Source organism: Ostrea edulis, chromosome 10 (assembly GCF_947568905.1).
Source record: "Ostrea edulis chromosome 10, xbOstEdul1.1, whole genome shotgun sequence".
NCBI lineage: Eukaryota > Metazoa > Mollusca > Bivalvia > Ostreida > Ostreidae > Ostrea > Ostrea edulis.
The window spans coordinates 39753331-39807543 of NC_079173.1; the positions used below are offsets into that span (position 1 = coordinate 39753331).

General features: G+C 34.5%; 2 protein-coding genes across 2 annotated transcripts; both read right to left on the reverse strand.

The window, feature by feature from the left end:
• Positions 1-926: 926 nt before the first annotated feature.
• Positions 927-26536, reverse strand: LOC125666074 (cation-dependent mannose-6-phosphate receptor-like). Its single transcript, XM_048899196.2, has 7 exons — positions 26332-26536; positions 22417-22507; positions 22006-22133; positions 11105-11183; positions 10720-10799; positions 8057-8183; positions 927-2095 (listed from the first exon to the last, which is right to left on the reverse strand). The coding sequence occupies exons 1-7, from the start codon at positions 26481-26483 to the stop codon at positions 2036-2038; spliced, it is 717 nt and encodes a 238-aa protein (XP_048755153.1). The 5' UTR covers positions 26484-26536; the 3' UTR covers positions 927-2035.
• A 3099-nt stretch (positions 26537-29635) lies between these two features.
• Positions 29636-42494, reverse strand: LOC125666073 (cation-dependent mannose-6-phosphate receptor-like). Its single transcript, XM_048899195.2, has 7 exons — positions 42301-42494; positions 39308-39398; positions 37534-37661; positions 35664-35742; positions 34761-34855; positions 32669-32795; positions 29636-31707 (listed from the first exon to the last, which is right to left on the reverse strand). The coding sequence occupies exons 1-7, from the start codon at positions 42450-42452 to the stop codon at positions 31648-31650; spliced, it is 732 nt and encodes a 243-aa protein (XP_048755152.2). The 5' UTR covers positions 42453-42494; the 3' UTR covers positions 29636-31647.
• Between the last annotated feature and the right edge of the window lie 11719 nt (positions 42495-54213).

Here is a 54213-nt window from a genome sequence, read left to right on the forward strand (position 1 = left end):
TGTGGTGAAGAAAAGTGTTCCACCTATACCTTTCCAAAAATATTTATAACAGCAAAACACTCAGGAATAACAGGAATCGAAAATGTTAATGGAAATATGTTTAGCAAAAATGAAAATGTCAATCCTTGGAAAATGGATGCTTCTCTTAATTTTGTTTCAAAATTTCAAACTAAAGTAATTCTGCATTTACAATAGCAATGATGAACGTCAAGAAATATGAATGTTTATTGTATACTATACTCAATTTAACATGTTCTGTTGATGATATATATATATATATATATATATATATATAGAGAGAGAGAGAGAGAGAGAGAGAGAGAGAGTAACTGCAAAAATTATGTGCAAATGGCATTAGTATTGATGTACATGGTAAAATGGAATGATAATATTGACATTAGAACCTGAAACCTAAGTCAAGGACAAGATAGTCTTTAAATATAAGATATTGAAAACACCCATTTTTGCATAAGGTAGTTAGAGCATGTAGCCATATGCATAAGAATCGACTTTACAACTCTGAACTTTGATTACGTTTGAAAATTTAGTCTGTTTTTCAAAATGTTAAATTCTTAATTCAGTACAAGCCATTTAAATCCGAGTGGATATTGTCTATTTTCTTGTTATTTACCATGATAAGAATGGCGTGCACACACTATTTCTGTCACAGCAGCTGTATGAAGTATTCCGTTATCCCAGTCAACTTTATTCCTCGTACATGTACATGTATGTGACAATCATTAACGCTAATTAGATTGTGACTCTGAACATTAACCCTTCTAAACATTCCAATCCCTTGCGTATAATTGAAAATCCTAATATCCCAACAGTTATATAGACATGGAATGGAATGGGTTTAGATAAGGCCCAAAATATGTGTTTACTGTAACCTGCTGATATGAAATAGGGTCGGTAGGTCTGGTTTATTTGTCTTTTTAATTAGTGTATTTGCGTATAATTCATTATCATTTGATAACTTGTATATGTTGACAGTTTTAAACAACCCCAATATCTGTTAGGAATGGCATAATTTCCCCGCAACTCTACATCCATTGTTCCTTAATTGGTTGCTTGCATTTTGTTTAACGTCCCACCCAAAATTTTTGTCTTTATATGGAGGCATCACCAGTGCCGGTGAAGGGCTGTAAACTTTAGGCCTATGATCGGCGCTTACGGCCTTTGATTGATTGATTGTTTTGCGTCCTGTCGAAATTGAGATGTCACCAGCTGTAGGTAAATTATTACACATTTAGACCTATGCTTAGCACTCAGGTCTGTAGCCGTGAGGGTTCTTTATCGTGCCAACGCCTGCCGCGAAGCGGGACCTATGCTTTTGAGGTAATATCTAAACAACCTGTGATTCTCACTTGTGAATGCCGAGCGTTTGGCGAAGGAGCAATCACTACATATTTTAAAGTTTCTGAAAAACAAAGGTCCATCCCTTTAATAGATTTGATTTTATCTGCATATTGTCCACTTTTATTTAGCTTGTTTGATAACAATTGAATACATGTATATCTTACTTAATAACGCTAAAATTCTGTGTTCACTTTGCACCGTTGTAGACAAAAGATAACAGTAATTAATATATTTTGACAAATATTATAGGTGTGGTTCTAAATCTCTCCCTATCTGGATCTGTATATGACCTACATCTAATATTATAGGTGTGGTTCTAAATCTCTCCCTATCTGGATCTGTATATGACCTACATCTAACTGGTTAATGATGAAATATCCATGGTATACAAAAAACTCAGAATTGACGATTTGCCTCATAATTGGATTCTTTAGTATAATAGTCATATAGTGTACAGAGACGATACTTAACATCCAACCATATATACAAAACATTACTGTGTCTGGGGGTGATTTATATACATTCTACCTTTCATCCAATCATTATCAATAATTTTGATGAAATGTTATTAAGTATATTATTGCTGTCTATTACTTTTTCGACATCTCCAAAGATTCATAAAATGTCGTAGGTTGTCGATACACATCCTCTTCGTATACTACGAACCACACAATCTTCATATACTGTTATAGGCCGTCTTTTTTCCTCCTCTTCGAATAATAAAAAACACACCATCCTAAAACAAGAGAAACAATAATAGAACACACTTCATGGTTTCGATTTTTCTCCTATTGGTTGTGGTAGCTTGGTGGTGAGGAATCTCGCTTCGTAACCGGGAAGCTCGGGTTTGATTCGCAATTCCAGAACCGCGTTGTGACCGCTTGAGAGGGGATGCCTACTCATCCTACATGTAGGTACCTGATCCAACCTCAGGTGTGTCCAGGGTTCCGTGTGTGCCCAACTCTCTATATTGTATTGCTTATAGGAGCAATGAGATTGATCACTGTTCGTTATCTTCACTTTTCATAGGTAGTGACCGTCCCTTCGCTGAACGCCTGACATGAGAAGTAAGAGTTGGAGGTCTATCGCATATGACTTTATTTGACCTTTAATAAGGTCAGTGTTAGCATGATAAATGATCCTCAATGTCTACACGTGCCATGCAAAGGCGATTTGCGGATTTACCTAAATTATGGTGACATATCTGCGTGAGTGATGCAGGGAAAACAACGAACCGTGATCAATTTCATAAATCCTATAACGAATACAAAATTAAAAGTAGGGCAAACACGGAACTCTGGTCATATCAGCGGTGGGATTAGGTGCTAGGAGGAGGTAAGCAGCACCTGTTGACCGGTTATAGGCGACAGATTAATCCGTAGTTAAAATGAGTAAATAAAAACGGCTTAACGATTGATATGAAACAAAACAGACAGCATATGCATTCTACTTTTTGACACGTTATAATCGCATTAGTCTTTTGCTGTTATAAATATTTTTGGAAAGGTATAGGTGGAAACCTTTTCTTCACCACACACGACAGTTAACTGTGTAATATGAAAATATCTAGCTGGAAAATGAATTAACACCAAAATATAATACATCTATTCATTTAAGAACCTCTTTTCTCAACTGAACAATCAATTTAAATATTGGGCAGGTAGTATTTATCGTTATAACGATCATATGATTTGCAAAATGAGTTTACACGAAAATGATGAAACCCTGGTAACATATACTCCTTTGTTGGTAGCTTGCCTCGAATTGATCATAGCAGATCATGCTTTCACGTATCGAATGCGTTGGGAGACAAACATCACATGCAGAAGATAATTGATGATTGCTACATAAATATGGGAAACTTACGATGGTGAAGATGAAACCATCCCGTTTTTCATAAAGCTGAGGTGTGAGGTTTACCTTTGAATATCTATTTTACGAGAATGATCACTGTTCGTTATCTTGAACTTCCTTGAATATCTATGTTCAATTAAGTATCTAAGTGTGAAGCATGTGTCTTATGTCGAGTTCTGGGGAATATCAATTTGATGTCTTCAACAAAATTAGATAACGAAAATATTTATATTTAGTGATCAATCATTCAAAAAATTACTTTGTCAAACACCTCTCTGATTCCACGTACAAATACTCTGAATTTGAAATAAAAAGTATGCTGCAATTCTTAATTCACCATATCTTCATAGTCTTTGGTAATCAGGTCTTTCAACAGTCTGTTTTAATTTCCATGAGCACGAATTGTGCTCCTTTGATAGCTCAACCGTTTGTATATTCCTATGAAGCAGAATTTGTTCAAAACCTTTTACGTAATATTGAATGATTGAGAATATTTTACTCATATGGAGACGTCACTACTGCTGGTGAAGGGCTGCAAAATTTAGGTTTATGCTCGGCGCCTATGGCCATTGAGCAGGGAGGGACCTTTACCGTGCCACACCTGCTGTGACACGGGACATCGGTTTTTTGCGGTCTCGTCCAATGGACCACCCCATTTAATCGCCTCTTATGATAAGCAAGGGGTACTGAAGACCTATTCTAACCCGGATCCCGAAGGGCTTTTACGTAAGAAGAAAAGATATATAGCAGTGGCGTTCAATTCGACATTTAGATATATCGACGATGTATTATCTATTAATAATAATGATTTTCATTCATACGTCGATTCGATATATCCATGTGAACTCGAAATAACAAAACCACCACAAAGTTGTCCAGTTCCATTTCATTCTTAAAGGCATTTTATCAACTCAACTTTAAGATAAACAGGATGATTTCAGCTTCGCCATCGTCAACTTCCAATATTTATGTAGCAATATTCCATTATCACCTGCATATGGTGTGTTTATCTCCCAACTGATTCGGTAAGAGCTTGATCTGCGTACGGTCAGGCTACCGACAATCAGGTTCATAGTGCAGGTGTTTCAACAGTCTCGTTTAAAGTAAGCATTTCGCAAATTCTGTGGTTGTTATAAGAATCAAGGTTGGTAATACAACCTATCATTGGATCAAATGCTGTTTGACGTGTTTCATGCCAATTATTAAGCCGTTCTTGGCTTAATGGTTTGGACTACGGATAACTCCGTTTGTCATAACAATCTAGTTTGGCAATACAAACAATCATTGCGTCAACTGTTGTCTGACGTGTTTCATACTGATTGTTAGGCCGTTCTTGGTACAATGATTTTAACTACAGATAACTCCGTTTACCTGATCAAGATTTAGGGCTCACGGGGGTTTGACTGGTCGACAGGGGATGTTTACGTATCCTATGCACCTGATCCCACCTCCGGTGTGTCCAGGGATCAGTGTTTGCCCAACTCTATTTTGTATTGTTTGTAGGAGTTCTGAGATGGATCACTGTTCGTTATTTTCACCTTTCATGAATGAAAATAATTGTATTTTTTCTCATGTAGACGCTTTTGAATACATTCAGCCTTATAAGTACACATACTTGATTTCATTCCATATAAACACAAGGATTGTTGGTTGTATATTGTTTAACGTCCCTCTCGAGAATATTTCGCTGATATTAATATGGTAGGGCTAAATAACAAATATATGATATTTTTCGGTTATTAATATATCTATAGGTACTGGATTCGTAGCCACACAGACATAACATTTTGATTTTAAAAGGTGAATGACCAACTTTATTACAAGAACGTATCCTGTAATAGTAACTGATCATTGTTCTAGAACTTGAGTATTGTATGAGTTTCGGAATATAAACATCTTACGAATATATAGGTCTTCAGTACCCCCTTGCTTGTCGCAAGAGGCGAATAAATGGGGCGGTCCTTTGGATAGACCACAAATGCCGAAGTCCAGTGTCACAGGATTTGTGCAAAAAAGGACTCACCCCCCCCCCAGCTCAAAGGCTGTAACGCCAAGCACAGTAAAAAATTTGGCAGCCCTTAACTCGCAATGGTGACGTCTCTACTCTATATGTAACAAAATTTTCTCGAGGGACGTTAAACAATATGCAATCAATCAATTGATCTTCTTAATGCCTTGAATAGTTGATCTGTGGATTACTGACTACGTTGTTTTTACAGACTGGATATTTTAGCAATGACTGAAACCTAGTTGGACTCAAGTGTAAGACAGGATGCTGAAACATGAGTTATTACCAGCAAGCTATGCCTCTTTGTATCTCAAAAGAGCGAACCGACAAAGTGGTGCTATTGCCTTATCGTTCCGGAGAGGAATTGACAAGAAATTGAAGATAACGAAAAGTTCTCAATCTCATAAATCCCATAGAAAATATATAACTAAGGGTAAGAATACTGACCTCTGGACACAGCAGAGGTGGGGCCGAGTGATTATAATAATCCGGAATAGGGATTTGAAAATACCAGTTTTTCAGATTGAAAACATGAACTTTTCTCTATGTCCGGATAGAACATGCATTATATTTTGTGCCATCTGTAGGCTCCCCCATCAAAAATGAATTAATTATGAAATAACTTATTCTTTGACCTATGGAATTCCTATTTCGATCAAATTATTAACATCGCATATGAAGCCATCATTACCAGTGATTTTACATCTTCGTATGGACTCTATGAAGATTCTACACACTTACGGGATTATAACTTGATACCACATATTTCCACATTTAACAATATCTCTCCATAACAATATCTGAATCAACTTTGCTTAAGATCAAACCCTTTGTACACCATCTCAACTTATTTGATGCAGATAGAAACTCGTTCTTTGATCAATATCCCATTCAAGCTGTATTATCGCGTGCAAAAACAAAACTTATTGAGGAAACGTTAACTCCGGATTACTGTTGATTTTGGGGAGTTAGTAAAGGATAGCAATGCATACTGCATTACATCTGTGAGGCATTGCAACTTTAAACTTGCAAACTTTGTAGAAAAACATGCGCCCATAGTGAAACATGTGCTACAGGTGTACTACCACCCAACAACCTGCGATATTGTTTCATGTAATCTGAGACATTCCGTGTGGCACCCAAGTGTACATGATAATAAGGCCCCGATAGAGTTGGAAGGTCTGGTTCATGTAAAATGTAGGTCTCTGGATGTCAAATAATCTTCTGAAACCCAATCAGTACAACACAATTCCAATCCAAACAATGTATCAATCGCACACATCAAAGTCGAAGATGGTATCATCAGTATGACATCCGTTCGTGGTCTTGACGACTATTTCGACAAGTGTATCACCATAGAAAAACAAGTTGCGTCCATCATAAAATCGTGTAATTGCCATTAGTACAACACGGCGAATGAGAAGTTTCATCTTAAAAGACGCTTGAGGACTTTTTTACAGAAATTGTTTGCTTCTTGGTATTAACAAACGTTCTTCGGATAGATTACAGAGGATACAAAAACAACAACTGCAACCCGATTGGTTGCCAACACAAGACAAAGAGATCAACCCAAGTTTCACTTAATTATATCGATTTCCAGTTGAATTCTACCAAACGTATAAAATGCTAGTATACACGTGCTCCGTGCATGGATCTGCTCCGGAGTGTGTATGTCCAGGAACTTATTACACTCCATAAAACAAACCAAACTCTACGATCCGATGGGAGATCGCTACTTAATTTGCTTAGGGTGAGAACCAACACGTATGGTGTAAATGTAAAACCCACACGGCACCAATCACGATGCACCAGACGCGCACCTCGACAAATAACGTCCCCCAGCGATGCCCAACGGAACGTTTGAAACCCGAAGTAACAATGGAATTGTAGAGTTATTATAAGGAAAAACAGTGTGCCAAAAAAGTGGAGTCAAATTCGTCCAAGGATAAGAGCTATGCGTGAGGGAGATAATCCTTAATTTTGAAAAGAATTTCTAAATTTTATAACAGCATTTAAATATGCATCCGTATTTTCAAGCTAGTAACGAGGTACTTAGCTACTGGGCTGTAGAGACCCTCGGGGACTAACAGTCCACCAGCAGAGGCCTCGACCCTGGGTTCATAATGTAAAACCCACACGGCACCAATCCTGATGCACCGGACTCGCACCTCGACAAACAACGTGAAAGGTAATTACATGGTGTAATATAGCAATGCTACAATGCATTGATGGAACAGTCTCCTGGTGTTCGTTCCTTATTCCAAATACTTTTAGTGTTTTAAAAACCAGTTGAAAATCTAATATTTAAGATTAGTTTTTAAGATTCTTCAATCCTGTGAATTTTTACTAATGTTCTATTATCTTACTTTTTATAAACTTGTTTTAAATTTTTCATTTCAAGCTATTCATTCTATTTTTAGAATTATCCACTATATGTTTTATGTCCGGTTGATTCAGAATTCATGCATTTGTAAAGCACTTTCGGGGGTATTTACGTCATACAAGGCACTATATAGATTATTTATCATCAATATTATTATTAGATTGGAAATATACTTTCAAGAGAAACATCATTACTATACTGTACACAAATGAAGATCAAGACGCTTGGACTCTTAACACAGAACTCATCATTCAGATTCATATCATCCAAGTATCTTTCCCACTCAACACAATCAAATATTTCATTTTGCCTCCTAAAATATCTGATAGCATATAACAGAATGTATTGCTAAAATTTTCTGCAAACATTTAAAAAAAATGATGCAATAAAAATCATACAATTTTGGATGAAATCTGTGGTGTTGATCGTTGAATACATATAATTGTACATACCTTGATAAGCTGAGGAAGTCCAGTCCAGAAACTGTGGTTGGGTATTACTTTCACGCCACTGCTTTTCCTAATGAAGATTTGGAACAATACTCCTCCAATCAGATAAACAGAGACCAGGCAAACAAATCTAGTAATGAAAAACATCAACGGAACGTTGAACAATGGATGTATCCCTATACAGATATTTACATCACAGTTATATTCCTAGTATAGATCTACAGAGGAAATCAAATTATAGTACAAGAAATCATTAGCCACTAATTCAGAAATAAAATGTAATCCATGATAAATTCAGGTAGAAGACCTCAGCAGCATCAAATTCATGCATAAGAACTCATTAACCACAGATTAAGGTATATAAACCAATTAATAACAAATTCAGGCGTAAGAACTTATCAATTTCAAATACTTCATGTTATAAGAACTCATAAACCACAGTTTCAAGTACAAGAACACATCTACCACAAATTCTGGTGTCAAAATGCATCAACCTAAAACTGGGCTATAAAAACTAATCAATCACAAATTAGGCTTGCAATTTATCAGAAACTAATTTGGTTATAGAAACTTATCAACCCCAAGATCAGACATAAGAATGCATCAACTCCAAATTTAGTCACGAAAGCTCATCCACATATTGAGGAATAAGAAAGGTGAAGATAATGAACATTGATCAATCTCATAGCTCTTATAAGGAATTCAAAATAAAGAGTTTGGAAAACAAGGACCCCTGGACATACCAGAGGTGGGATCAGGTGCTTAGGAGGAATAAACATCCACTGTGAACTGGTCACACCCACCGTGAGCCCTATATCCTGATCAGGTAAACGGAGTTATCCATAGTCAAAATCAGTGTGCCAAGAACGTCTGTACAATCAGTATGAAAGAAATCAGACTGTATTAGACCAATAGTAGGTTGTATCATTAAAACGACCTTAGCATTTGCGAAATGCTGACTTTATACGAGACTGTTGAAGCCCATGTGACATCACCTTGTTTGTCAGTAACTTGCCTCGATTAAAATACCTAATCATACGTAGAACACGCGTTTACGTATCGAATGAGTTGAGAGATATAAACACAATGTGCAGGTGATAATGGATTATTGCTAAATAAATATAGGGAGTTGACGATCGAGAAGCTGAAATCATCCAGTTTGTCATAAAGTTAAGGCGTTATTTTGCTGTTGATAGTTATTTTCAAGAAAATATTTAGGTACAAAGGAGATAAACACCCTTCACACATTCTGCTATAAGATGCATGTACCATCAACAATATGGTACATGAACAACCACCAACCCGTGGGGATCCAGATCAAATTAAGTCCTCAGTACCCCTTGCTTGTCGTAGTATGCGATTAAATGGGGCGGTCCTTCTGATCAGATAGCAAAACCCAAGGTTCAGTTTCACAGCAGATGTGACACGATAAAGATTCACTCCTGCTCAAAGGCCGTAAGTGATGAGCATAGGCCTAAATTTCCAGCCCTCCATCAGCAATGGGTACGCCTGCATATGAGTTAAAATACTTTATCGGGACGTTAAACAATATATATCTATAATCAATCAATATCAACCACAAATTCAGGTATACTAAAAGGTGAAGATAATGAACAGTCACCAATCTCATAACTTCCATAAGGAATAGAAAATAAAGAATTGGGCAAAGACTGACCCCTGGACATCAGGTTGGATCAGACGTCTAGGAGGAATAAACATCCCCTGTCAACCTGTCTCACTCTCCGTCAGCCTTATATCTTAATCAGGGAACTTATCAACTACAGATTCATGTATATGAATACATAGTCCCCGAGGGTCTCTACAGCCCAGTAGCTAAGTACTTCGTTACTAGCTTGAAAATACGGATGTATATTTAATTGCTGTTATAAAATTTAGAAGTTCATTTCAAAATTAAGGATTATTTCCCTCATGCATAGCTCTTATCCTTGGACGAATTTGGCTCCACTTGTTTGGCACGCTGTTTTTAGCTATATTTAGATCTAAAACTTCATAGTTATTTCGGATTTCAAACATTTCGGTTGAGCATCACTGAAGAGACATTATAAGTTTTACATGTACATCATCCACAAATCCAGATATATGAACTTATCAACCTCAAATTCAGTAGGAACTCAATAACCACTAATTCAAGTCTCAAAAGGCCTCTATAGGCTCTGTTCAAATTATCTAAAGAACAAGGAACGATTATATACATAAAATAACCCAAAATTATCTGTTTTAAATGTGTTGAATTGTTGAATTAAGTTTAATCTGTGTTTTAAGTAAGTTGGATATATGCGAAGTATACTATATCACTTAAATCAAAATTATTGCTTATTTCATAGCAATACCACGTCATGAATAATATCCCCCCCCCCCCGCCTTTTTTCAAAAAGAGCTTGAAACTGTCAAAGTTCATCTACATTATTGCTTAGGAAAATGTGTGAGCATATGTCGAGCAAAATGAAATTTATACATATTGTGTATTAATACGAGACGAAAATGTATTTTAATTTTACTATATCACCTAAATCAAATTATTGCTTATTTCATGAATAAGACTAAAACAACAATTCTGTAGGTCGTAATATTTTGGAAGCTGTAAACATGTTTTGGCGCCATTCTTATAATTACTACGAACATGTCGGATATGACATAGTACTCACATGATTATTAGAATGGTCCCTCCAGACAATCCACTATCGTCATCTCTTGGGCATGCGTATTTGCCTTTGAAAACCAACACCTGTAGAACGAAATATGAAAGTTAACGAACAGTGATCAATCTCATAACTCCTATCAGCAATGCAAAATAGGCACCTGATCCCACCTCTGGTGTGTCCAGGGGTCGGTGTTTGCCCAACTCTCTATTTTGTATTGCTTACAGGAGTTATGAGAATGATCACTGCTCGGTATCTTCACATTCAATATGTCTAAATTTGTGTTGCTTCATTCGGAGCTGGTGAGGTCTCAAAATGAGGTTTTTTCAACAGGACACATATGTAAATAAACAAACAAAAGATTCTTAAATGAACAGATGCATATACATACATAATTTCCTGGACTTGTTTCTACTACTGGTTGGAAAACATCTGGACCTTGGTCACAATCCAGAAGGAGCATTGTCGTTCTGAAAGGAACAGAGATGCAAGACTCGTGATGAGCATGGTACACAAAGACATGTAAGCAGAATATGAAGTTTAATACAGGTTATGATAACGTTCACTCGATTCACAAATATGTGTAGTGCTATAGTTTGAATCAAGAAGAACCATTATGTAAGGGGTGATCGTCTTTTGCGGCTTTTTCTAGTTTTTCTAAGCTAATCTATCTGCACTGAAGACCAGTGATATATAAAGTATATTCAATTTGTTGTTGGATATAAAATTCATATTACGCAGTGTGACACAGGAATGAGAATATATAAAAAAAAATAATCCTTTCTCACTAGTGAAATGAATCATACATCGAAGAAGAAAATATTGAATTTTCTGTTTATTACAATTTTTCATTTTTTCCCCTTAAAGTAATTCCAACTTCCTGTGATGTCATCAGATTTTGCAAAATGAATGATTTATTTAGATTTATGCATAAATTTTGTTGGAGCCTTTTCAGATAGCCATTATAAAAAATCTTGTTAAAATAAACGATATAAAAAGTCTAAATTATAGATGAATAATCAACAATACGTTTCAAAATATTGAATCCAAGGGCAACAACTCTGTTTTCATTGATTTCTTTATCAAGTTTATTATGCGATAGATTTCCTTTATTTTTTACAGACATTTTGTATATTTTTGTGAAGAAACATTTTCATGAAATTGTTACGAATGTTATTTCGGTACAAAACAGTATACATGTTATTTATAGAACACACTGTTTACAAGTCATGTAGCAATGAGATGAAAATGTAGAAGACGATGATATAGTCGTGATGTTTATAACAATATGAAAAATATGGGGTTATTTCGAAGATAATAATAATAATAATGATTGGTTTTGTATAGCGCTTTTCCCAGCTTATGCTGCTCAAAGCGCTTTACAATGCATCATTACCCTGGCAGACCTTATATCAATCTAGAACTGTCTCAGCCTCCTAGGAAGCATACAGTGCAAGCTGACATTACAAGCGCTAGACCATAATATAATGCACTGTATATAGCCAGATATCCCTTTTACACTTGGATAGAGTGAGGAAATTCATGTAAAGTGCCTTTCCCAAGGACACAACATCGGCCCTGTCGCGGCCAGGACTCGAACCCACGACCTTTTGGTCGAAAGTCTGTCGGCCTAACAACTAGGCTACTGACGCCATACTTTGGCGTGGAAAACGCTTGAATCTGCATTGATCACGTATTGAAACCATTGGGTCTCTTTCAAAGTTCCATTGAATGACGGTTGGTCCAGTATTGAACACGTGTCGGAATCTATGGGAATCTTCTAAAATTGTCTTGTACCGCGTTTGACTCATAGACGTTAGGGTCATGGTTAATGTAAATCAAAATTATGAAGCTATCGAGGAAAGTAACGATCATTGTATTATTGATGTTTCTGGTCAGTGTTTGACATTAATGTTTGTCCATTGACCTGAGATGGACCAATAATTGGGAGGGTAGTTAAATTTCATATTCTGTTAAATTATAATCATGTTTGGTTCATGGATAATTTGAACTGTCATTTTTTCCCCCGATCCATGATGTGGACTTTTACTTTTTTGTAATCTATTTTACTTAATACATATATATTAATATGCTATAAAAATAATTTCATAAACGTTCGAAAATTCACTTCATCCACGGTATAATAAAACGAAGAAATGCTTAAACTACCTTATTCCCTTCCGTGCCCCACGAGAAGTAAATCACGAAGAAGCAGACACATATAGCGACCTAGTTTGCCAATACAACCTATCATTAGGTCAAATGCTGCCTGATGTGTTTTATACCGATTGTTATGCCGTTTTTGGCACACTGATTTTGACTACGGATAACTCCAATTTCCTGATCAAGATATAGGGCTCACGGTGGGTATGACCGGTCGATAGGGGGTGCTTACTCCTCCTAGACACCTGATCCCACCTCTGGTATTTCCAGGGTCCGTGTTGGCCCAACTCTCCAATCTATATTGCTTATAGGAGTTATGAAATTGATCACTGTTCATTATCTTCACCTTTTATAGATCGCTATAAACGATCATATAATTTGCAAAATGCTGACTTTAAAACAAGAATGTTGTTAGAACCCCTGCACCATCACCGTGTTTATCAGTACCCTGTTTTGATTTGAAAACTGATCATACGCAAAACAAGCTCAGTTTAGAGTTATAAACAACATATGCAGGTGATAATGGGATATTGCTACATAAATATGGGAAGTTGACGATGGAGAAACTGAAATCATCCCGTTTGTCATAAACTTGAGTTGTTATTTTGCCGTCAATATCTATTTTCATTAGAATATCTAAGTATGAGGCAGAAGTGGACGACTCTGCGGAGCCCTTTATTTCGAGTTCACTGGAGTATATTGAATCGACATATGAATGAAAATTGTTATGAATATTGTTAATAGATAACACATCGTTGATATATCTAAATGTCGAATTGAAGGCCACAGCAATAGTTTTTAAATAGATTCTGCTTCATAAGAATATAAAAACAGGTCAGCTAACAACGGATCACAATTCGTGCTCATGGGGATTCGAACACACTGTTGCAAGACCTGATCACCAAAGACCACGAAGATATTGTCAATGAGGAATTCCAGCATATTTTGTATTTCATATTCATAGTACTTTAACGTGGAACCGAGTGGTGTTTGACAAAGTGATGTTTTTGGATGACTGATCGCTAGATATGAATATTTGTTGTTTTGTACACAGAGCCGACTCTAAATAGAATCTACTTACTTTACTTACATAGTTGTTCAAAATTCGCCCTACCAATCACGGAAGTTATGAAAGGCGAACATAACGAACAGTCATCAGTCGCATAACTCCTATACGCAATACAAAACATATTTGAATTGATATAGGCCGATCCGGATTGATCAGAGAATTCCAAATGAAGCGCGGTCTATCGAAATGCAAGAGAATATCGAATTCGTGTCTAGTAATTATAGCGGTCATTTTCATCTATGAACAATGAAAATATCGTTCCATTGTCAAAATGGTAAATAATCATTATTTTCAATATGAAATAATGCAGAAAATTTTAGAGTATGAGATTCATGGCCCATATACATGTAGATCACAAAGAAATACTTCAAATCAATGAAATATGAGAAACGAAGATTATTACAATTTCATTTGAAATTTGTATATTTATATATGCTGTATTTCACAGGGCTCGTCCTCTATTACCAACGTTTATTTTCTGTTCTTTGCATGTGCAAATAACAATATTTAGATAATGGTATATCGACGACGTATATTATCATTAACAATAATACGTTTCATTCATAATTATGTCGATTCGATATATCATTGCGAATTCAAAATAAAAGACACCACAGAGTCGTCCACTTTTTCGCTTGTCGAGAATTTTAGACATAATTTTGTGAGGTGATCGTCTCTTCTCCCCTCCCCCATTTTGAAAAACGATGCTATGTGGGGATGAAACCATAATTTATAGCACAACAGTGACAACGCTCTGATAGTTTCAAGCGCATTCGGTATCCTTTGGCATTTCGATAGGCCGCGCTTCACTCGGCACTCTGATTAGTTCGGGACAGTCAATATCGTTTCAGATATACCGGTATTTAAACTTCTGTGATTGGGAGAGCGGATTTTGAGCATCTGAGTGGCAAATATAGGTAGTAGATCTCTACAGCCCAGTAGCTAAGTACTTCGTTACGAGCTTGAAAATACGGATGCTTATTTAATTGCTGGGATAACATTCAGAAATTAAGGATTATCTCCCCCATGCATAGCTCTTATCCTTGGATGAATTTTGCTGCAGTTTTTTTTGGCACTCTAGTTTTCCTTTTAGCTCTTATAAGTTTATTGTTATTTCGATTTTCCAAAATTCTGGGTTTATCATCACTGAAGAGACATTATTTGTCGAAATGCGCATCTGGTGCATCAAAATTGGTACCGTATACGTTTTACATGTTTATGAATGGTTTTATTTGATGTTTTATTTGGACACTCCTCATTTGTCGATGGATAAGCAGTGAATTTTGTTGCTTTTTGGTGATTCACTTCTGGTGGGGTACGGAGGACTATGTACATATAGTTGCCAGCCTTGTTTCATTTAGTATACGATTAGTGAAGTCAATTTTCAATGTTTATAGCACACCAGTATGTATACTAGCGGAAAAAAGAAATTGCGCATTATAAAATGTAGTATTTTTCTATATTTATAAAATCTAAATAATCGATAAAGGTGATGTTTTCGAACATTATCGGATAGTACCCAACTCAGATGCACGGAGTTTGTCATGGTTACTGAACACATGTTGTTATTGAAGTGTTCGTACCCACGAGTTTTACAGACCAATAATGTTTGGAGTAAGAAGTGTAATAGGTTTGTTTGGACACTATTCGTTAAGGAAAACACTTTAGTTTTGACAAAATTTACCCTTCTGTCATGCCATGACTCAGCGAAAACCAACGTAATCGTACTGTTGGGATGCTTCAAGCTGGAATGGCACAAAATATCGTAGCAAGACACTTTGGAGTTCATCGCAACACCATCCAGTCATTATGGATACGTTTTCAACAATCTGGTAACACTCGGGATCGACCACGTCCTGGGAGTCCTCATGTGACGTTGTGTCGACAGGACAACTACATTAGACTTGTGCACCTGAGAAACCGTCCCCAGACAGCAAGGTTGACTGCCCGTAGCATTTCTGGACTTCGACCAATCAGTCCAAGAACTGTGCATAATCGTCTGCGCAATAACATCAGACCAAGACATCCAGCGGTGCGCCCAATACTGCTTCAACGTCATTGTATCGCTAGACTAGCGTGGTGTAGACGACATCTGCGATTCAGACTGGGCCAATATTCTGTTCACTGATGAATCCAGATTTCACGGCCGTTATAGAGTGTATCGTTGCGTTGCGGAGCGGTACCAGGATGCTTGTGTTGTGCAACGCCGACAATTCAGTGGAGGTAGCGTTATGGTGTGGGGTGGAATAACAGCACGTGGAAGGACCCTCTACAAATTGTCACAATGGAAATCTCACCGGCGTACGCTATCGAGACGAAATTATTCAGCGCCATGTGATACCCTTCATACAGAGACAGCAAAATCACATCACTCTGCAGCAAGACAACACAAGGCCACATGTTGCACGTGTAGTCAGGGACTTTATTGTTAAACAGAATGTCGATGTCTTGCCTTGGCCAGCTGTTTCCCCAATTTATCGCCGATCGAGCACGTCTGGGATGAAATAGAACGACGTCTACGCCATTTACCAAATCAGCCAGTGACCTTGACTGATACCTGGCTATAGACACAGTGAAAGATATTGTTAGAACGTTAGTGCTCTAGCGCTTGTAATGACAGTTTGCACTGTATGCTTCCTAGGAGGCTGAGAAAGTTCTAGATTGATATAAGATTTGCCGGGGTAATAATGTACATTGACTATTGTAAAACGCTTTGAGCAGCATACGCTGGAAAAGGCGTTATATAAAACCAATTATTATTATTATTATTAGGTAGTCTCTGCTTTTTTATAGTATAAAACCATTATTGGTATATAACACTTACACGACCTACATGTACATGTATATGTCACTTCATATTCATAAAGCACCGGGACCTCCGGGGCCGAGTGGTTAGATCATCGCGCTCAAAATCGCACGGCCTCTCACCTCTGTCGGCTCGGGTTCGAATCCCGCTCGCGCCGGTAAGTGAGAAAGTTTCCCAGTTTACTTTCGAAAGGTCGGTGATCTCTTCCTAGATACATTGTATTTGGGTTCTCTCTTTCACCAATGAAAACTGGGCGCCACCAGATAACTGAAAAATTGTTGAGTGTGGCGGAAAACATCAAATCAAATCAAATCATAAAGCACCTTTTGGGAATGTTACATCGGTGGAGTAAATTGAAAAATAAATAAATGAATAAAATACTTCAAATTCAAATATAAACGTTACGTAATATTTGTTAGGAATAGGGAGAAAAAATTCTGCCAAACAAAGAAAACCAAAAAGATAAGTCCGCATATGTATGGAGCACTTTTTCCGTGATCCGGATCGCGGCCGCGGGGTTTTCTGAAAGTGTGCACGGGCAACACACGTGTTTCCGTTTCAACGAAAACAACACAGCGAACGCTTGTAGAACTTATATATACATCTTGAAAACGACCTGATGTCAGATGAAAAAGATGCCATGGATCCCCTGTTGCAGGATGACCCAAAGGATCATGCATTCAGTATAAACATGTAAGTTGATGTAGCCACTTACACATGTAGATGGACAAAGGGAAAACACGTTTGCGGTTCTGTCATGTTATGAAAACTTCACGATTAATTAACCGCGATTTGATGCCATAATTCGTCGTTTCATGAAAGAAAATATTTATATTTTATGATATCTAAACCAAGTGTATAACACCCAATTGTTTATCAAAAGGTGAACATATTTTACATCAATTAATCTGTCCCGGTCAGGCATTAATCAGTGTTTTTCTTTCTCCTTACCTGACGCGCAAGTATAAGAAGGGGATGGATATTTAGTGTACAATGAGAAGGGGGTGAGTGGATTTATTCAGACTGGGCATTCATGGCCGGTGGTGCGGATACTATTTTCCAAGATGTTTATTTATAAAAAAAAAATGAAAAGAAAACAATCTGTTAGGAAAACACATTAATATATTACCGTAATAAGGCTAATGAAAAATCAAACAAATTTCTCTTTTATCTTAATGCATATATTTTATATACACTTAGTAGCTTATGACCATAAGTTACATGTGATCCATCTATGCTGGTACAGGTATGTTATGAGCTGATGGGCATGTGCCCCCTTCTTCCCTAGAATTTCTCCAATTTCGACTAAATCCACACCCCATCAAAGTACCATGCAAGGAGATTTAGACACTGTGTACAAATTATAAAGTACCAATTCAATTCTACTTTAAATCTGGGACCATTCACCTTTCCTCAGAGTTATAGTATTTTTGTTGGAACTTGTAAGTTCTAACCTGAATATCTTCAGTATTTGCCCCTATGTATATGCTAGGCATGATATTGACACCTACATGATGCATATCGTTTTATTACGCACTCTCGTACCCTCTCAATGTATTATAAATATTTCTTTCATTTTTAACACATGTATAAAATCCCTTACCAAATGTCACTTCAAATATAGGACATATATATCTTTAAAAAACTTGGACCAGTCCTTTTGTGCGAAACTGTCCCTTGCTACGATGAAACATATTTTGCTTTAAAACATAAACCAATGATTCTTAATTGAATTTTTTCATCTTTAAAAAGGTTATTGACATTCCAATCTTTAGTGAGAAGTTATCAGGTATCTTTCGCTAGTGGCAGTCTGCTGGTACATTTAGACATGTATTGGAAGGATGTTGATATGGAGGACATGGGGACACCTGATCCAAGACATTCGGAGCGACAGACTGACATTCAGTTGGTATGACTGTTTGAGGTTGAATATCGTGTTAAATTCATATACCTTTGGTTAACATTGAAGTAAATTCGGATAATACATTCACAAATGGAATCATGGTGTTATGGTACACTGATATGCGTGTACCATTTTACTGTTTATCGGTGCATTACTATAGGTATTACATACATACAAAAAGAGACAAAACACGGAAAATCATTATTCTGTTTCTAATTATAAGGTATGGCAGTGTTCTAAAGCTGACAAATAAGGTATGATGGCCAATACTAATTCTATTTGCAATTTCCTTTCAGATATAAGACCCGATTTTTCAGAGAATTGCAGATTTCATGAAGCTGTTTTGACAGAAAATTAGGTTTTCTCCATCTGTGTCGCCATCAACCATTATACTGAGATGGTCATTTCTAGGGGGAAGGATTGCGATATGCTTCCCAAGGAAGTTCACAGCCTCCCACTGAAGAGGAACTGTACAGGTATTACTAGTTTTAAAGCATCGTTATTGTGACAGTGATTTCCAGTTTAAAACAAATAATAAAATGCATTATAATAAGATTACCTTTACCAAAATTAATCTGGCTGTGCATCTTACACGTTCATGAAATGTGTACTACAATAACATATACCTCTGATAAAATTTTATTGCATTACATTCAGAGGGCCTTGATTAAGAAAACATTTACAGAGCCAATTGAGGATTCAAAAGCTCTGACAATACATTTATTGAGTAGTTAGGGCTAAGTATTCAAAAATATTTTCCAGAATTTTTTGGCATTATCTTATTCATGTCTGCTGTAAAGTTCCAGTCGATAGACAGATATGGTCAATACCATGGAACAACCCAGTAACAAGAATTATGTTTTAAAATATGTTTTAAGAGGTTGAATATAAGAAGAACGTTGTTGTTAAATATGATGCAAGTACATTTAAATTTAGTGATTGAAAGTAAGTACTTGAACATTCGTATACATTGAACTTGGGGAGGAAAACGGGTATTACTTTTTGATAACATTTGATATGGGGTTGTTGCTTAGGAACCAAATATATTTGAATACACAAAATTGAATTAGTTTAGATTAACAGTAAAGATTTTTATTTTAATGTTGCAATATGTATTCATAATATAATGGAAAAACATCATATTATTAGAAAATGATGTATATGTTCAAGGCTTGGATCGAATTACAGAACACTTGTACTGAGTCTTACGTTACTGCAGATTCACCTTTGTTTTACAACCCTATGATCCATATTAGTAAGAAAATGTATTTTAATAAACATTTAATCGACAATAATATCAGACACATTAATGATATTATTGAGGAAGATGGTACTTTCTGTTAGCTATGAAAGTTTCAGTGATACTTATCCAAATGTAAAAATTAACTTCTTGGAATATGCAAGTACAGTGTATTATCCATGCTATAAAAACTTGGATTAAATAGTCAGGTACAGACACTAACTTTAAAGGGTTACCAAATCCTTTTATTTGAAGAACAATTTACAATGTACTAAAGTGTAAAAAATCAACAACAAAAAATTATGAATTTTTAAACAAAAACTCTTCGGTGACTGCAGCTGGAATAAGATGGAGTCAGCGTTTGGATATTGATGACAGAGAATGGAGAATGTTGAATATACTACCTTTCAAAATAACTAAAAATGGCAAACTCCGATGGTTTCAATATAGAATAATTAACCGAATTTTAGCAACAAATTCGTTTTTATTCAAAATTAAAAAAGTAAATTGTAAGATGTGTATGTTTTGTCACAGAGAGAAAGAGATTGATTGATGTTTTCCGCCACACTTAACAATTTTTCAGTTATCTGGTGGCGCCCAGTTTTTATTAGTGGAAGAGAGAACCCAGATACAATGTACCTGGGAAGAGATCATCGACCTTCCGAAAGTAAATTGGGAAACTTTCTCACTTACTGGCGCGAGCGGGATTCGAACCCGCGCTGACAGAGGTGAGAGTCTGTGTGATTTTGAGCGCGATGCTCTAATCACAGGGCCACGAAGGCCCCCTCAGAGAGGAAGAAACAATAGAACATATACTTTGGGAATGTGATTGTGTTCAAGCATTCCTAGATGAATTTCAACTTTATATAGAAGATAAAACAAACTTTCAAATAGTTTTTACCAAAAAATGTTTCATTTTAAGTATTCCTGGTAAAAAGTTTTGTATGCAAAATACTCTTATCCTTTGGTTGAAATACTGTATTTCTACAGCAAGATGTACTGAGGAATCATTGAACATTCGTTTTGCAATATGCTACTTAAAACTCTTTTATGAAACTCAAAAATTCCTATTTTACAAAAATGGTGACAACAAAAAGTTTGATATCCATTGGAACAGATGGAGCCTGATCTAAAACACCTGTCTGTATTCCTACATGATCCTTGGTATGTATATATTGAACATGTACATTGTATTATGATATATACAGATTGTTTACAAAAATAAGAAAAAAAAAATGATGGACATGTATATAAAGTACGAAATTTTCATTTTATGACCTTTGGCCGTAATTCTCTTCATCATATTTTTTGCTAAAAACTTTTAAAATGATTAAGATCTATTTAACGATTATATTTTTTAATTAATATGACATTTACAAATTATCATGCAATGTGATTATGTTTGAATTGTGTTGAATGGATGCAGAGAGGCAAATTAAGGTCAAAATTGTACTATGAGTGTTGTTACTTAGCAACCAAAAATATTTGTTTGTTAATAAATTGATTACTTTACTTGTGATGTTGTTGTAGTATACGTGTATTAAAAGACAAACCACCTCGTACATTAAGAAATTTCTATTTTGACTCTTATCTAGTAAGAGGTGTCGTAATATATATATTTCAGAGAAAAAAGATTGCAAAAATGTGCACTTATATGACCTTTGACCCCATAGATCTCTTTGAGGTTATGGAATACCATGACACATTTTATAAATATTTGTTCCCTATCCAATACCTAACAAACTTATGCCATATGCCTACCCGAAGTCGTGATACATGCAGAATTAAATCGATTTAAAAACATTGTCATTTAGTCTTTAAAACCCCTTATAACGTGCCAGTAGAGAAAAGATTAAGCAATATAGATTACAATAAACTTATATAAAGTCTATATCATTGAGTGGGAGGAAAATGCCAAGATGGCAGTTCGAATTTCCTCTATGATTTACAGTAATCATGACCTGAGTGTCTGTGCTTTGACTCTGTACTGACCAAGCATGAGAATAAAAGATAAATGGTGAGTTCGGTACAGCATCCTCAGTAGTGAATATTACGGATGTATACAAGCAGGCAAGGACCTACTTTTACGTATCAAAAGATCTAAACATTACCTCAAGTCATTTGTATAAGTGTCTGCCTGGTATGTTATGATGTACATTTGGCTTGAGCTGTCGTAACTAAAAACAGCACTGTCTTGAGAACCACAATTGTACTGCTGACCTGCGTGGGTTTGGCACACCTATATATATATATATATATATATATATATATATATATATATATATATACATATATATATATATATATATATTTCATCATGAACTAGAACAAAAGGTAAGTTGGTGTAAATCAACATTTATTAAGAATATTGATTGGACTCGATTCTTCATTTAGTTAATAGAATCTGATCTAATGGGAACCTACGGATCTTATATAATTTCAATGATTAAAAATACAGTTATATGACTATATTACAGATATTTCTGCGATTATGTTCATATAAAAACTTAATCACAATTTACCGCTGCATTGGTACATGATCCTTCAGAGAACGGCTCGCATGGATTCCAAGAATAGAGATCCACTCCCCCACTGTCGAGGACGTCAAGATATCTAAAACAGGCATCATACAATTAATAATGCAGTTGTCCAAGAAGACATGCACATTATTTTCACTCTTGCTTTTCCTGTATGTAATCGACTTAAAGATTTATATCAATAAAGATTTATATCAATAAAGATTTGATCAATGGACGGTTTCATTCAGTCATGTCTATCGAAGAATTTGTGATAATGAATGATATGTTCACTTAAAATGTTGTGTTTTTCATTAGATATTTCAATGATTATCTAGTCACAAAGAATGAGGTATGGAATGCCAGAGTTTTTTGACCGTATATGGATTTTTCGATTTTCAAAATTGCGGAATATAAATTGATATTTGATGCATCGGGCGGATCATCCTCTTTTAGAACTGGGAGCAGTATACTTTTACAAGTACGGGCCAAAAACAGAGCAGATATGGACCTCGCAAGTTCGGTTTTTTTTATGAAAAGTGAAGATAACGAACAGGGATCAAAATAAAGAGTTGTGCAAACACGGACTCCTGGACATACCAAAGATGGGATCAGGTGCCTGTCGACCGGTCACACCCGCCGTGAGCTCTTTGTCTTGATCTAGTAAACGGATCAATCCGTAGTCATAATCAGTGTGATATCTTCAGCCTGTTTTTTTTTTTGGCCTGAGCCATTGATGCATTGCAGCTACTGTACTACAATTGTTATGGGAGCCTTACCCTAGCTCTTTATGGTGTTTTATGTATGTTGAAATATGTTTTACACTAAGACGAAAGTTACATTAACGCCGTCTTTCTATGAGGTTAGATAACAATTTCCACTCACGTGGTTCCGCGTCAATGTACGTATAGCGATTTCACAAACATCATCTGAATAGGCTTAAACCTTTTACTTTTACTTTCCACTTACAAACTATTCTTTGTGATAAGTAATGTTAAAAAATCAATTTTGCGCTAGAAGTGATGACAGATGTACCTTTTTCTTTGTATCATAGCTTGGCGTGCTTTCTTTTGTTAAAAGTGTGGGTTATCTGTACATTGCCCACACTTTTCTTCAAATCCCGCCCACGTTCTCAAAAAAAAAACAACAATATCACTGTCCACTGTATGAAGTTCCCCCAGATCAAAATTGCAGATATCAAACACGGATAACTGACGCAGACTAAGTTCTCCGAAAAAATATTCGCACTGAATCTCACTTGAAGCTTGAGACACGATAATATCGTCAATGGTTTCGTCCCAAAGACTTTCTATTTCCATATTCTCCTCAAGTCGAGAAACACGTGTACGTAGAAATACGGTTATCGTTTATAAAGAGTTTTATAAAAGACCCAGTCTCGTGATAAGAACGCATTTGAGAGATAAACTTGTTTTGCAGAGTGAACAGCGGCGGCTAATCAGGCTTGTGTTTCTTTTATGGTTTCGCACCTTACAATTCTTTTTTTTAATCTATTGTATATACATGTAAATGTTTTTCAGCCAATATAGGCTAAATATGTATTACAATGAAGGATATCAAATAGGATTTTTAAAAGAATAATCACCATTATCAATTAGATATTGCTGAATTGTTAAACAGAAAAATGCACAAATATGGGTTCTTAGAATTTTAATTGTATTTAATTTCAATTCTTGGAAGCAAATACCGGTACTAGAAGTCGGAGAATGAGTAAATATGAAATAAAAATATCAAAACCAACAGTCCAAACATTTATATGCATTTCAAAAACTGCTTTTAAAAACAATTGATGTTCATACATTTTTCGGTGATATAAAGTCCTTTTAATAGAAATATATGGTGTAAAAAGTGTGATGTAAAGACCAAAAAATTTCATCATATTGTAAACAGGCGACCACGTTTCCGAAAGCTATAATGAATAATAGTAAACTATGGTACAAGTCATTTACCCCATATAATATTGTTGATTATGTTCAGATACCCGATGGGCGTGGTCATAATGACACTCGGGAGCTACGCTCTCTCGTGTCAATATGACCAAACCCATCGGGTATCTGCACATAACCAACAATATTATATGGGGTAACTATTACTTAAACCATTCCAATGATATGCCACTTGATATCTGATTTTAAACCTTGATACAGTTTACTCAATGCCATGTCTGAACGCCCACTCGCACTGCTGTGGTAACCATTCCACATTCGCGATTTTTATATCTCTCTTGTAAAAATTACACATGATAAAGATGGATATTTCAAAACATTGTTGTCCAACTTTCCATTTTGTATTCCTTATAAGAGTTATGAGATTAATAACTGTTATCTACATCCTTCATTTAATGAAACAAATAGCAAATAATTACAGAAATTTGATGGAGACCCCTTTGATTATATAACTGGGTACCCTGTATTACTTAGAGACGTTTAGGAAGTAAGAAAAAAGTATGATTTGAAGATATTTAATTCATTTTTAGTACACTATCCATCCTGAACTTCAGCTTGACGATTGCGCTGATAGAGGGATACTGGTGATAATCTTATCCCTGTACAATCAAACCACATTGGTGTGCACTCATCTGACCTTTTGATGTTATTATCAATATATAACCTACCAAAATCATCAAATGTTAATCGAAAACATTAAATCGCCTTAGCGCGACTGCAACATCACAGAATGAAGACTTATTCCTTGTGTTTGGTATAACATATTGTTAATGATTTCTCTCTGAAAATTAGCATCAACTTCGCGATATATACTACCAACGGATGTACTATCGTGACGATAATTACTGCTTAAAGAGAAAATAAATCTTTAGGGATGCCTGCAGAAAGTGCCGTCACGCGACCTTCTGTGGTGCACGCATACAATTCAGAAGCGACATTTAAAATCGTACTTGCCTAACATCTAATCTACGCATTCTACATGTTATAAAAATTGAAAATTTCAAATATGATGCTAACAAAACTCAAACTTTCACTCTATTATGGATTTTTTTTATCAGCCATTAGGGGAACTACTTTTCCCAATGATAGATGCGTATTCACGTTTACACGGGTTCGTTTTCTCGATAGTATCATTGCAATTTATGGTATATGTATTTTTTCCTTAAAAATATGTATTTTGTAGATAATATATGTGCATTCACAGGCATGATGAGAGCGTATAGATATTATGTTCCCTCCCGTTCTCAATGACGAAAATGAATACTAGTATACAACCTATAAATTCTCCAAAATGATCGATTTCCTCGCCGACCACTTTAGTAAGTCGTTCTGAATCGTCAGTTTCTACTTTCTGTTGAGATAACCACTTTTAAAAATTAATATATGCAAATGTTTACAAACAATTAATGTTACTGTAAAGAAAGGGGGCGCTACCCTCAATTATTTCGTCAGACTAATGTTGTTCTTTCATCCAAATCACATGCCACCCCGACATCACGTAAGGTTCGAATCCCGCAACGGTTTTATTTGTTCTCGTATTACTTTCTACTAAAATTCATTTTTTGTAGTGAAGATATTTTGAAGCTTTCTATTTCGACATACCATTACACATGACACATGTACATAGTATTTGCCTTCCAACGATAACATTTTTCTCTGATGAGGCATACATCCTTACACTTACAATTTTGCTGTCTTTTGAAATACATGTATTCTAAATATTTCATAAATTATTGATCTATGTATTTTCAACCGTGAACTTTGATTAATAACTTTCAGTTGTGTAGTTGTCAAGAAAATCATTATTAGTACATATTAACGTCCATATTTACTACTTACTTATGAACACATGGTCACAAAATTAAAGATACGCTCAAACTATACAGATGTCTATTATAACGAACCACAGTCATCACACATGATTCATCACGTGAATGGGTGAAGTAATGATACTTACGCGGGTCCATTGGATTTCGCCAACGGTTTTAAGTCAATCACTTTACCGTCGTCCAGTTTACATTTACATGAATTCACCTTTTTACACGTGTTTTGTGCAGTTATGCAAAAGAATAACGTAAATAAAGACAATAAAATCACCCCGGATTTCATGGCCGTAATGGATATGTCAATCTCGCTCAGTGATAATACCGTAAACCCTAGTAGGTATCTCTGATTAAACAATGACCATTGGTATTGTTTATCGTAAAATAGATAGGCGGATCTACAGACCTAGTAACAGTTAACTTTCACGAGTACAGATATCTGATCAAATATATAATTATTCAAATAACTATTTGTAAGTCTCATGTATGACACTATATGGATGAAATATGTTAAATTTATACTTCTTCCTTTAGTATCACAATATAACTGTCGTTTTCGGTACACATACAATTGCGGAATGCTATTACTATATTCCTCCGGCGTCAGTGCATATTCAGTTAATAAATTTGCATTTAAATGAGTTTTTATTTAAAAATGTATGTTAGTGTTAAAAGAGAATATTAAAGTTTTTATCATCTTTATTATTCAGAGGAAATGCTATAGCAAATGTTATGGATTGATTCATCTTTAATACTATAGATTGTTTAAAAAAATAAAGAGATATACATTTTTGTAAAAGATAAATCACGTTTCCTTAAATGCATGATTTTTTAATTCGACTGCTACGTAAGTCTGTGTAAGACTACTCTGAATGTCTAAATGGGACAAAGTGCACTCCAAGTCAGTTGAAACAATTTTTAAAAAAAATGAAATACATCGTCTGTTTCAATATGTAAATGTAGGAAATAAAAAATATTATTGAAAAAAAAATCCTGTATTCTCAGAAGAAATAAATACAATATCAGATTTGCAAGTTATATCCTCCATGCAAGGTAAAGATAATGAACAATGATCAATACAAGGTGAAGATAACGAACAGTGATCAATCTCATCAATCCTATAAACAACACAAAATAAAGAGTTGAGTTAACACGGACCCCTGGATACACCAGAGGTGGGATTGGGTGCCTAGGAGGAGTAAGCATCCCCTGTTGACCGGTCACACCCGCCGTAAGCCCTATATCTTGATCAGGTAAACATAGTTACATGTATTTGTAGTCAAAATCAGTTATGTACAAGACGATACGGTACTTGTTGCTGAATAACAAAAATGAATTACAAACATATCTTGATACTTTTTTATGAAACTAAAATCATATTTTTTAAAGATGTCGCTTTGTTAATGAAAACTTATGTTGAAGGAAGGAACGTTGAAATTGTGAACTACTTTGAATATTTGGTAATATTTTTTTCAAGAACTGGCTCCTTTATAGAAATGAAAACAAAATACGTGTTAAATAGAGCTATTAAGGCAATGTATTCAATATTAAGCAAAGGTCGTGATCTTGATTTTTCAATAGTAGATAAACACTTATATGACAAAATTGTTGTTCCTCTCCTTCTATATGGATGTGAAATGTGGGGTTTTGGAAACAATGAAATTATTGAAAAGATATACTTAAAGTTTTTAAAATTATTATTAAATGTCAAGTCATCCACTCCAAATTATATGATTTATGGTGAGCTATGGTAGATTTATGGTAGGTCAACCATCATTACATTTACATATAAAATCTAGTTTTATGGTGTCGGATGATGCTTTTGGGAAAATGAAGAAAATATTGTTATATGTTATATAAATTTCTAGTACATACAGTCAATTTCCCAAAGGATGGAAACCAAAATGGTGTTTGAATTTAACGAAAAAAATAGATGACTGTCTTAATGTATTGTATAATGTTGACAAAATGAATACTAACTGGATTGTTAAACACAGATTGAAAGATCAGTTTATTCAAGACTGGGTATCTAAATGTAACGAATCGTCTAAAGGTGTAACTCACAGACTCTTTACAAATCTTACTTTTCGATGTCAAGAATATATATTGTCAAATATTTTAAAACATAAATAACGTATATCATCCAGGTTTAGAACCACAAATCATAAATTACCCATAAAAAGGGGAAGGTGGTTAAATGAAGATCGAAATAAAATAATGTAATATTTGCAGTTTTGATATTGGAGATGAAATACATTATATCCTTATATGCCCTGCTTTAAATGATATTAGGCGACATTATATACGAGATAAATATAATATTTCATACCAGACCTAATGTTATAAAATTTCATAATCTAACTGCAACCAAAAATGAACATATACTTTTAAAATTGTGTAAATGAATGGTGAAGATAACGAACAGTAATCAATCTCTTTACTCCGACAGGCAATACAAAATAGATAGTTGGGCAAACACGGACCCTGAACACACCAGAGGTGGGATCAGGTGGCTAGGAGAAGTAAGCATCCCCTGTCGACCGGTCACATCCGCCGTGAGCCCTATATCATGATCAGGTAAACGGAGTCATCCGCAGTCAAAATCAGTATGCCAAGAACAGCTTAACAATCGGTATGATAAATGGTAAATACATACAATTAATTACTGAGAGAGTAAAACCTTAAAATGTATATAGAGTCTATCATTGTACTTATTTATTATCAAGATTGTGATATATATTTAGATGAATTACTTGTGCGTGCGTGAATATTGTTTTTGAATGCTTGTTTAATATGTTCTGTATGTTGTGTGAACAGCGAATGAGAAAAATAAAACTTAGTTGGCCAGGAACGGCATGACAATCGGAATGAAACAAGTCAGAGAGCATTTGGCCCAAAGATAGGTTGTAATGGTAATCTAGATTGTTATAACGACCATAGAGGTTGTGAAATGCCTATTTTAAACTAGACTGTTGATATGTAAGAATAATATGATAAGAATTTCATGAATTTATAAACTCCTTGGATATATCTATTACTTGCTAGATTTGTGTATCAATATAATTCAGTTGATGAAAACTTATTGTGAACATCGTATGTTTGAAAATGTATACCAAACCGGAAATAACGCATTCGCTTGTAACAATCAACATATCAAAGTGTTTACCATGGCAAATCAGTGTATCAAGGATTTACTGTAGTAAATGAATGTATGAAAGTTTTTACCATAGTGAATTATAATCCATACATCAAATATTTTACCATCGTTAAATAATTTATCAAATTACCATTATAGTAGATCAATATAGAAAGGGTTTTAACCAAAGTAAACTATTGTATTCAGAATATTACCATAGTAAAGTAATGCATCAGTATTCCTTAATCTACCTTTAAAATGCAAAAAAAAAAGTAATCCCGCATGTGATAAAAACTCTTTGAAAAATTATACAATTTATTTTATGAAAGGTGAAGATAACAAACAGTGATCAATCTCAGAATTCCTATACTTTACAAAATTAGATCTCGGATTCCGTATCAAATAAAAAAAATCACAAACACCACACCGTTCATTTTCCGGAAATATACAGTGCTTCGGAGTGAGTGAAGAAGTTGGAGGAGCTAGATATATTTGTCTTCTTTTTCTTCATGCATCGTTGTTATTAGATTTGATTTTAATTCTAGTTGCTCCAAAACGTTATCCTTCAACTCTAACATGAATCCATGACCTTCATCTGCTGTAACAGCGACCCGTTCACTAACAGCAATGTGTAGAATCCAAAAGGACAAAGTTACAAACCAATATTCTAAGTCTATTTCTCAATAACCCCATGAATGTTTTCAAATGAGTTCAACAGAATTCTCATCTGATAAACTGTTAGAAATGTGTCTCATCATTTCATCTCAATCAAATCTAATGGTATTTCTCGACAATCTCAAGAATGTTCTCAAATAATTAAAAGCAGATCTAAACATTTGATAAATTCTCAAACATATGCCTCATAGCATTCCAATGTTCTCAAATCATTCCAAAGTTTTGCTCGGATCCAAAATTTATCAAACAGATGAACCACCCTTGAATATCACGAGTGCGTATTAATTTTGGAATCCTTATAACATTTAATACATCAACTGAAAAGGCCCTATTTCACTCCTAGTTTACTCCATTTTTCCAAATCTTTCATCAAAAGTGCAACATGACTATGTATGTACATCATTATAAAACTGTATGTCTTTGGTATAAGGGATGTGTAATGGTATGTATTTTTGTTAAACTAGCAGAAGACACATTTTCAAAGCAGTTAACTTTAGAAAACTATAGAACACATGCATTGACCACACACAACCTAATACATGTGATTAATCTTATTATATAGCGCAAAATATCTGATTGGGTGACGATAGTGGGAAATATTTACATGAAAGGCGAATATAACGAACAGTGATGCATCTCATAACACCTACAAGCAAAACAAAATAAAGAGTGGGGACAACACGGCCCATTGGACATACCAGAGGTGGGGTCAGATGGATAGGGTATGTAAGCGTACCCTGACGACTAGTCACACTTCCTGTGAGCCCTATATATTCACCATATAAACGGAGTTATCCGTAGTCAAAATCAGCGTGACAAGAACGGCCTAACAATCGATATGAAACATGTCAGACAGCGTTTGACCCAATGATAAGTATGTATAGGAATGTGGACAACCCCGGTAATTCGCTATCCTGATCAGGTAAACGGAGTTATCCGTAGTCAAAATCAGCGTACGAAGAAATGTCTTACAATCTGTATGAAATACGTCAGAGAGCATTTAACCATACGATGCATGCATAAATAGAAAAATAGCAATTTTCATTTATTTTAAATAGGTTGCCTAAACAGTTGCTGTTTCTGAAAAATAAACACTCTTTCCTTCAATACATTTGGAATTGACATGCATATCTCAGACTGTTATTTAGCTTATTTGATGACGGTTCGGTATATCTTCGTTGATAATGCTTAAGTCCTACCTTCATCTTGGAACAATATAGACAAAACATAATTGATATATTTTGACAAATATTATAGATATGGTTCTAAATCTCCCTATGCGGATCTGCACATGACGTAACTAGTTAAACATAAAATATCCATGGCATACAAATCTCAAAATTTACGATATGTGTCATATTTAGATGTTTTAATATAAGACACATATAGTATGAAAAGTGAAGAGTATAAAGTATAGATATACTACATTTAACATCCTACCCTATATACACAACATTGCTCTTCCTTGGGATGATTTTGTTTTTACATTGCACCTTTCATCCAATCCTTTTCATTTATTTTGATGAAATATTGTCAAATACATGTTGCCGTCTATCACTTTTAGGACATCTCCAAATATTCAAATAGTGTTTTAAGTTGTCGATCCCATCCTCTTCGAATACTAAAAACCACACCATCCTCATATACTGTTATATGTTGTCTTTTTCCCTCCTCTTCGTATGATAAAGAACACACCATCCTAAAAACAATTATATAGATTCAACTGTATCATACATATGAACTTAACATTTTCGCTTTTCATCTTAGCTGTTGTGGTAGCTTAGTAGTAAGGGCTTTTGCTTCGCAACCGCTAGACCTATATTCGATTCGCAATTACAGTACCACGTTGAACTTAAGACGTTTGATAAAGGTAGTAACCTCCCCTTTGCCGAACGCCCGGCATGAGAAGTAAGAGTCGGAAGAAACGGCAAAGTGTGATAATGATCTTCATTACTACGTCTACACATGTCATGTATACATTATTTACGGTTTGACGTAAAACCTGGTAACATATCTATTTGTACGTGATTGAACAAGCAAAGATAACGAACGGTGATCAATTTTATAAACCCTATAAAGAATACAAAGTTAAGAGTTGGGCAAACACGGACCACACGACATACCAAAGGTGGAATCAGGTGCCAGGGGAATTGGGCATCTCCTGTTGACCGGTCACAGACGCTGTGAGTCCTATATCTTGATCAGGTATCAGGTAAACGGAGTAATTCGTAATCAAACCAGTATGTGCAGATGTTTGATATGAAACATATCAGACAACATTCGACTTTTTTATACGTTGCATTTATAAATTACTATTCATCATTATAACGATCATAGAATTTGCGATATGCTGACCTTACACGAGACTGATGAAACCCCTGAACTTAGGTTCGAAACGCATGAAGTCTTAATACAGAATTCTTATTGAGATTATCATCCATTTATCTTTCTCACTCAGCACAATCGAATGCTTGTAGTAAAAAAAAATCACATGCATTAATATTTGTCTTTCAAAATACAATGTATCTGATAACATCTGAAAAAAATATATTGCTGAAATCCTTTGTAAACATTAAACAAAAATAATGCAATGAATCCGACAATTTTGGAAGAAATTTTGGATAGCTGAATACGTATAAATTGTACACACACTACAATACCTTGATAATTATTGGAAGTCCAGTCCAGAAACTGTGGTTGGGTATTACTTTCACGCCACTGTTTTTCCTAATGAAGACTTGGAACAATATTCCTCCAATCAGATAAACAGCGAACAGGCAAAAACAGCTGAAAATGCAAACAATAAGTTGTACAATGCATACATGTTTTGAAATATAGTTTAATTGCAGTTATATCCTTAGAATAGATATATAGAAGACATCAAATTCGGGTATAACAACTCATGAACCACTAATTCAGGTAAATTAAGGCATAATATTTTAACAACAACAGATTCAGGCATAATAACGCATTAACCACAAATTCAGGAATAAAAACTATTCAGCAAAACTAAATCATGAACCAAAAATTTCGTGAATCACAAAATTAGGCATAAGAACACACCAACCTTAAATTCAGGCGTAAGAACTAATCAATCATCAATTCATGTTATAAGCACACATTAACCACCGATTCGGTTATATAAACACACCTGCCACAAATTCAAATATCGAAATGCATCAGCCTAAAATTGAGGTATAAAAACCATCAATCACAAATTAGGCATAAAACTTATTAAAACCTAATTTGGTTATAGAATCATACCAACCCCATGATCAGAAATAGATATTCATCAACTCCAAACTTAATTACAAAATTCCGTCCACATATTCAGATAAAAGAACTCACTCATCACTCAGTCTGTTATTAGACACGGTCACCCACAAATCAGATATATGAAATTATCAATCACATATTCAGTTATATGAAAATGTAAAGATAAAGGACAATGAGCAATTCATAACTCCCACAAGGAATACAAAATTACGAGTCGGGCAAACACGGATCCCTGGACATATCAGATGTGGGACAAGGTGCGCAGGAGAAGTAAGCATCCCCTGTCGACCGGTCACACCCGACGTCAGCCCTATATCTTGATCAGGGGACTTATCAAATACAGATTCGTGAGTCAGAACCAACAGTCACAAAACCAAGCCTCAACGGGTATTTGGACTTTGTTCAATTCACGGGAATTTGATTTGAAAATAATACATTACTGCATAAAGTACGCAAAATACGTAGAACAGACGAATGTCACTTGTGAAAGGTGAGGATAACCAACAGTGGTCAATCTCATAACTCCTATAAAGGTGAAGATAACGAACAGTGATCAATTTCATAACTCTTATAAGCAATACAAATTAGAGAGTTGGGAAAACACGGACCCCTGGATATACCAGAGGTGGGATCAGGTGCCAAGGAGGAGTAAACATCCCCTGTCGACCGTTCACACCCTCCGTGAGCCCTATATCTTGGTCAGGTAAACGGAGTTATCCGTAGTTAAAACCAGTGTGCGAAGAACTATCTAATGATTGGTATGAAACACGTCGGATAGCATTTGACACAATGATAAGTTGTACTGGCAATCTAGATCGTAATAACGAGCATATAATTTGCGAAATGCTGTCTTTAAACGAGACTGTTGATACCCTTGCGCCATCAACTTGTTTGTCAGTAGCCTGTCTCGATTAAAAAACTAACCATACACAGAACAAGCTCTTGCTAATCGAATCAGTTGAGAGATATAAAAACCGTATGTAGTTGATAATGGAATAATGCTCCATAAATATAGGAAGTTGACGATGGAGAAGCTGAAATCATCTCGCTTTTCATAAAGTTTGCCGTTAGCATCTACTTTCAATAAAATATATGAAGCAGAAGTGACATATGAATGAAAATTATTAATGTTGATAGATAAAACGTCGTTGATATATCTAAATGTCGAATTGAAGGCCTCAGCAAGATATTTTTTTTTTGGTTTCACGTAGACGTTTTTTAATAAATTCTGCTTCATAGGAATATAGAAACAGGTCAGCTAACAAAGGAGCACAATTCGTGCCCATTGGAATCCCCGCAGATTGTTGGAAGACCTGATCACCAAAGACGACGAATATATTGTCAATAAGGAAGTCCAGCATATTCACAATTATCAGTGTTGAAGGTCTTAATATTTAGAACACTGTTTTAGTAATTTGACTATTAGGCTCATCCTTCTAATTACTACTAACACGTTGAATATGACAGGGTACTCACATTATTACTAGAATGGTTCCTGCAGACAATCCACTAGTACTACCAGTAGATGAATCATCCCTTGGGCATGCGTATTTGCCTCTGAAAATCAACGCCTGCAGAAAAAATATATGCTATAAACCGGTGTATAAGCTCAGATGCTCAAGTTCAACAGAGATTGTCATTATTTCTTAACTGAATTATATATTCATGCTATCTCAAAAATGTTGGAAATTCAGAAATGTTTACAGACATTGGTTTTGCATGTCACATTCCACTATCATAAAAGTTGTAATACGAAATATATGAGCGGAGCAATATCTGACGTAGTATAGGGTACTTTAAGATACATGTAAGACCTTAAAATTTGTGGTTGTGTGTCTCGCACATTTAAAGTCTCCCATTAAATTCGTCCAAGTTCGTATCTTCTACATTAGACTTTGGGGGTGAAATATTGTCCCGGGACTTTAAATGAATTAATGATAACGGCACAATGAGAAGCAATGATATTGGGCTTTTCTTCGAACCATAAGTGACAAATATATCGTAGTTTTGTCGTGTTAAATGACGGATTCATTGATGGCTAAACTTGTGACCGGTCACCTGTAGAGTCTTATCGCAGGGGCTAAATTTTAAAATGTTCGAATCTCAAAAATATCATTATACATAAAATAAATTTTCACTTAGGACATTCTTCGAAGGTGTAATATACATCCTGAAATGAAATTCATTCTTAACTGTCCCTCATTGTTACGGACCCTCAGCGCTAAGCATCGTTCTAAATCTGTGGTACTTCGCCTACCGATGATGATATCTCACTATAAGTGACATATTATCGACAGGATGTAAAACAAACAAAGAAAAGACTCTTAAAAGAACAACTATATAAGTGTACAGTCTTAGATGGAGTATCAATATACATACAAAAGTTCCTTGAATTGCTTCTCCGATTGGTTGGAAGACATCTGGGCCTTGATCGCAATACAGATAGAGCACTGTCGTTCTGAAATGATATGAGATGCATGACTTCTGATGAGCATGGTTCACAATGACATGTAAGCAGAATATGAAGTTCCAAGCAAGTTATAAGAACGTTCACTCGACTCACAAATAATCGTGGTGCTTTAGCTTAAATCAAGAAGAATCATTATGTATGGGTGGGTGTCATTTACAACTGATTGGTCTAACTTTTCTACGCTAATTTATCTACACCAAAGACTAGAGATTTATAATGTCCCTATATGCAAAGTCGCCCGAATTCCAAACTCTACGAAGCTTTGTTTATGATATTATGTGTATCATCTAAAATGCGCTATATGCTGACCATACCAATATCTATGTGTCCATAATAACTTGAAATTCCACTGAATACCAATTAAATCAAATACTTATATCTATCTCGTTATTGTTTTTTGAAAATGAGTCAACGACTGTTAACACCATGAAGCAATATCTTTGTATATCGTTTGATTATGAAAATGTCTTAATCTCTATATCCAAAATGCCATCCCGCTACCTCCGTAATACAAAATTCGCTTTGTGATCTAGAGGTATCGTGTTTGAGCTCGGCAGTGACAAAGCAAAAACCCCACAGTAAATCTTATAGCCCACTGTAAGTCGTATACCCACTGTAAGTCGTATAGTCCACTGTAAATCATATATCCCCTATTCCTCCACAAACCCTCGGCAGCAGAAGTGAAAATCAGAGATAGACATGCATAAAGAGATAATGCAAATCTAGAACCCATATCATAATATAGCAGGCATTGGCAAATTAGCGATTACTAACTGTGAAATTATTCAAAGCACTTACCATAATTGTAATTTTGTCGCGTTTTAATCAAAGTCCGCTATAACCTGATATGATTGATAAGTTCTCGAAGATACCAGAAACTCCAGACAGTAAACAATCCTAGACCATCAGAGTCTGTGTAAGACGTACACACACATATAGTGACACGAAAGTGTTGAATGTTCATACAAAACATTGTTTATATTATCCATAGAAATTGTTTTCCCTGCGTGGAAGCCATAAAAAGATGGGAGACTGCAATTTTTTAAGGTACCTAGGACCTTGGTATATTGACTGATAGGTCTCTCCGAGAGGTACCTTGGACCACGTTTGACTATGTACATGAGAGTAAAAGATATATGACGAGCTTAATACGGCACCCTAAATAGTGAATGTTACAAATGCATACAAGCAGGCAACGACAAACTTTTGCTTGCTGATATATCAATATCCGTCATGCATAACTCTTATCCTTCGACGAATTTGGCTCCACTTTTTGGCACTCTGTTTTCCCCTAAATTAGCTCTAACAAATATGTTGTTATTTCGGATTTCAAAAAGTTCGGTTGAGCATCACTGAAGATACATTATTTGTCGAAATGCGCATCTGTTACATCAAAATTGGTACCGTACAAGTTTTACATTATGACCCCTGGGTCGAGGCCTCTGCTGATAGACTGTTAGTCCCCGAGGGTCTCTACAGCCCAGTCTAAGTACTTCGTTACTAGCTTGAAAATACGGATGTATATTTAATTCCTGTGATAAAATATAGAAATTCGTTTCAAAATTAAGGATTATCTCCCTCATACATAGCTCTTATCCTTCGACGAATTTGACTCCACTTTTTGGCACTCTGTTTTCCCCTAAATTAGCTCTAACAAGTATGTTGTTATTTCGGATTTCAAACATTTCGGTTGAGCATCACTGAAGAGACATTATTTGTCGAAATGCGCATCTGGTGCATCAAAATTGGTACCGTACAAGTTTTACATCAAATCATTACCTCAAAGTATTTGTGTATGTATCTGCCTGGTATGTTATTGTGTATGCTTGGTTTGTGCTGTCGTACTCAAACGCAGCACTGTCTTGAGAACCACAATTGTACTCCTGTCCTGCATGGGTTTGGCATACCTATTATATGGTAACATATAATGCTAGAATACATTTTGAACAGTCTCATACATAGCCATATCATATCGAAAAATTAAACAAAAGATACTAGTTTTCTTCCCCTGATTAACTTTACATGCATCTACAGTATTACATTTAGTATGTGTTGTATTGGAGTGAAATGCTAAGTGCGTGGAATGCAAGGTGAAGGTAACGAACAGAGATCAATGTCATAACTCCTATAAGCAATACAAAATAGATAGTTAGGCAAACACGGACCCCTGGACACACCAGAGGTGGGATCAGGTGCCTAGGAGGAGTAAGCACCCCCCGTTGACCGGTCACATCCGCCGTGAGCCCTATATCATGATCAGGTAAACGGAGTTATCCGCAGTCAAAATCAGTGTGCCAAGAACGGCTTAACAATCGGTATGAAACACGTCAGACAGCATTTGACTCAATGATAGGTTGTATTGACGAACTTCTTGTCAGTTTGCCGTTAATGTCAGAATAGCAGTGTGTGTGTTCATATCACATAAGTAGACATTTATCATTACAAAATATAAATATACATTTATCGCAACATGTAATTTATATAACATGTAGACATTTATCGTTACATGTAATGTACGATCCCTGGGTCGAGGCCTCTGCTGGTGGACTGTTAGTCCCCAAGGGTCTCTACAGCCCAGTAGCTAAGTAATTCGTTACTAGCTTTATATTACGGATGTATATTTAATTGCTGTTATAACATTTAGAAATTCATTTCAAAATTAAGGATTATCTCTCTTATGCATAGCTCTTATCCTTAGACGAATTTGACTCCACTTTTTTGGTACGCTGTTTTTCCCTATAATAGCTCTACAACTTCAGTGTTACTTCGGAATTCAAACATTTCGGTTGAGCATCACTGAAGAGACATTATTTGTCGAAATGCGCATCTGGTGCATCAAAATTGGTACCGTATAAGTTTTACATATAGTATGTAAACATTTATCGTTACATGTAATTTATATAGTATGTAAACATGTATCGCTATATGTAGTTAATTTAATACGTATACATTTATCGTAACATGTAATTTTGATAATATGTAGACATTTTTTGTTAAATGTAATTTATATATGTAGACATTTATCGTTACATTTAATTTATATAAAGTCTGGCACGCCCAAATTTCATTTTATTTGAAAAATTACCCTGTACTGACTTTGACACAAAAATCAAGAATGGTTATATACATTTTTGTTAATATTCTAGAAAAACGAAGTTAAGAAGGTACTTGCATAAATTGATGTTTAGTATGAAAGGCGAAGATAACGAACAGTGATCAATCTCATAACTCATATAACCCATACAAAATAGAGAGTTGAGTAAACACAGATCCCTGGATATACCAGAGGTGGGATCAAATGCCTAGGAGGAGTAAGCATCCCCTGTCAACCTGTCACAGCCACCGTGGGCCCTTTATCTTGATCAGGTAAATGGAGTTATCCGTAGTCAAAATCAGTGTGCCAAGAACGGCCTAACAAATCCTGAAATGGTACAATTCTTCAATAGAAGCGTAAGGATAAGACATAATTTTCAATGAGTAAAAATACAGTTATATGACTACATTACAGGTATTTTTGCAATTATGCTCAAATGAAAAATGTATCACAATTTACCGCTGCATTGGTACACAACCCTTCAGAGAACGGTTCGCATGGATTCCAAGAATAGAGATCCGCTCCCCCACTGTCGAGGACGTCAAGATATCTAAAACAGGCATCATGCACGTATCAATTAATAATGCAGTTGTCGAAGAATACACATACATCATTTTTAACTCGTGATTTCCCAGTTTGTAATCGACTTATAAATCATATTAATTTAGATCTAATCAATAGACGGTCTCACACACCTCTATCTAAAGATTTATAAAAGCTATATGGATTCATGAATTTAATAACGATATGTAACTTTAAATATGAATATTAATATTTAATCCACCCTCACAAGGCAGGGTTTTGTGATTACGCACCCTCCACACAAACCCTTGACAAATGTAGCTATTTAAATATCGGACTCAGGAATCCGCATTTAATTGGGTCCAAATCATGCATTGAGGCCACTCAAAAAGCGGTTCTTATTCTAAACACATGGTAAACTTAAGTAATGATGGTTTTGAACAAATGATGGAAAGTTCTTCAAATTTTTCAACTTTCTGTCGCATATGCAATGATATCAACTTAAAAAACAAAAAGGGCAACAGCCTTAACAGTCACCGTAGATAGTAAAATGATGAACTCTTATCTATATCTGATTCAACGTACGGATCCTCCTCTTCTACAACTGGGAGCAGTACAATTTTACTATTATGTACCAAGACACATTGGAAATATGGACCTCGCAAGCTCGATCTTTATGCATGTCATTTATGTATCTTCAGTGGAATTCGCTTGACATGAATCTTTATATAACCATAAAATATTTGATTGTACTGCATTGTAGAACCATACATAATTATGAAAGTAGTTTTCTTAGCTATTTATGGTGAATTATGAGTTCACACGGTGACGTGATATACATTAACGCCATCTTTGTATGATGTTAGAACTAGATAACATCTACACTCACGTGGTTCCACGTCAATGTACATTTTTTTTGTACGTATACCGATTTCACGAATATCATCTGACTTGGCTCAGATCTTTTACTTTCTACTTACAAACTATTCTTTGTAATAAATGATGATAACAGAATTCAATTTTGCGTTTGAAGCGACAAAAACAACAAAAACAAAAACAAAAACTATTCTTTAAAGGTGCATGGACACAACATCAGCTGAAAATTTTCAAATTTTATTTTCCCATTTTGAATAATTACAATTCTTAACGAAGTTGGTTTGAAGAGTCAGCGAAACTTTGAATGTGAGTTGTCGAATTACAAGAACTCACAATTCTTTGTTATCTAAACAAGGCTAGAGTGTTGTGAATGGTTTACGTACACTAGTAAAAGTTCTGTTTAAAGCATATATTTCAAATTACAAGCGAATTCTAAATATGATTAAACAATATCTAGTGTTTGTCACTTCTCGTTTTGTTTTCAACATATTCCCTATTAAGGAATATATATATAAACCAAGACATTGTTTACATAATAAAGAATTCAAATATGAATTAAAAATGCGTAGCTGTAATCTGGAATAAAAGCAAGGAGGATGACGAATGCGGCGATTGACGGATATTGATGAGTTTTATCCTTGTACAATCTAGGCCTAGTGATTGACTCATCTGACATTTTGATGATATCAATATATAATCTATTGAAGTCATCAATTGTAAATCCAAAGCATTAGATCGCCTCAGGACGACTGTAACATCACAAAATGAAGACCTATTGCTCGTGTTTGGTATAAAATATTGTTAACGGTTTTATCATAAAGAGGATAAAAAAGTAGTCATTAAATCTTTTTCAGCATCTTAAAAAGTATATTAAATTGACAACATCTTAGCGATCTATACTACCAAGGGATGTAATATCGTGTCGATAATTACTGGTTAAAGAGAGACAAAAAATGATGTTTAGGGAAGCCTGCAGAAAGTGCCGTCATCCGACCTTCTGTGGTGCACACATAGAGTTCAGAAGCGACATTTAACATTATACTTGTCTGACACTTACTCTACGCATTCTACCTGTTACAAGAATTGCAAATTTTAGATGTGATGTTAATAAAAATCGAAGTTTCAATCTATTATAGAAAAGTTTATCAGCCATTAGAAGAATTACTTTTCCCAATGATAACGGCGTGTTCACTTCTACATTGGTTCGTTTTCTCAGTAATATCATTGAATTTCATAATATATGTATTTTTTTTTAAATCATATGTTTTGTAGATAATACGTGTGCAGTCACATGCACGGATAGCGCGTATGTTTCTTATTTCTCTTTCCCTTTCCCCGCCTCCCTCCCTCCTCCGTTACCCAATGAAAAAATAAATACTAGTATACAAACTATAATTTCTCCAAAATAGGTGATATCCCCGCGGACCACTTTGATAAGTCGTTCTGAATAGTTAGTTTCTACTTTCTGTAAGTTGAAATGAACACTTTTGAAAACAAATACAATTATGCTAAAGTTCGCTAACAATTACTGTTACTGTAAAGAATGAGGGGCTACCCTCAGTTATCTTATCTAATGTAGTACCTTCCCCAGCACCATGTAAGGTTCTAATCCAGCAACGGTTTTATTTTTTCCCAGATTACTTTCTATATAAGTGATATTTTAGAAATGACATTTTGAAGATCTCTATTTCTAAACATCTTTGCACATGTACGTAGATGTACATACCCTTTGCATTCCTATGATAACATTTTCTCTGATGCGGTATATATCCTAACCGTTATATTTTTACTGTCGTTTGAAATATTTTAATTATTTTTATGGATTATTTTTCTATGCATTTTACCCGTGAACTGCAATTATTCACTTCCAACTGTCTAGTTGCCAGCTATATTATTCTTATATATCAACGTCAATCTTTACTACTTACATGAACACATGATCAAAAAATTTAAGACATACTCATAAAAATACACATGTCTATCATAACAAAACACAGTCATCACATACATGGCACATGATTCGTCACATGATTAGGTTATGTAATGATACTTACGCGGGTCCATTGGATTTTGTCAACGGTTTTAAGTCAATCACTTTACCGTCGTCCAGTTTACATTTACATGAATTCACCTTTTTACACGTGTTTTGTGCAGTTATGCAAAAGAATAACGTAAATAAAGATAATAAAATCACCCCGGATTTCATGGCGGTAATGCATATGTCAATCTCGCTCAGTGATACTACCGTAAACCTAGTGGGTATCTCTGATTAAACAATGACCATTGATATTGTTTACCGTAGAATAGATTGGCGGATCTACAGACCTAGCGGTACATTCGTTTATCAAATCAAATGGGTACAGTTAACTTTCATTTTAACAATCACGTGTACAAATAACTGCAATTATAACTAATCGAATATTATTTGTAAGAACCATGCATAACACACAAGGCACGTTGTGGATGAAATATGTTGTAATTGTTCTCCTGGTATCAGGAAACTCGCCCCCAAGAAAGTTCGCACTCAAGATAACTCGCCCTCTCTTTGGGACTACTCGCCCCCTCTTCGGGACAACTTGTCCCTCTCTTGCGATATAACTCGTCCCTTCATATTATACATGTTTACAATTATTATTTTTGGTCTAAATCCAAGAGGTGTATTAGCAAAAATTAATAACTTTCTAATCGATAGCATATACATCACAGACAAAAAGATATGTTCACAAAAACACCGAACTTTGTGTCTTTTTATGCAAGACAAAGGATTTTATTGAAAATCCAGTGTTTGGGTTTAGTACATTCATCATCACTTGTGTATGCATGTAAAATATATAATTTCAGCGGAAACAAGTTAGCGTTTGGTATAGGGAGAGTATTAGCTTGGTCTACAGCTGACATAGTATAATTATCAATAATCTGCGTCTGTTAAATCTAATTGTTTGATTTTCCCCAAGATGTTTTACATTTACTTCAAAGGTTCAGAGTATTTTTCCCTTTACGCACTAAAAGATAATTACATGTATCAGAATATTCATGCTTCACATTTATACTTATGTAGTATACATATTGTATCGATGAAACACACACACACCTCCCCCCAAAAACCCCACAATTTTCTCAGTATTGGGCCCGGGGACATTTAATCAATTACCTGAAGATCAGTAAATATAATTTTCCTAGCCAATTGAATTATGAAAAATATCAATTTTTTCTGAAATGCACCAATTAAATCTGTATAATTCTATTAGAATTTACCATTCGTGTTAAAGTATGAAATAAAAGGACGTATCTTTATAGGGTTAAAAATGTAATTTGTCATACAATTACACAAACATACACACACAATAAAAATAAAATGTGATAATATATTTACATATGATATTGAGGGCGAGTTGTCTCAAGAGAAGGGGCGACTTGTCCTGAGAGAGGGTGAGTTTTCCTGAGAAGGGACGAGTTGTCTTGGGGGCGAGTTGTCCAGTATTCGTTCTCCTTACTTCAGTAACGCAAATATATCCATGTATTCACGGGGTGCTATCATAATGTTCCCCCTGCTCCAGCGCGTATTCGGCGGATAAATCTGCATTTATGCGTGCTAGTGTAAAAATGAGAATAACAAAGTTTCTATCCCTTTTATCCCTAAGAGAAAATTATTTAGCAAATATCATTGATCGGTGCAACTTAGATACCATATACAAATGATATTTTTTTTAAAAATGAAGACATCTATGTTTTCTAAAAAGAGAAATCACGTTTCTTTCAATGCATTGTTCCCGTTTCTTCCGCGTTATGTTTGAATTTCTTAACATTTAGTGGTAATTTTACATCAACGTATGGCTTGTCGGACTCACGGAAGTTGTGACCAGTTGGCAGGGGATGTTTACTCCTCATAGGTACCTCATTCCACCTCTGGTATGTCCAGGGGGTCGATCCGTGCTTGCCCTACTCTTTATTTTGTATCCCTTATAGAAGTAATGAGATTGACCACTGTTCGCTATAAAACAATAAAAAAGGAAATATGGTGTATGTTTAGAGATCTAAATGGAAGATATATATAATGCTATTGAAAGAAATGTTTTTCTAAATGAAAATATAAATACAATGCCATATTTGTAAGTGATATCCTTGATATGATATTTAAGAATAACGAAATAACTTAACGTGTACGGATAACTACGAATACCTCCGTTTACCTGATCAGGATATGGGGCTCAAGGCGGGTGTAACCGGTCGACAGGGGATGCTTACTCCTCCTAGACACCTGATCCCACCTCTGGTGTGTCCAGGGGTCCATGTGTGCCCAACTATCTATTTTGTATTGCTAGTGGGAGTTATGAGTTTGGGCACTGTTCGTTGTTTTCGCCTTTCATGTTAAGAAATTGAATGGATTTATTTACTCCCTGAATATACTGATTCTTACTTGGTTTGTGTATCAATCGAATTCAGGTGGTGGGAATTTACTGTGTACATATAAGTGCAAAAATGCATATCAATCTAGAAATTACGTATTTGCTGGTAACAATCAATATATTAAGGTATCTACTGTAGTAAATCAATGTATCAAGGTATCTACTGTACTAAATCAACGTATCAAGATATCTACTGTAGTAAATCAATGTATCAAGATATCTACTGTAGTAAATCAATGTATCAAGGTATCTACTGTAGTAAATCAACGTATCAAGGTATCTACTGTAGTAAATCAACGTATCAAGATATCTACTGTAGTAAATCAACGTATCAAGATATCTACTGTAGTAAATCAATGTATCAAGGTATCTACTGTGGTAAATCAACGTATCAATATATCTACTGTAGTAAATCAATGTAAATCAATGTATCAAGGTATCTACTGTAGTAAATCAACGTATCAAGATATCTACTGTAGTAAATCAACGTATCAAGATATCTAATGTAGTAAATCAATGTATCAAGATATCTATTGTATTATATCAATGTATCAAGATATCTACTGTAGTAAATCAATGTATCAAGATATCTACTGTAGTAAATCAATGTATCAAGGTATCTACGGTAGTAAATCAATGTATCAATATATCTACCGTAGTAAATCAATGTATCAAGGTATCTACTGTAGTAAATCAATGTATATCAATGTATCAAGGTATCTACTGTAGTAAATCAATGTTTCAAAGTATCTGCTGTAGTAAATCAACGTATCAAGGTATCTACTGTAGTAAATCAATGTATCAAGGTATCTACTGTAGTAAATCAACGTATCAAGATATCTACTGTAGTAAATCAACGTGTCAAGGTATCTACTGTAGTAAATCAATGTATCAAGATATCTACTGTACTAAATCAATGTATCAGTATATCTAGTGTAGTAAATCAATGTATCAAGATATTTACTGTAGTAAATCAATGTATCAAGATATCTACTGTAGTAAATCAACGTATCAAGGTATCTACTGTAGTAAATCAATGTATCAGTATATCTACTGTAGTAAATCAACGTATCAAGGTATCTACTGTAGTAAATTAATGTATCAAGGTATCTACTGTAGTAAATCAACGTATCAAGGTATCTACTGTAGAAAATCAATGTAAAAAGGTATCTCCTGTAGTAAATCAACGTATCAAGGTATCTACTGTAGTAAATCAATGTATCAGTATATCTACTGTGGTAAATCAATATATCAAGGTATCTACTGTAGTAAATCAACGTATCAAGTTATCTACTGTAGTAAATCAATGTATCAGTATATCTACTGTAGTAAATCAATGTATCAAGGTATCTACTGTAGTAAATCAATGTATCAAGATATCTACTGTAGTAAATCAATGTATCAGTATATCTACTGTGGTAAATTAATGTATCAGTATATCTACTGTGGTAAATCAATGTATCAAGATATCTACTGTAGTAAATCAATGTAAAAAGGTATCTACTGTAGTAAATCAATGTATCAAGGTATCTACTGTAGTAAATCAATGTATCAAGATATCTACTGTAGTAAATCAATGTATCAAGGTATCTACTGTAATAAATCAATGTATCAAGGTATCTACTGTAGTAAATCAATGTATCAGTATATCTTCTGTAGTAAATCAATGTATCAATATATCTACTGTAGTAAATCAATGTATCAAGGTATTTAATGTAGTAAATCAACGTATCAAGGTATCTACTGTAGTAAATCAATGTATTAGTATATCTACTGTACTAAATCAATGTATCAGTATATCTACTGTAGTAAATCAATGTAAAAAGGTATCTACTGTGGTAAATCAATGTATCAAGATATCTACTGTAGTAAATCAATGTATCAAGGTATCTACTGTAGTAAATCAATGTATCAAGATATCTACTGTAGTAAATCAATGTATCAAGGTATCTACTGTAGTAAATCAATGTGTCAAGGTATCTACTGTAGTAAATCAATGTATCAGTATATCTACTGTACTAAATCAATGTATCAATATATCTACTGTAGTAAATCAATGTATCAAGGTATTTACTGTAGTAAATCAACGTATCAAGGTATCTACTGTAGTAAATCAATGTATTAGTATATCTACTGTAGTAAATCAATGTATCAGTATATCTACTGTAGTAAATCAATGTAAAAAGGTATCTACTGTGGTAAATCAATGTATCAAGATATCTACTGTAGTAAATCAATGTATCAAGGTATCTACTGTAGTAAATCAATGTATCAGTATATCTACTGTAGTAAATCAATGTATCAAGATATCTACTGTAGTAAATCAACATATCAGTATATCTACTGTAGTAAATCAATGTATCAAGGTATCTACTGTAGTAAATCAACGTATCAAGGTATCTACTGTAGTAAATCAACGTATCAGTATATCTACTGTAGTAAATCAACGAATCAAGATATCTACTATAGTAAATCAATGTATCAAGGTATTTACTGTAGTAAATCAATGTATCAGTATATCTACTGTAGTAAATCAATGTATCAGTATATCTACTGTAGTAAATTAATGTATCAAGGTATCTACAGTAGTAAATCAATGTATCAGTATATCTACTGTAGTAAATCAACGAATCAAGATATCTACTGTACTAAATCAACGTATCAAGGTATCTACTGTAGTAAATCAATGTATCAAGGTATCTACTGTAGTAAATCAATGTATCAAGGTATATTCTGTAGTAAATCAATGTATCAGTATATCTACTGTAGTAAATCAGCGTATCAATATATCTACTGTAGTAAATCAATGTATCAGTATATCTACTGTAGTAAATCAATGTATCAAGGTATCTACTGTAGTAAATCAATGTATCAGTATATCTACTGTAGCAAATCAATATATCAAGGTATCTACTGTATTAAATCAATGTATCAGTATATCTACTGTAGTAAATCAATGTATCAATATATCTACTGTAGTAAATCAATGTATCAATATATCTACTGTAGTAAATCAATGTATCAGTATATCTACTGTAGTAAGTCAATGTATCAAGGTATCTACTGTAGTAAATCAATGTATCAAGGTATCTACTATAGTAAATCAACGTATCAAGGTATCTGCTGTAGTAAATCAACGTATCAAGATATCTACTGTAGTAAATCAATGTATCAATATATCTACTGTAGTAAATCAATGTATCAGTATATCTACTGTAGTAAATCAATGTATCAAAGTATCTACTGTAGTATATCCACGTATCAAGGTATCTACTGTAGTAAATCATTGTATCAGTATATCTACTGTAGTAAATCAACGTATCAAGATATCTACTGTAGTAAATCAACGTATCAAGATATCTACTGTAGTAAATCAATGTATAAAGGTATATACTGTAGTAAATCAATGTATCAGTATATCTACTGTAGTAAATCAATGTATCAGTATATCTACTGTGGTAAATCAACGTATCAAGATATCTACTGTAATAAATCAACGTATCAAGGTATCTACTGTAGTAAATCAATGTATCAAGGTATCTACTGTAGTAAATCAATGTATCAAGGTATCTACTGTAGTAAATCAATGTATCAGTATATCTACTGTGGTAAATCAATATATCAAGGTATCTACTGTAGTAAATCAACGTATCAAGGTATCTGCTGTAGTAAATCAATGTATCAGTATATCTACTGTAGTAAATCAATGTATCAAGGTATCTACTGTAGTAAATCAATGTATCAAGATATCTACTGTAGTAAATCAATGTATCAGTATATCTACTGTGGTAAATTAATGTATCAGTATATCTACTGTGGTAAATCAATGTATCAAGATATCTACTGTAGTAAATCAATGTAAAAAGGTATCTACTGTAGTAAATCAATGTATCAAGGTATCTACTGTAGTAAATCAATGTATCAAGATATCTACTGTAGTAAATCAATGTATCAAGGTATCTACTGTAGTAAATCAATGTATCAAGGTATCTACTGTAGTAAATCAATGTATCTGTATATCTTCTGTAGTAAATCAATGTATCAATATATCTACTGTAGTAAATCAATGTATCAAGGTATTTAATGTAGTAAATCAACGTATCAAGGTATCTACTGTAGTAAATCAATGTATTAGTATATCTACTGTAGTAAATCAATGTATCAGTATATCTACTGTAGTAAATCAATGTAAAAAGGTATCTACTGTGGTAAATCAATGTATCAAGATATCTACTGTAGTAAATCAATGTATCAAGGTATCTACTGTAGTAAATCAATGTATCAAGATATCTACTGTAGTAAATCAATGTATCAAGGTATCTACTGTAGTAAATCAATGTATCAAGGTATCTACTGTAGTAAATCAATGTATCAGTATATCTACTGTACTAAATCAATGTATCAATATATCTACTGTAGTAAATCAATGTATCAAGGTATTTACTGTAGTAAATCAACGTATCAAGGTATCTACTGTAGTAAATCAATGTATTAGTATATCTACTGTAGTAAATCAATGTATCAGTATATCTACTGTAGTAAATCAATGTAAAAAGGTATCTACTGTGGTAAATCAATGTATCAAGATATCTACTGTAGTAAATCAATGTATCAAGGTATCTACTGTAGTAAATCAATGTATCAAGATATCTACTGTAGTAAATCAATGTATCAAGGTATCTACTGTAGTAAATCAATGTATCAAGGTATCTACTGTAGTAAATCAATGTATCAGTATATCTACTGTAGTAAATCAACGTATCAAGATATCTACTATAGTAAATCAATGTATCAGTATATCTACTGTAGTAAATCAACGTATCAAGATATCTACTGTAGTAAATCAATGTATCAATATATCTACTGTAGTAAATCAATGTATCAATATATCTATTGTAGTAAATCAATGTATCAAGGTATTTACTGTAGTAAATCAATGTATCAAGGTATCTACTGTAGTAAATCAACGTATCAAGATATCTACTCTAGTAAATTAATGTATGTAAGTGTTGTACCATATTTAATCATAATTCCTGTATAAAATTTTGTTACCTTTGTGAAACAATAATGATAATTGTATCTACCATTATATTAGATCAATATACCATGGTTATTGAAGTGAGTGAATCTCATTGTATGAAGAGTTGTACCATAGTAAAGTGATGAACCAGTGTTCCTCGATCTACATCTAAAAGGCAGAAAAGTAACCAGCATTTCATAAACACTCTAAGAATTATATAATGTATTTAATAAATTAACTTTCGCATTCTATATTAAATCAAAAGTATCAAAACACTGTACCGTTCGTATACAATATTTAAGCACAAAAAGTGCTTCCGGCACCTGGGCTAATATGGGGCCACTCTGACTAATATGACATGTGACATGGATATAGTTAGCATGTAATCAACACCGATGCCTCATGCCGACACATACATCATGGAGTATGTTGCACTAAAATTAGGATAGATAATTATAATAATATACTTTTGACATTAATGCCATTGCAATTGAACCCCGGAATGAACCATATATTTCATGAGAGTTGTTTGAATAAAATCATGTTATGTGTGGGAATGTATTTTCGTGTTGTGTTCAACAAATGTGAGTGAGCGTGGGGTAGAATCACGTAATGTCAAAGATTTTGAAGACATTTTATCTACACTGCATTATAACCACCACCCACCATCTTCCCTCTTCGGACGTCTCCATACGAGTGAAAAATTCTCGAGTGAGACGTTAAGCGAGATACAATCAATCAACAATCAATCTTTCCTCTTCGTATCCTGTTGCCGTGACTTTTCATAACTGAAACATCTAAAAGGGGCGTTAGTATTCTGCACGTGTGTGATGTTGCAGTGGAGATGTAGATGGAGATTTAGCGACGTAGTATAACAAAAATACACTGTACCCATTACGATTTTAAAGCATAAATCAGTGTATTATGATTGTACATACAAAAGAGTAGCGTAATGACGAACCACTTTAATAGTTAGCACTAAATCAAATTGCTACTGTATGATACAGTATGTTCTTGTTCTTTATGTTCAGCTATAGGGTTTGCAGGTTGATATTTTGTAGAGTGAAGACTGAATGTTTTGTTTGTTGATGGAGTTCTAAAGAAATTGTTTTAAACAGAGAATTCCATTACTAGTGAAACCTACATGTACATGAAAAATTTGATCCTACAAACCTGGCAAAATCCGCGCAGTATTTATCAAACAAAATAGACCAAAAAAATAAATAAACCAAATCAGAATGTATATGGACATGTATCCCCACCCAAAGACAATGACTACACACATACACACCCACCCACCCACCCAAACAACCAACCATCACAGGTACTGTGTATTTTTGTTATGCGACGTCTCTAGATGTCCAGTGTAATATCACATTCGTGCAGAATACTGAAGTCTCCTTTTAGATGTTTCAATGTGGAAAGTCACGAAAACAGGATACGAAGAGGGAAGAGGGTGGGTGGAGATAATAACGCAGTGTAGATAGAATGCCCCCCCCCCCAAAAAAAAAATCATTGCCATTACGTGACACTCTTATTCAAACAGTTCTCATGAAATACACAATTTCATTCTGTGGTTCAACCGTTATGGCTAAATCATTAATTGCCGAAGTTAAAAGTATCTTATTATATCTTTTTCAATTTTAGTACAACTCAATTCGCAATATTTGTACCTTAAATACGTAAATACTCCAGTGTTTTTGCATTCGATGTCTTTACTAATTGTAATGATAGTCATCTTGTCATCAATGCGATGCATTTGTGAGCAATGTGCGTATGAATCTTAATATATGTAGTACGTCTATTTTCATGGCTTGGAATTCTGACAAAAATTAAAGATGGATGTAAATTATAATAAGAAATGAATTTCACTTTGGAAAATACTTGAGGGCATGAACTGTGACGTTTCATGCTAGTGTATTTTTTTGTGAAGCATATATCGGCACGAGGCGCTGCAGTTTATGCCCTCGTTTATTTCCAAAAATGAATCATTTTATTTCTTAATTAGCACTATCTTCGCAACAATACCCGATAGTCGCTATGCCTATATAATTATATATTTAATTAGCACTGCATACGTAAAATACTACTACTAATTATATAAAGCATTGGTGTAGTGCCTTAGTCATGTTTCATATAGTCTAAATTGCTTAACAAAAAAAAAAAAAAAAAAAAGAATGAAAATGGACGAGTGTGGATATTAAACAGTAAAATGAATATGAATATTTGGTTTTAAGAATGAATCTTATACAAATTAGAAAAACAGAATAAACAATATCGTGTGCCCTTAGATTATGAATTAGTGTAAAAAGCGTAGTTAAAAAACTTGGAGAAAATCTTAGAATCTACAAACACGTGTCTTAAAAATGTGTTTTAGAAGGTTTTTTATAACATGATAGTATTTTAGTTATTTTGATGTGCCCATGGGATATTATCATGTAGTAGTCATTTTATTTGCTTGGTGGAGAGAGAGAGAGAGAGAGAGAGAGAGAGAGAGAGAGAGAGAGACAGAGAGAGAGAGAGAGTACTACATGCTAAAATCGATCCATATCCTACATGCCTGTCACATCAGCCCGAGTGTTTCCATGTACAACTCATACACTACCAATTTTGATGCACCACATGCGCATTTCGACAAATAATGTCTATTCAGCGCTGCTCAAGCTGAAATATTGGAAATCCGAAATAATAATAAACTTGTAAGAGCTAAAAATAAACCCAGAGTGCTAAAGACTGCCCGAGGAACGAAGGCACTTGTTCATGAAAGGTGAAGATAATGAACAGTGAACAATCCCATAACTCCTATAAGCAATACAAAATAAAGAGTTAGGCAAACACGGACCCCTGGATATACTAGGGGTGGGATCCGGTGCCCAGGAGGAGTATGCTTCAATAATGTATATGAACGGTATAATGTTTTTTATTTCATACGGAGTCCCAGAGCTAATTTTATGAAATATCATTCCTTGTAGAGGTTTTACATAGTAAATCATTGTATCAAGATTTTTACAACAGTACAGTAATGCAACAAATAGTCCTTGATCTACGTTCAAAGTGCAAAAAAGTAATGTGATAAAAGGAACATTGTATTAAAAGGAGAACAGCCCCTCGAAACCACTATAATGTACATGTACAATATTCAAGAATGGAGAGGGGCAGTATATGATGAATGGAATATTAAATGTCAAAATCCATATCACATGTCATTTCCGGCATCGGGCCCCATACCAGTCCTCGGGGCATCCCTTTAGGGAACTCTTATACAAAATAAGAAGCACAAATGTGTTCATAATCGCTGCATAAGAACATATGAATGTACACAGTAAGTTTTCATCACCTGAATTCGATTCATACACAAACCCAGTAAGTAAGAAGCATATTGAGGGAGTAAATAAATTCCTGAAATTCTTATCATATTGCGTTATTTTGTTACTCTTACATTGTACATATCATAGCTAGGATATTTGATGCAAATATGACAAATTTGTAAATATATTTTTACTTAGTATAACATTTCTTTCGATCGTATTTCATATTTCCTACAAATACATTTTTAAACTGACACTGTATTTTATTTTTTATCGTTTTCCCACTGACTGTAGATGCACTCTGTCCCGAAATATATCTCGAAACTTAAATTCCATAATAACAATGTGCACGCAGCATTACGTAGCCGTTCAAATAAAAATCAAACATTTAAGAAAACGAAATTATTCTTTTGAAGAAAACAATAGATGTATAAAATATTCGTGTGTATCAAAGCTGAATCGATCAATATTTGCAATACCATTTTCTGTAAATAATAAGAAATGATACTTTGCGGGTGTGGGTGAGTAATAATTTCCGTAATTATATATTTACCATACTCCACAGTAATATTTGCGATTCTGAAGCAAGAAGTAAGTGTAAAAATGTAACATGAAAAAGTGAAAATAACGAATAGTGATCAATCTCGTAAGGAAAACAAAAAGAGAGCTGGGCAGACACGGACTCCTGTATGTATCAGAGATGGGATCAGGTGTCTAGGAAGAGCACACATCCGCTGTCTACCGGTCACACCCCCGCCGTGAGTCCTATATCATGATCATGTAAACAATCGGTATGAAACACGTCGTACATCATTTGACACAATGACAGGTTGTATTGTTAAACTATATCGTTATAGCGACCAGAGAATTTGCGAAATCATGACTTTAAACGATACTGTTGAAGTTGATATAATACTGAACTGTAAGCGTGCACCACAGAAGGTTATGTGACGGGTCTTTCTGCAGGCATCCCTAAATATTATTTTTAAGAATCTCTTCAAGCAGTAATTATTGTCGCAATATTACATCCCTTGGTGCCATTGATCGCTAAGATGATGCTAATTTTCGGAAGAATATTTTGTAATGCGGAAAATAGGGTATTAACTACTTTTTTATTCTCTTTATGAGAAACCGTTAACAATGTTTAACACCAACACAGGCAATACGTCTTCATTGTGTGGTGCTACAGTCGTCCTGAGGCGATCTAATGCTTTGGATTTACAATTGATGATT

What these genes read in the sequence shown, in the direction of transcription:
- LOC125666074 (XM_048899196.2), bottom strand. Translation starts at nt 26,483, where the DNA reads ATGAAATCCGGGGTGATTTTATTGTCTTTATTTACGTTATTCTTTTGC. An exon ending in GCGAAATCCAATGGACCCGC is followed by an intron (nt 22,508 to 26,331) that starts GTAAGTATCATT and finishes TGCCTGTTTTAG; the next exon opens with ATATCTTGACGTCCTCGACA. An exon ending in ACTTATACAAATGACTTGAG is followed by an intron (nt 11,184 to 22,005) that starts GTAATGTTTAGA and finishes TGTTCCTTTCAG; the next exon opens with AACGACAATGCTCCTTCTGG.
- LOC125666073 (XM_048899195.2), bottom strand. Translation starts at nt 42,452, where the DNA reads ATGAAATCCGGGGTGATTTTATTATCTTTATTTACGTTATTCTTTTGC. An exon ending in AAGCAATTCAAGGAACTTTT is followed by an intron (nt 34,856 to 35,663) that starts GTATGTATATTG and finishes TTTTTTCTGCAG; the next exon opens with GCGTTGATTTTCAGAGGCAA. An exon ending in GACTTCCAATAATTATCAAG is followed by an intron (nt 31,708 to 32,668) that starts GTATTGTAGTGT and finishes AATTGTTTTTAG; the next exon opens with GATGGTGTGTTCTTTATCAT.